This window comes from Panthera uncia, assembly GCF_023721935.1.
Source record: "Panthera uncia isolate 11264 chromosome C1 unlocalized genomic scaffold, Puncia_PCG_1.0 HiC_scaffold_4, whole genome shotgun sequence".
In the NCBI taxonomy this organism is placed as follows: Eukaryota; Metazoa; Chordata; class Mammalia; order Carnivora; family Felidae; genus Panthera; species Panthera uncia.
Window position 1 is genome coordinate 87305563 of NW_026057585.1, and position 70834 is coordinate 87376396.

Below are 70834 nucleotides of genomic sequence, written 5' to 3' on the forward strand. Positions count from 1 at the left end.
ATGGTCACCGACAGGAGACATCGAGGGTAGGGGACACCCTCGCTAAACTGACCTAACAGGATTCTTGCTGAAGGCGGGCCAAGGACTTGAACCTCAAAGGTGGGAGATGAATAACCTAATCACGGATCACAGGTGGATTTAGCAGGATTCTTTGCTAAGACAAGGCTGGGCAGGCCTCAGACAGCACAAGGGCCAAGATCAAGGCCTACTTGGAAGAAGGGCTCAGAGGAACCCAACTACAGTTTGGTCAGAGAGATCCTTTGTCAGACAGCATTTCCATCTGTCTTCTGTATCTTGTGTTTTCCTTGTCTCTGATATTTATATGGTCCTTTCTGATTCTTGCATTAAATGCTAGGTAGTAAGGGGCGCCTGGCTGGCTCAGTCGGCTGAGCGTCCGACTTCAGCTCAGGTCGTGATCTCACAGTTCGTGGGTTCAAGCCCCACGTCGGGCTCTGTGCCGACAGCTCAGAGCCTGGAGCCTGCTTTGGATTCTGTGTCTCCTTCTCTCTCTGACCCTCCCCTGCTCACACTTTGTCTCACTCTGTTTCTCAAAAATAAATAAATGTAAAAAAAAAAAAAATTAAATCCTAGGTAGTAGCAGTAGATGGGAAAACTGAGGTTTAAGAAAATCCAGTCACTTGACCAAGGTCACACAGCTGTTTGCTGGCAGAAGAGGGGCCCAGGTCCATCTGTGTTTACAGCCCAGATGCTTAACCACGGTGCTATGTTGCTTCTCGCGGCCAGAACCCAGCTTGAAAATTCAAATCCAGTGTTCTACTGAAGATGCCTGCCACCGTGCTGTTTTTGGAGCCTGGGTGTTATCTGCCTGAAACCCCCCAGGAGAGTCGAGGCTATTATTGAACACTTTGAGTCTCAGACCCTGGCAGGCTCAGATCTGCCCTCAGCCCCTGCCCACGCTGTTATTTATAGCATCGGTTGTTTACTGCTGGGGCTGGGTCACAAGGGCAAAGAACAGGCTGAAATACCCCTGCGGTGGCCCGGGCACCGGAGCCCAAGGTTGGCTCCAAAGTCAGATTCTGTTGATCAACCCTGTAATGTATCTGTTCAACTGTCCTCCCTCCTCTGTGCCCACGGCCCCCATGGGCACGCTGAGCCCCTCAACACCCCTGGCCTGGATATGTGGCAGCCTAGAGAGAAACACATCGAAAAGTTAGCAATGTTTCCCTCCCCCATTGTGGCAGGATCCAGGGGCGTTTTTGTCTTCTTCCTTGTAGTTTGTAAAATTTCTTAAAAGGCTGCATTGAAAATTATTGCTTTTTCTAGGGGACCGTTGGGTGAGTTTACGGTCTTAAGCAGACCCCTTGGGTCTATGGCTCGCTGTCACTACTCTGTGCAAGGCCCCTCTCGTCCATTGATTTATTGATGCACTGAGCTTGTTTTAAACCCTTTTCTCCCCCCACCCCCACCACAGATAACCCCTCTGGGGTACCTCTTTGGTCCCTAAGTATCCTTGACTTTAAATGCATGCATGTAAAATATGCTGTACTGTTTTGTAAGTGTGTTTTCTAATCTACAAAAAGAGTAGTGTCCTAAGTGTCTTATTCTGCTTCTTCTCTTTTTTACCTTGGCACATAGGTGGACATTGTTACTTCTGTTTACTTTCATAGTCAGAAAAAAAAGGCCTAAGGAGTAACAAAAGTTGAGTCTGATGGATTTCAGGGGGAGCTGAGAATGGCTGTGAAGTCTCTCGTTTCCTTCTTCTGAAATACACGGGCACGCTTTGGGAAAGGGAAGGTACCCCCGGGGAGGGGAATGTGGGTATATTCATCTAGAAGTTTCCAGCCATCCTCCCTGGGAAGGGCAGGAGAGGGAGCAAATGGGCAACACGGAAACACCAGGGAAGGGCCCTCGGGCAAAGGTGGCAGACTGGGGGCCTTCAGGACAGGGCCGGCCCACAGTAAAACCTGTTATTTGTTCCTCACAGAGTGAGATTAAAAAGTTGGAAGAATTTCACATGCAAATCCAGATTGTTCACTTCTTTTGCAAAATCTGTGGTTTGGCCCCTTGAGCCCGTTCCCGCAAGGACCGAGCACCAGGGCTGGGCAAGGGCTCCCTGGCTGGCCGCGAGCCTCCATCTGATGCCACACCTGCTCCCCCGCAAAGTTGCATTTGCAATACTTGCCCTAGATTTTAGCAGATTCTTTTTTTTTTTTTATTTTTTTTTTAATGTGTACTTACTTTTGAGAGAGAGAGAGTCGGAGTGTGCGTGGGGGAGGGGCAGAGAGAGAGGGAGACACAGAATCTGAAGCGGGTTCCAGGCTCCGAGCTGTCAGCAGAGAGCCCGACGCGGGGCTCGAACTCAAAGACCGTGAGATCATGACCTGAGCCGAAGCTGGATTTTTAACTGACTGAGCCACTCAGGCGCCCCAAGTTTTATCAGATTCTTAAAGAGGATCACGATCCCCCAAAACCCTAAGAATTACATTCCAAGGGTGCCAGAACTCGGCTTGTGGACAACTGCTGCCCCTCTTACACCACTACAGACCTCATTAACTGATCATGACATGGTTTCCCACTGAGTTCAGACACCCAGCTTCGGAATCTATGGTCTGATAACACCCACCAAAATACCTGACGTAGCCCTGAAGCTAAAATCTAATCTGCCATTCCTGGAAACCCAACGGTCTCATTTTCTAGAGGAGACCAAGACCCAGAGAGGGGAAAGGACTCGCCCAAGGTCTTGAGGAGCTCGAGGACAGCCTTGCCCAAGGATTAACATTATGCTCACCAAGTCTACCCCTGATTCCCACGTGCTTCCCAAATAACACTGGAGTGACCTCACCAACGTCTACTCGTGCAAGATTTTTCTCGAGCGTCATGTATGTGCCAGGCACTACAGCCAGTTGCAGAGGCGACAACAGTGAATACAGTAGATGGATCTGTGATGCGATGCGGTTTATAGTTTTCAGACAGGGAAGGGCAAGAGTTATAAATATAAGAACTGCTTATAACAGTGGGGCTTAACCTTGCCTGGGTAGTCAGGGAGGGCTTCTCAGGGGAGGCAATGGCATTGCGGCTGACGTCTGAACAATGAATTAGGAGGGAAGAGCTGTCTGGTTGAGGGAACAGCATTGAACGCCCTGAGGTGGGAGGACGTGTGGGATCTTTGAGAAACTAAAATAAGGACCCATGCCCCAGTGGCTCAAATGTAGAGGGGAGAGGGGTAGAGGCCGATCCCCCCACCCCAAATCCCCACCTCCAGCCCCTGCCCCTGTTGAGCATGTCTTCGTATATTTAACAAGTGGATATCAGCTCATAACATCCAAGCCTTTTGCTTTTTTTTTTCCTCTTAATTTATATTGTGAGCATTTTCCAAAGTCATTGTGATAGGGTTTTTTTGTTTTTTTTTTTTTTGAAAGCTTCATTGCTGGGACATCTGGATGGCTCAGTCGGTTAAGCGTCTGACTTCAGCTCAGGTCATGATCTCACGGTTCATGGGTTCGAGACCCACGTCGGGCTCTGTGCTGACAGCTCAGAGCCTGGAACCCGCTTCAGATCCTCTGTCCCCCTCTCTCTCTGCCCCTCCCCCCCCACTCTCTCTCTCTCTCTCTCTCTCTCTCAAAAAATAAACATTAAAAAAAAAGACAGCTTCATTTCTAATAGCTGTATTGCCTTCCAACGCATGGATGTACCATAATTTATTAAATAATTCCTTTATTATCAGATGTTTAGAATGCCTCCTGGTTCTCACCATCATAAATGATACCAATGTAACATCGTTGATCATGTGATTAGTTTGTTAAAATAAGTTTCCACAAGTTAATTACTGTTTCAAATGCTCTCTGTGGGCGTGTTTGAGATTCACGAGAGGAGCCACAACTTTGTGCAGGAGAGGAGCCACAACTTTGTGCAGGACCGCCTCACATACTACCTGCGATCACCCTTTGGAGATTCCCAGGTGAGGAAGCTGAGGGCTTCACCAGGGTGTCACATAGGTGACAAGGGAGCTGGTTAAGACAGGTGTACTGTCGGGCCCACTTGGACCCGTCGAACGAGCATCTCCGTGCCTCGAACTCTTCCAGCCCTTCTGGTGATCTGATGAAGTCTGACAAACATCGGCCGGCTCCCAGTTGCTCATTTCAAAGGCTGAAGAAATTAAGAAAGTGCTTTGACCAACACAGTATGTTCCCCCCAGGCTAGAATTCCCTAGGTCTAGCCCAGGTCCAGAGGCTGCGCTCAAACCTCTATCCCACACTGCAAAACCCGGAGCCGGCTTCCTTCCAGGCCACACGCCCACTGTGACACGTCTGTCTCACTGCCTGCTTGCCAGCGTCGCTATTGGTTTGGGCTTTTTCTTTGTTTGATACACGAATCACCACATTTTAAACACGCCTTATGCAGCCACCTAAAAGAGTACCTGTGGGGGCGCCTGGGTGGCTCAGTCGGTTAAGCGGCCGACTTCAGCTCAGGTCATGATCTCGCGGTCCGTGAGTTCGAGCCCCGCGTCGGGCTCTGTGCTGACAGCTCAGAGCCTGCAGCCTGTTTCAGATTCTGTGTCTTCCTCTCTCTCTGACCCTCCGCTGTTCGTGCTCTGTCTCTCTCTGTCTCAAAAATAAATAAAGGCTAAACAAAACAAAAATTTTTTTAATACATAAAAAAAAATTTTAAAAAGAGTACCTGTGGTAAAGACTCGTACAGATACGCAACCCTTTCCCATATAAATATCACCACCAGCATTTGCACTTAGTGAATTCAGATCACTGGTGTTGGGCTTTCAGAAGCTTCAAGGAGTAACAGTTTGGTGAAAACTTCTACCCCACGGACTTGCAACTGCATTTTGTTTTCATTTTCCTAGGTTAATTCAGGCTCCCACATCCATACCGGAAACTGAGTCATCTGAAGGGGTCAGAAGGCCCAGACCTGACAAAGTCTGCTTCCCTGGGGCCCATTGGGAAATACGTCACCCCTGAATGTTCCTCCTTCAATCAGGTCCTAAAGGTAGCACCATAAGAGGCCCGGCACGGGCTAGATGCATCCAGTAGATGGCAGAATCTCACTGTGCGCGGGCTGGTGAGGCTGGCTGTCCAGAGGGGAAAGCCAGCTGGAGAAAACCAGCTCCTGGACCCTTCCCTGCCGATGCACCTAGCCCTCTCTGGGGAAAAAAAAGAGAACAGACTTCCTTAGCGGGTCCCATCAGCCCTGCCCAGGGCACCCAGGAAACTTGGGGATCCTGGACTGCCCCGGCAAGAAGGTCTCTTATCCGTCATTTCCTTCAGGCTCCCCAAAGTGTGTCCAAGGACCAACAACATCACCTGGGAACTTGTTAAGAATGCAGATTCTCAGACCTCCCCCCAGAATACTTCAGTCAGAAACCTGGGGTGGAAGGGACAGCAATCTGTGTTTTAACAAGCCTTCTGGGCCATGCAGATGCATGCGGAAGTTATAGAAACACCGATTAGCTCCAACTTCCTCATTTTAGGAATGGGGAAATGGATACTACACAAGGGAAGTAACGTCACGCGGCCAGGCAGTAGCCAAGACCACACTAGAACCCAGATTCCCAGTGTTCTTCCTACCTTAACCTTGAAAATTCTTTTTTTATATATATTTTTTTAATGTTTGACCATTTTTGAGAGAAAGAGACAGAACACGAGTGGGGGAGGGGCAGAGAGAGAGGAAGACGCAGAATCCGAAGCAGGCTCCGGGCTCCCAGCTGTCGGCACAGAGCCTGATGCGGGGCTCGAACTCACGGAGCGCGAGATCATGACCTGAGCCGAAGTCGGACGCTCAACCGACTGAGCCACCCAGGCGCCCCGCCATCCTACATTCTTACTTGCTGAGTCCGGCACCTCTGCCTCAGGGGCACGATCTCCCTTCCTAAGAACCACAGGCCTAGATCCATCCATTGGGGTCTGGAAAGTGGGGGTAGTAAGTAAAAATATCTAATGAGATAATCAAATGCCATTCGTCTAGGAAGGCAGGAACTTTACCATACTCATCTCTGTACCCCTAGGTAGAAGCAGATCTCATTAAATATTCTATCTGATAAGCCATAAAACAGACCCTTAACTATAGAGAACAAACTGAGGGTTGCTAGAGGCGAGGTGGGTGGGGGATGGGCCAGACGGGTGCTGGAGATTAAGGAGGGCACTTGTTGGGATGAGCACTGGGTGTTGTATGTAAATCAGGAATCACTAAATTCTACTCCGGAAACTACTATTACACTGTATGTTCACTGGAATTTAGATTAAAACTTGAAACAATACATAAATACATAAACATTCTATCTGATAACAGGTATGAAAACACCCAGGACTGGGCATTAGGGACACGATCCCTGCCTTCAGGGAGCCCATGATCTAGCAAACGTGAACGGAAAATGGCGTTGGTTTGACCCACATAGCATTTCTAAAATATTTGACTTTGGGGCGCCTGGGTGGCTCAGTCGGTTAAGCGGCCGACTTCGGCTCAGGTCATGATCTCGCGGTCCGTGAGTTCGAGCTCCGCGTCGGGCTCTGTGCTGACACCTCAGAGCCTGGAGCCTGTTTCAGATTCTGTGTCTCCCTCTCTCTGACCCTCCCCCGTTCATGCTCTGTCTCTCTCTGTCTCAAAAATAAATAAAACGTTAAAAAAAATTTAAAAAATAAATAAATAAATAAATAAAATAAAATATTTGACTTTGTGGTCAACATTCTAAAATTGGAAGCCATTACATAAAGGTCAGGATTTCTATTATCTCTTAGAAAAAGGGGAACATGTTCCAAATGTTTGGGACAGCTGGCAGCCGGGGTCTGCACTCCCATGCAGCAGGGCTTGGCTGGAGCTGAGATGCCAGCCCCTTCTGACTGGGTCATGTGTCTCCACTCCCCCACAGTCCCCGCTACTCTCTCTTGCCCCATACCAGCACCCTTCACCCATTTGTGTTATCTGGCGGGTGCCGATGGGCATTGGATTTCACAGCTCTAATCTGACAGGCAAGAGGGATTGATTGGAACGGAATGTCTTTTGAGGTGATCTGTGTAAGGCTGGTGCATGATCTCCATTTTGCAGATGAAAAAAAACTAAGGTTTGGGAAGGTTAAAGCGAATTGCTCAAGGTCATGAACGTTATGTTGGATTAGAACCCAAGTCCCTTGGCTCCAGGGCCTATACCTGTGCCCTACGCTGGCCCGAGTTCCTTGTGAGAAACAGCTCAGCTACAGGGACAAGAATGCTGTGGCAGTGGGGTCCCAGAGGGGAAGTGGTGACAGGGACGGAAGGCCAGGCCTCCCCACACTCACTCATCTGTGAGAAAGAGCAAAAGCAAGTGAAAGCTGCTTGGGGTGGCTGTTCAACAGGGCCTCTGACTGGGACCCAGACCCACCACCTAGACACGACTGCCAGGACTCCTCAGCGCCCAGCAGGATCAGGGAGCTCAGCCACAGATCACCGTAAGTAGCTGTCTGCAGCTGTTTTCTTTGGGGCCTCTTCCTCATTTCGGAAAACTGTGTTCTGTGGGGCGCGGCTGGCCTAGCGGTTACTTAGCATATAGCTGCCTTCCAGAACACCTGTGCTCTTACTTCACCCCTTCCCTCCAGGGATGTAAGGAGCTGGGAGGGGGAGGACTGCCCGGGGCCAGGAAATTGCTGCCATATGAGGGGGACTCCTGAGGTTTTTGAGGACCAGTCACAGGAAGGCTCAGGGCTGGTGCCGTCCTCCCCTTTGGACAGGACCACCAAGGTCAGGACAGAAGGAGACACTCACCGACACACAGAGAGCCTTACTGCATGCAGGGCTTGACTTAGTTAACCCTCACATCTGTCTGCAGTCAGGACTGTTATCCCTCCCCGCCCCGCAGATGGGGGAAAGTGACTTACCTAATGTCACATTCAGTGAGACACTGGCTTGAACTCAGACTCTCTGCTCCACAGTCACCCTTTCACCACCGGGGTGTCCTGCCTTACAAGGTCAGGCCTAATGAGCAGACAGTGGGCCCAGAAAGAACCCCAATAGATCGGCTGGAAGAGGCCTTAGAGGTCATCTGGTGAGTACAGGGCCCCTCTGCTGGACGGGGGGGCCGGGGGGGGGGGGCAAGGCTGAGGCTCAGGGAGCACGGCTTCCCCGTCTGGGGCAGTTTCACAGCGTTAGAGCCACACTAGACTCAGGAGGCCAGGGGTCCGCTCCATGGAGGTTCCACTTAGCAGGACAGTCGTGTTTCCGAGTGTGCCCTGGGCCAGCACCCAGGTGCATCTCAGCGCTGGTAGGTAACTCCACGGCCTCAGGAAAATCGGTCCCCTTCCTTCCCACGCGGCTCCCTCTTCTGCGAATGTTGGGCCCGATGCCAGCACTCGTGGGCCTGTGGTGAGGGCGGGCTGGATGATGCTGACGCCAGGCGGGCACCTGGGTCAGCAAATGACTACAGTGGAGAGACTCTGATCTTCATCCATCGGCTCCTGCGATGGAGTAGAGATAAGGACGTCATGGCTGCAGGCTGTTTTTCTCTCGAACGGGTGGCAGGTAGATGCCTTGAGGACGCAAAGGCCAGGACTAGGGCAGAGGAGGGGCCGTGGAGGAATCCGGGGAGTCCCTGGGAGTCAGCACCCTAACGACTCTGGCCCTAGCATTAATTTCTACCAATGAAGCGTGACCTTTACCTTTGGGAGGGTTAAGACCTTGTGGTTAAGGTGGGCAAAATGGGAGCACGGCCCAGCCGAGCAGAGCCCTCCGGTGTATCTCTTCTGTTCCCTCCTCATCTTGGTGCACCTGTTAATCTTACTTACCCTGTGCTCTCAAACGTGCACAGAATGTTCTTTTATTCATTCTTATTAAAGCATGTTCAGTAGGACTCCGAGCTCTCACCCTACTGAGCTGGTCAGCGATGGGGTCTCGGTGCGTAGCGAGTTTCTCTCGCCTTCCAGCAACGCACATGGCGTCCTAGGGTCTCGTACAGAGCACAGAACGAGGGAGGCGCCCGGCCTTGGTGCCACCCTGGTTCCTCCTGTGGTAGATGCCCATTGTCCAAAGGGGTTTGATTTCCCTGAAGTCCAGCCCTGTCCACTTCCCTGGCAGGCCTGGAGTCCGGATTCTTTGCCAGGATTTGAAACCACTGTGCTTTGGATTCAACTTCAGGGTGAGCCACCCAGTAACTTCCCCCAGAGGCCCCACCATCTCCCCAAGACAGCAGAGCCCAGGATGTCAACATTCAAGGGACCCGTGACCTCTGGTCCCTTTTTAGCCCGGGGCTATCTGTCCTGTGTCCTTGGCTTTGGGTCACAGATGTAGGCTCTTCTCCCCACCCTCCTGGGACACCCACTTAACCGCACCGCACTCAGATTTTCACAAAGGACAGGAAGAAGGGCTGTCTTCAGACAGTTTCTGCTTTCTACCCCAACCCGTGCAAAAAGGCCCTGAGCCAGGAGAAACCAAGGATACTCTCTGAAGGGAGACAGGCAGCCTGTGAGACAAGGCTCACAGGCAATGGTGACTCATTCAAGGTTGACCTCGAATTCAAGGCCAAGGAAGAGTGTCAAGTCCAGCTCTCTGGGCTCCAAAGCCTGTGCTATCAATCGCTGAATCCTGTGGAAGACGCAAGTCCCCCTCCCCAACGAGTCAGATGGCCTTGCGGGAGTCACATCACCTTTCTAACCTACAGTTTGTCCAACTCCAAAAATGAAGCAAAGCCTTACCAATCTGCCGCCAAGGGGAGCTCCTTTCCTTAAGTTAACATTTAGTGAGAGAGTTCACTACCTGCTGGAAGTCTGCCAGCACGGCTGCCTCACCTCGTCCAGTGCTCACGACAGCCTGTGAGGGAGACACATGCTCTCACCACCCACATCTGAGAGGTGAGAAACTAAAGCTCACCCAGGACTAAGACCTAGCCCAGGGTCACACAGCGGGTGGCACACGGCAAAGCCGGGACTCAAACCTGGGTCTGTCTGAAGCCAGAACCGGCTGCACCGTAGTGAGACCCAAGCAGAACAGGTGTGGAGAGTACCTTGCAAGCACTGAGGTGTCATGCAGCCTTGAAGAGCCATCAGCCCTCTTCCAGCCGAGCTCGGAAAAGGAAATTGAAGACCATAATTCCCTCTTCCCTCCATCTCCTGGGGAAAGATAGGGTCCACAGAACATGGGGTGTATCCTGTCCCACCCCCATGCAGGGAAGACCCCCCCCAAATGCCAAGGAAAGAAAATGGCAGAGAAAGGCAGATCATCAATAGGGTAGATCAGAAGGGGAGGAGCCCCCCAGTGTCATTAAAGCCAAGCTTGGGGGAGGGCGCCTGGGTGGCTCCGTCGGTTAAGCGCCCGACTTCGGCTCAGGTCAGGATCTGGCGGTTTGTGAGTTCGAGCCCCGCGTGGGGCTCTGTGCTGACAGCTCGGAGCCTGGAGCCTGCTTCGGATTCTGTGTCTCTCCATCTCTCGGCCCCTCCCCTGCTCATGCTCTGTGTCTCTCTGTCTCTCAATAATAAATAAACATTAAAAAAAACATTTTTTTTAAAAGCCAAGCTTGGGAAGGAAGGCTGCTGAGGTCCCATCCAAATCAGAAGAATGTTGGGGAGACCTCCGGACAGAAATGGGTTGGGCTGAGTGTCCTATGGGCTTTGCTGCCTCCCTTCTCCTCCCTCCACCTGCTCCTACCCCTCCAGAGGAGGCCCCCAATCTTCTGCTCGCACAGTGAGTCAGAAGCAGCCCCTCCCACTACAGCTACCACCCCGCCTCCGCCCTCCTCTCCCTGGGGGGTTGGGGCCACCCCAAAGTTCCTCCGAGAACCACAGCTGCGTTCACGGTGTTGCCTCTGCTGGACAGTGAATCGTCCTCTGTGGGTCTCCGTGGATCTGCCTGGGTCCTGGGGAATCTGACGGAGCTGAGAGGAGGGGGTGGGAGCCTGCTGAGAACCGGGCGGGGGTGCAGGGTGTCTCACGGACCTTCTCGAAGACTTCACACGAGTCCTATCTTAATAATACCCACTTGGCAGATGAGGTCACCAAGGCCCAGTCAGAGCGGGCAAATGGCAGAGACCAGAGTCGAGCTCAGCTCTGTGCTCCCATTACTTTCCACGAGGTTTTCCCAACAAGGAGGAAGGTATTTCAGAAGGTTCACACACTAGAAGTCCATGGTGCTTGGTTCCATTTTTTAAAAAAATTAGCGAATAATTATTTTTGCTATTTAGAAGATTGTTTTTATTCAGACTGAGAGCTTCTTAAAATAAAAAGAATCAAAAGCAGAAGTCAGTGGTGATCAAATGAATGATAACCTAATGAATTCCCACCCAGGATGTTTCTTATTTGGCGACTAGAGTGGCTTTAGCTGATATATATGGTTTTACACTGGTCTTATTCTTAATTGTTTATTATTTAATTTACACCCTTATTGAACCAATGATCAAAGACAGGATGCAAAAGGAACTCTGATGTCAAAAACACAAGGAAATAAGAAGGAAAATAATACCTCCTCTGAAAATTTGCCTCAAGATTCATGAGTTGTGTTTATCTGATCAAGTTTCTTACAAAGCATTTCAGGGAAGTTCTTATGCTTCTCCACATTTCAAGATTGTTAAAAAGAGAAAATAACGTGTTCTTTCTTCTCCTGTGTTGGGCATAAAGGCGATCCACACTTGCCAGGCAAATGCAGAGAGAGGCTTGCAAATAGGGACCTCAGATTATTTTCTCTTGCCTGTGACAAACATGAGATTCTTTTTAAAAAGGTACAAACTAGGGGCAGCTGGGTGGCTCAGTGGGTAAGTGTCCAGCTTCTGCTCAGGTCATGAGCTCGTGGTTGTGGGTTCGAGTTCTGCGTCGGGCTCTGTGCTGACAGCTCAGAACCAGGAGCCTACTTCAGATTCTGTGTCTCCCTTGCTCTCTGCCCCTCACACTCTGTCTCTGTCTCCCTCAAAAATAAACATTAAAAAAGTAATAAAATTTTTAAAAATGACAAAATAAAGCCATGAGGAATTAAAAAAACTTTTTTAAGTACAAATTGGCTTTCTAAGCATTGAATGCAAGAATTCAAACCTTCAGGGTACTTGGGTGGCTCAGTCGTTAAGCATCCAACTTCAACTCAGGTTATGATCCCCCTGTTCTTGAGTTGAAGCCCCCTGTCGGACCCTGTGCTAACAGCTCAGAGCCTGGAGCTCTGGATTCTGTGTGTGTGTGCTCTCTCTCTGCCCCTGTTTCCTCCCCCTCCTCAAAAATAAATAAACATTAGAAAAATTAAAAAAAAAAAAAAAAGAATTCAAACCCTCAGGTCATGAAAGTGATTCCCATCCTCTTGTTACATCGCAGCCTATTGTAATGTCCCTTTGGTCCCAATATTAACATTCCCTCAAAATGTGTTCACTAACCAGGCATTTTCTTCTGTTGTGACTGCAAAGCAGAAAGGAGCATACATGCCCCTTGGAAGGTGGGGAGAAGTCAAAAGTTATCTTCACACATCATGCATATAATTTAAAGGGTTTAAAATAAATCTTAGGGAAAATTCTGAAATGATACACGTATTGAAAATAGTACATGTAACTTAAACTCGCTTCCTTTTTCACAAGCCATACACAATTACAAAATGGCTCAAATAATTCCTATTGGGGTTTCTAACATTACATATTACTGTGAAACAGCTCCCAAGTCGGAAGAGATTGGAGATATTCTAGTCTGACGCCCTCACTCTGTTTTGTTTTACTCTTTCAGTTTTGGCCATGACCCTTAGATAACCTGGCACACAGACAGACGACCTTAATTGAGGGTAGATTAAGTGCCGGCCAGGTACTGAGCTATGCATCTGCTACATGCCCCCTGCCCCATATACTCCTCACAACGGCCCTGAGTACTTTCAATTATCCCCATTTTACAGATGAGGACACTGAGGCTCAGGGAGGTGAGGCAATCTGCCCAAGACACAACGGACCTAATAAGAGGCAGAATCAGAACTCACAACCGTGACTTGGGGCGGCCTCTTAAACCTCCGTCTGTAGGGGCGCCTGGGTGGCTCAGTGGGTTAAGCGTCTGACTCTTGATGTCGGCTCAGGTCATGATCTCACGGTTTGTGAGATCGAGGCCCATGTTGGGCTCTGTGCTGACAGCACAGAGCTTGCTTGTAAATTTCCTTCTTATTCTCAGTCGATCCTTATCTGTTGACCACCTCTCCTTACGGAAGCAGGAGATGGAACTCCAGGCCTCCTTGCAAGTTGGTGTACCGAGGGAATCAGTGTGCTGGGTCTGATCCCAAATTCTAGGCCAGAAATGGTGACATGCTTTCGTCCTCACTGCCCCAGGGCCCAAAGCAAACAGCGCCACCGGGGCACATTAATTCGCTCTGTAGAAAGCAGTAGGTGGAGTGTGCGTGAGGGTCACCTCCCCAGATGTCTGGCCCATCTCTGGCTTCTCCGCATCTCTCCATGGCCTGACTGCCCACAGCAGGTTTCATTCATTCATCAGCCTGCATCCAGCTGTCCCCATGGCCCTCTAGCCACTTTGTCACCCCAGATGTTAGGGGCCCAAAGTCTTATGAATCAGCCCCTTTGCTGATGCCAGTTTCCTCGATTATGAAATGGGAATGCTACCAGTTGGCTTGTCGTGCAGATTATATGAATTACTGTGCAAAGGGCATAGAATGGTCTGGCACACAGTATACAGTAAGCGCTCATTCAGTGTTACTTTCCATGATTGTCATGATCACCACTGTGTTCCATGGCTCTGTCGCCCCACCACTCCCACCTCCGTTTGGAGAACTGGTCTGAATTGCAACCCCCACGGTGCAACTAGAAACAACCAGAATCAAGGTTAGGGCAGGGACCACACCCTTTGGGATCTGGGCAAGCCAGGAAGGAGTAGAGGAACCTGGGGGAAGCTGCAGGTGATTCAGAATATCCACCACTTAATTAGCCCTTGCCTACTCTCTGCTGTATAGAGAAGCCACCACGAAAAGTCCCCATCATCACACCTCTCTGCCCCCTCTCTGGTTATAAGGCCTTGTTTGCCCTACAGGGAGCACTTCATGGTCAGAAGGGGTGATCAGCCGCTATACACACACACACACACACACACACACGCTTCCCAATAACCAATGACCAAGCTTCGCCCTCAGGGTCAGGGAGATCCATGCACTGTTATCAGTCATGCAGACTTTAACGTGACTGAGTTTCCAAAATTTTCTGTAGCAGGTTTTCTTTGAGAGAGAGGTATAGGCCTTTTTTAAATCCCTGTTACAGAGATAAAGGTAAAAGGCAGGGAATCAGAGTAACAGGCCCTGAATCACAGGGGGGCTCCCTGCTAGGGCAAAACTAAGACACCTGTCATCAGACACCCCATCCTGAGACCCTGAACCCTGGGATCTGGTAAAGCAGGAAACAGGGGACCTCATGCTACTTCCAGAATTTCAAGAAGCGCCCCCGCCCCCTCCTCAGAAAGGACAGAGGTCCTCAGGAGAAAGCTGCAGGGACCCACTGAGCAACTGGGAGGAGAGGTCCCATGATTATGGGCCAAGCCTGGGTTTGAATTGGGCTCTGCCCTTTCGTATGACCTCAGGCAAGTCACTTCGTGTCTGTCTGCAAAAGGGAGCCGATGATAATAGTGATCATCATGCAGATTAACTGAGTTCACATGCAAAGCCAAGCTTGGCGCACAGGAAGTTGTTAGTATTTAGGTTCGATCCCCCAAGACCCCACCCTCTCCTGCGCATTTCAGCAGGGCAGGGGAATCTCCTAAAGGCTTGTCCTAAGTGCTCTTGTCGCAGATCCTTTGAGAATCACTTCTGAAACGTCAAGCCCCGCATGTTCTTCCTGCTGATATACATTCCATCAGCCCTTTTCCCCCCCATACATTTTTTTTAAATGTTTTTATTTATTTTTGAGAGAAAGAGAGATAGAGTGTGAATGGAGGAGGGGCAGAGAGAGAGGGAGACACAGAATCCGAAGCAGGCTCCAGGCTCTGAGCTGTCAGCACAGAGCCCGACGTGGGGCTCGAACTCACAAACCTGAGATCAGGACCTGAGCCGAAGTCAGCCCCTTAACTGACTGAGCTACCCAGGCGCCCCTCTGTAAATAGATCAGTTGTGTCCCCTTTGAAAATTACCCTCCTTGAGGATTTTCACAAGCGTCAGAGAGAAGCCCTTCAGCCGATTCATTCGGAAAACATTTAATTGGGCAGCTACTATGTGCCAGGCACTTGAGACACAGCAGTGAACAAAACAGACGATGAACACCTGCTCTCTTGGAGCTGAGATTCTACCGCCCTCGCAGCTAAGGGTCGTGCTAGAGGCCCAGGTTGGAGCAAAGAGTCCAAAGAGGAAAGGATGAAAAGGAAAGGGAAGAGATTGTCGCCCCGAGTGCGTCCCTCCCGCGGACAGGGTCCGCCGCGCGTAGCCACCCAAGCCGGAGTTCTGACTCTGCCACCTGCAAGTCGTGTGACCTGGGGCAGATCCATCCAGCTGGGCCCCAGCACCGTCACCTTAAAATAAGGAAAATAAGACAATTCACCCACAAGTGCGGTTTGCAGGATAAAGGAAACAATGCAGGTAAAAAGCCTCTTGGAGAGCCTGCCACAAAGGAAGTAGTAAAGGGTGGTGACAAATTCATTTTCCTCACATACTTTAACCACAATGACCTATGACAATAGGCTGACTGCAGAAGCAGAGATGAGAATCCGGCTGCCAGATAATTAAGAGACTTCCTTTCGCCCAAAACTATTTTCATTAAAAATAGGCTATTTCTGGGGCGCCTGGGTGGCTCCGTCGGTTAAGCGTCCGACTTCGGCTCAGGTCATGAGCTCACGGTCCGTGAGTTCGAGCCCCAGGTCGGCCTCTGTGCTGACAGCTCGGAGCCTGGAGCCTGCTTCGGATTCTGTGTCTCCCTCTCTCTCTGACCCTCCCCTGTTCATGCTCTGTCTCTCTCTGTCTCAAAAATAAACAAACAAACAAAAAAAATAGGCTATTTCTAGGGGCACCTGGGTGGCTCAGTCAGTTGAGCGTCCAACTTTGGCAGAGATCATGACCTCGTAGTTTGTGGGTTCGAGCCCCACATCTGGCTCGCTGCTATCAGCCTGTCAGCACAGAGCCTGCTTCAGATCCCCTGTCCCCCGCCTCTTAGGTCCCCTCCCCCGCTTATGCTCTCCCCCAAATAAATAAATATTTTTAAAAAATAGGTTATTGCTATTAACATGTAATATAGTTTCACTAAACATATTTTTTAAGTTGTCAGGTTTATTTTCTAATACAGTAAAGAGTGAGAGATGTAACCTACATCAATGAAAGCCCTCCAGGGTCTGGTGATTTTTTTAAGATAGTAAAGGGGTGCAGAGAGCCCAGAGTTTGAGATCTGCTGCTCCAGGCTTTCCTAAGCTGACTTTCTCATGCCCAGCTCTTCTGCAAGTGAACAACAACCCCCCTGCCCCATGTGATTAATTGCACAACTTCAAGTTGGAAAGAAGGACCCTTTGAGATGTCATCAAAAACCCCTTCCTGGTACAGATGGGCACACTGAGAAGACTGTTTTGCCTGAGGTTACCCGGCCACCGTTTCCACCCCCAAGCTGGAACCAGAAGCCTGTCTCCTTGGCCCAGGGCTCTTGTCCCAATCGCAGGCTGGCAGGTGCTGACTGCTTTACCCCAGCCTGGTTAATAATCCATCAGGCTCCCGGCACATCCTCAGCTTCCGGTTCACTCAATTCCTAACATCCTGAATGGAAACAGGATCTTCTCCCTCTGCTCCCCTAACACTGTCCCACTCTCCATCCTGCCTCTCAACTGCTCTGTTCTCCTAGACCCCCCTCCACCAGCCCAAGGGCACGACAGAAATGACATTGTCCTTCGGTGTCAATTGGCAAAGAACTTGGGGAAGTGAGGAGAAAGCTGTAATATGTACACATATTGTGTGTGTGTGTGTGTGTGTGTGTATATATATAGTCTCTACTATATATATATATATATATATACATATATATATATGTGTGTGTGTGTGTGTGTGTGTGTGTGCGCGCCAGGCACTGTATTAAGCATGATGCTATCTCAATTAATTCTCGTGCTTCACCACCACCGGTGAAGTATGTCCCATTTGTCCCAACAAATAACTATTTGTTATTCCCATTTTATGGATGAGGAAACAGAGGAAAAGAAGTGAATGAAGTGACATTTTTAGTGTTTATTTTTGAGAAAGACAGCGTGAGGGGGGAGGGGCAGCGACTGGGAGTGGGTTGGGGGGGGTCAAAGAATCCGAAGTGAGCTCTGCCTTGACAGCTGAAACCCATGAACCGGGGGATCATGACCTAAGCCAAAGTCGGACGCTGAACCGACTGAGCCACACAAGCACCCCCAGAAGTGACTTTATCTGAGGGCACAAAGCTAACACTTGGCTGTGCCAGTTCTGGAAGTCGGGTCTGTCTGACTCCAAAGCCCCAAGATCCTGACTGGCAAATCCTTGGGGGTGAGGAGGTCAGGACTCCATCTGGTTGGCGGGGATAAGACTAAAATCTAGATCAGCTAATGTAAGCAAGGGAGGCATTGCTGAGTGAGATTGGTCCAAAAAGGAAAAAGCCAGAAAGAGAAACAATGCAATTTGCCCCTGGGGCTAAAGGACAAAGATCGCCTATTTGCTGTTGTTAGGGCCCCTCGCCCCTGGGCAAGGTCATGCATAGGATCCTGTCCCTTTACCAACCTGACTTTGTCTGAGCACTGGGGCCCAAGTCCTAGCTTTGCCTGGCACTTGCTGTGAACTTTGGGTAAGTGACTTGCCCTCTCTGCACCCATTTGCTCAAGACATGCTACCTGCTTCAGATACCATCGTGAGCCCTCCCCACTGTGCAAACTGTCAAATATGATATGGATGTGGGCACCATTGGTTCATTCTCTGAAAGGGAAGTTGCTGGAACATAAGGTAGTTGAAAAAAGGAAGAAAAGATCTGAAAAGGCTCAACCACCCTGTCCTGTGGGAAGATTTCAGATCAGTCAGTTAATTACCAAGACTTAAGGAACAGAAACCAACAGGATGGGACCCTGCGTCTTCAGAGGAATGAACACGTGCCCGGTGCCCCCAGCACGTTTCTTACATCCATCCCTGGGCCCCGCTTTCCTCATCTGGAAAATGTGGAAAATAATTACACCAGCCTTGCAGGGTTGTTTTGAGGTTTCAGTGAGATAATGCGTGGAGGGCGCTAGTACCATGCCAAGCCCTCGTCATCATTATCCTTCGATCTTCTTCTCAGATGGCAGCACTGGGGACAGGGAGGGAAAGTGACCTCTCCATAGCACCAACTGGTGCCAGAGCCAGGCTCAAACCCTGAGCATCCGCGGCTTAGCGTGAGACGCTTTTCTTTCGGCCACATCACACACCAACACGCTATAGTCCATTCAGGCCCCCACGGGACTGCTTGTTTTAAATCGTTACTTAATCTGCACATCAAGAATGCAGGCAGTAATAGTTTCCCCAGTCACAGATGAAGAAACTGAGGCTCAGGGAGTTTGAGTAACTCGCCCTCAGGTCACACAGCCCACCAATGGCAGAGCTGGGGTTTGAAGCCGGCAATGTTTCATTCCAAAGCTTTGGCCCTTTAACCTTTGCTACCGTGGAAAGAGACCTCAGACACCGTTTAGCTTAATTCCTCCCAGGAGGGAGGCTGGAGACGATACAGAAAGACGAGGAAGGAAGGTCCAGGGAGAACAAGTGTCCAGACAGCAGGTAGTGATCCCACAGGCCCCTGGTGGGAGCGATGAACAGCGAGTGAATAGCAGACAGGACGGAAACTTCCAGGCCCACAGGGCAGACTCATGGGGAGTGAGATTTTTTTGCCAACCGTTAGATGTTTGAGAAAGGCCTTCATGGTGATCCTTTGCACCAATTCTATAAATTAAAAATCCTTCCCTTAAAGAACTGGTGGAGGTCTATCTTATGAATTAGGGCAGTGGAAATAAAAGCAAAGCATTAGAAACCACTAAAAGAGAGAAGAAATGAATCAGGAACCAACCTTGAACGAACCAGGACTGCAGGCTTGCATCGTGTTTAGCTCTGAACTTCCTGGCAGCGGAGGGAAAAGAAAATACAAAGTCTCTCTGAAGAAGCCTGCTTTTTTCCCAATAGGACATTTGTTCGTTCGTTTATTCAATGTGTTGATTTAAAAATATTTAAGTGCCTACTTTATGCCAGGCCTTGTGCTCAAGTGCTGGAAATCCCAGGAAAAATGTATTAAAGAAATCAATTTGAGGCGCCTGGGTGGCTCAGTTAAGCGTCGGACTCCTGATTTCAGCTCAGGCCATGGTCCCAGGGTTGGGGGACCCAGTCCGGCTTCAGGCTCTGCGCTGAGTATGCAGCTTGCTTGGGATTCTTTCTATCTCTTCCTCTGTCCCTTTCCCCTCTTGCTCGTTCTCTCTCTCCCTCTCAAATAAAAAAAAAAATTTAATTAAAAAAAATAGAAGAAATCGGTCTGCACAGCCCTTTGTATCCCTTCCTTAGGACAATTTCCATATTTTGCCTCACATCCATAAGCTTCTCCTAGGGCTTATATCACTGGAGAGATTTCTGTTTAATTTTTTTTAATGTTTATTTATTTTTGAGAGAGAAAGACAGAGCACAAGCAGGGGAGGGGAAGAGAGAGAGCAAGACACAGAATCCGAAGCAGGCTCCAGGCTCTGAGCTGTCAACACAGAGCCCGATGCAGGGCTCGAACTCACAGATCGTGAGATCATGACCTGAGCCAAAGTCAGACGCTTAACCCACTGAGCCACCCAGGCGTCCACATCACTGGAGAGATTTTTAAGTTCCTTCACTCACAATCTGTCCCACCTCCTCTGGGATGACTACCGTCGTGGTCTATTTACAAGGTCAAAAAGAGCCTGGACAGTTGCCAACCTTTTAGTTCACTTTCTGCCTTAGACCTGCTGTTTGTGGTTCCCATCTCTTTCTAGAAGGCTGGTTCCCTGGATAAAGGGCACTAGGGTGAGGCTCAGGATGACGGGGAATTGAGGCCGATGGGCACTGTCTGTCATGGCTTGGGAACAGGGGGTGGTGGCTCGGGGCCACCTAATTGTCTTGCTTAGCTGGGCTGAGTTCCACCTCCATGAGGGCTGCTGAGCCTAGCTCAGAACCCCTCATTACAAGAACTTCGTTTCAGTGTAAAGGGAACTAGAATACAAAGATGTCTTCCCTCCCTGACCCCCAGATTCAACTCTCAAAACTAGAAGCTCACAATCCAGGAAGCAAGAGGAGACAAATATTACTGATACAAATAACAGAAGGTAGATGGTGATCCATACAGCAGGACTCAATGAGTTTCAACCACCTGGAAGGGTTACGGGAAACCAGAGAATGCTTCCTGGAGAAGGTGGCCTTGATACAGGACCTGAAAAAAATAGATAAGATTTGGGTAAAGGACAATAGCCTACAGCCCCAAATCCCAGAGAACTTCCTTGCAACTTGCAGCCAAGGGCTATCAAGCACAGAAGGGAAGTAGGAGAAGAAATGTGGAAGGAAGGCCCCGTGACTCCCTTCCTACAGCTGGACATAGCACCAAGAGCCCAGAATGCTGGGAAGCAGGCCAAGAAGGTCATGTGGGTCAAACAGGGTTTTAAAAATGTGATGGTTTGGCCTTCATGGTGATAAAGTGTCAGCTAAGAACGAGCAGAGATCTTTCTATTTGCCTCAGCTCTCAGATGAAGGTCAGACAAGCCTTGAGCACAGAATCCTGTAAGAATTCTAACTCAACTGAGTTCTTTCCTGCCTTTTATTGGACACGTACTGTCAGCCAGGCACAGCACCATGAATTTAGGAAACTTCGGTTACTTAATCGGTACAGCAATGCCATGTGGGTGGTATTTCTCACCGGTTCACAGCTGAATGAAACAGAGAGGAGGTAACTTGCCCAGTGTCACACAGCCCACGAAATGGAGAGCTGGATTCGAATCCAAGGAGGTCTGGGATTCAACATGGTGAATTTCCAGGAGGAGACCTAAGAAATCACCCAGTCTACCCACCTGCTTTAAAGATGCGAAAAGAAAGACCCAGAAAGGAGAAGGGAGCTGCCCAATGACGATCAGTAGCAGAACAGGGACTAGAACCCAGGCCTCCGCACTCCCAGTCAGAGAGAAAAATGACCGCTCTTGACCTCCAATCTCAGCTTTTCACTGCAGGTGTAGCAGCCACTTTCAAAGGGTTACGATCCTCCTCGTCCCTGGTGCCCTCAGGCTTTAACGTGGGGGCAGCTGTTACCGTGGCGCTCACTTTTTCACTTCACACTTTCAGTTCAGGTAGGAAAACCCCCCAGGGGCACCCACCCACCACCACCGTCCCCCCACATCCCCCTGCCTGAAGGTTCCCTTCCCAGACACTCAGCATGAGGGCTCTAGGACTGCAGGCCCTGCCAACCCACCACAGCCATGGACATGCTGTCTGAGAAGAGTGTCAGGCAGTTTGAGGACTTTGACATGTTTCTTAGGTGGGGATAGCACTTGCCTGGTTCCTTTTTTTTTTTTTTTTTTTTTTAGAGAGAGAGAGCGAGGTGGGGAGAGGGGCAGAGGGAGAGAGGGAGAGGGAGAATCTCAAGCAGGCTCCACGCTCAGCACAGAGCCCCATGCAGGGCTCGATCCCATGACCCTGGAATCCTGACCTGAGCCAAAATCGAGAGTCAGAGGCTCAACCAACTGAGCCACCCAGGCGTCCCTGGTTGGTTCTCTTTTTAAAAAAATTTTTTTAACGTTTATTCATTTTTGAGAGACAGAGAGAGAGACAGAGTATGAGCGGGGAGGGGGCAGAGAGAGAGGGGGACACAGAATCCGAAGCAGGCTCCAGGCTCCGAGCTGTCAGCACAGAGCCCGACGCGGGGCTCGAACTCACGAACCGCGAGATCATGCCCTGAGCCAAAGCAGGCCACTTAACCAACTGAGCCACCCAGGAGCCCCAAGATTGGTTCTCTTTTCATCTTGCATTTGTACAGAGTCGGCCACAAAATGGTTTTGCATGACTTGGTGCTTCGTACTATTGGGAACTTCATTGACACAGTGATAAATATATATATATGGGGGCACCTGGGTGGCTCAGTCGGTTGAGTGTCCGACTTCGGCTCAGGTCATGATCTCACAGTTCGTGGGTTCGAGCCCTGTGTCGGGCTCTCTGCTGACAGCTCGGAGCCTGGATCCTGCTCCGGATTCTGTCTCCCTCTCTCTCTGCCCCTCCCCTGCTCCTGCTGTCTCTCTCTGTCTCTCAAAAATAAATAAATGCAAAAAAAAATAATTAAAAAAAATATGAACGCTTTCCCCTAAAAAATGTACAGACATAAAGTCTTACACACACTTTGAAAAGATGGCTACCCCCATCACAGCTCACTGGCTTCAAAAGCCATGGTGGAGGTCATCAACCAATTGGTTTTTCCAAGGAGAATGGGACAGGTATTGTCACTGCCGTTTCATAAATGAGAAAAGGGGATGGGGGGCGCCCGGGAGACTCCGTCGGTGGAGCGGCCGACTCTTGATGACAGCTCAGGTCATGGTCTCACGGGCTCGTGGGCTCGAGCTCTGCACTGACATCGCAGAGACTGCTTGGGATTCTCTCTCTTCCTCTCTCTCTCTGCCCCTTCCCCTGTCCTCTGTCTCGCTCGCTCTCTCTCAAAATAAATAAGTAAACATTCAAGAAAATAAGTAACTGAGAAAAGGGGCTCAGAAAGTCGAAGGGACTTGCCCGGAGTCACATGATGAGACAAGGCAGAGGTGGAACGGTTCCACCTCTGTCGCGCAGCCCACGCTGGGTCTCTCCCCGTGCCGGGCATTCAGACCAGTCCTCGCCCTGGAGGCAGGCCGGTCCGGGAGCCAGATGCTCTGACTCCAGAAGGTATTTCTATCCGCCCACCGGGAAACCAGACAGGGAGCTGGGTTTCCTGTTGCTTTGTGCATCCTGTTGCCGTCGGATGTTGTCTTGTCAGGCCCTCCCTCTAAGGGCCTGCATTTCCTGACCTTGCCGAATTTGGACACCACCACAGGTCAGTGTCCACGCCAGACCTGGGGGCAGCATAGAATGCCGGCAGCCACCTCTCCGGCATCCCTCTTCTAGGCTGGACGCTGCGTGGGGTAAGCCATGCTCTGGTGGGAAGGGGACCGTTTTCCCAGGGAAATTCAGGGAGAGGGGAGTTTGGCTGGGGCCGCAGGGTGCAGGGAGGAAGCTTCCAGAAGTGACAGGGTGGGGACGTGGGAACCGAGAAAGGTTTGCACTGTCTGTCACTCATTCATGACCAGGGCTGAGAACTCGGCCAGCACCATTTCCTGTCTCAGCTCAGATGTGACTTTGGCGACATTCAGCAAACTGTACGTCTCAGGGAAACACTTCTGTCGGTAGGGTCACCTCTGCGCCTACAGAACAAGAGTCTTGTCTTGTGATTTGGGGGGATGTGAAGTCTAGTTTCAGGTCTGCTGCTCTTTTGCTGGGTGACCTCAGGGATTGTATCCCCACCCTTGGACTATTTTCTTAACGGTAAAATGATGGAGCTGGATTAGACGAGAGGTTTCCGACGTTCCTCGGGTTGCCTTGAAGAGAGGCTATCAGTGACGTGAGCTCAGATTTTACCTGACTTATGAATAGGGGTTCCATCAATTGTAAAAATTATTCTGCTGTCTTAAAATTTTTGAAGCCCTAGTGGCGCCTGGGTGGCTCAGTCAGATGAGCGTCTGACTTTGGCTCAGGTCATGATCTCAGAGTTCACGAGTTCAAGTCCCGTGTCCGGCTCTGTGCTGACAGCTCAGAGCCCGAAACTGTTTCAGATTCTGTGTCTCCCTCTCTCTCTGCTTTCTTCATCTCACGCTCTGTCTCTCTCTCAAAAATAAATAAAAATTGGGGCGCCTGGGTGGCTCGGTCGGTTGGGTTTCCGACTTCGGCTCAGGTCATGATCTCACGGTCCATGGGTTCGAGCCCCGCGTCAGGCTCTGTGCTGACCGCTCAGAGCCTGGAGCCTGTTTCAGATTCTGTGTCTCCCTCTCTCTCTGCCCCTCCCCTGTTCATGCTCTGTCTCTCTCTGTCTCAAAAATAAATAAACGTTAAAAATTTTTTTTTTTAATTTTTAACCTGGATTATAAGGGTTAACATTTATCAAGCTCTTGTGATGTGCCAAGCATGTTATTATTTTTTTTAAGTTTATTTATTTATTTTGGAGAGAGAGAGACGTGGGAAGGGCAGAGAGAGAGGGAGAGAGAGAGAAAATCCCAAGCAGGCTCTGCACCATCGGCACAGGTGCCCGATGCAGGGCTCGAACTCATGAACTGTGAGATCATGACCTGAGCGGAAACCAAGAGTCCGACGCTCAACTGACTGAGCCACCCAGGCGCCCCCTGGCATGTTATTCTTAAGAACCTCATGGAGTAGGTGAGTTATCCCCATTGGAAGATGCTCAGCAGCAGCAGCAGCAGCAGCAGAAGCACTTTCAGATAGTATATTAATGTACTTAAAGCCTCACAAAACCCATTTTACAGATGAGAAATGGGAAGACTGAGGCATTCGGTATCTTCAACAAGGCCACCCTGCTGGAATTTTAACCTACAGGATGTGCTCCTCTCCCCTCACATTCTTCCTTGGGGTCCACTCCACTTGAGGCAAATGGGGTTCATTCATTAGGGAGTTTTTGAGCACCTACTGTGTAGATGGCAGGCGTTGTGCAAGGCACTAGAAGACCCAGAAATAACGAAAGCCCAGTCCCTGACCTTGCCAAGCTGTGGGACCTCCGCCAAGTGGTTTAACATCTCGGAGCCCACTTTATCTATGCAAGAACAATAACCATAATCTTTATATTGTCAAGTTGTGTGAAGTGGATGGTGGCAAATTACTTTGTAGAATTTCAGTCCCATACAAATGTTGGTTAGTGCGGTTATTCCTCCGGTCGGAGAAAAGCCTAGTGCAGAACTGGTTACAGCATAAGCAGAGTAAGGCTGGGAGCTTCCAGAGCGATGGGGGATCGAGGAAGCCTTCACTGGGCGAAAGATGAGTCCAGAAGGAAGGAAAAGAAGGAAGGTGAGCCAGAGAAAGGAACCCTGGGGCGAAGGTGTGGGCAGAGGTGCAAGAAAGCAGAGCTATCTGGGAACCAGTGGGGCATCTGGTGGAGCAGCTGAGCCGGATAGGACTGCCAGCCGTGGCTGCTGGGCACTGTGCCCTGCCCTGCCTGGGTGTCCACTCGCAGCACAGCATGCTGGCGTGGGCCAGCGCCATCCCGCGAAGGCTTCACGTGAGCCACATGTCATTTAAAAAATAAGTAAGGGGGCGCCTGGGTGGCGCAGTCGGTTAAGCATCCGACTTCAGCCAGGTCACGATCTCGCGGTCCGTGAGTTCGAGCCCCGCGTCAGGCTCTGGGCTGATGGCTCAGAGCCTGGAGCCTGTTTCCGATTCTGTGTCTCCCTCTCTCTCTCTGCCCCTCCCCCATTCATGCTCTGTCTCTCTCTGTCCCAAAAATAAATAAAAAAAAAAATAAATAAAAAATAAAAAAATAAAAAAATAAAAAATAAGTAAGGGGGCGCCTGGATGGCTCAGTGGGTGGAGCATCCAACTTTGGCTCATGATCTCACAGCTCGTGAGTTCGAGCCCTGCCTCGGGCTCTGTGCTGACAGCTCGGAGCCTGGAACCTGCTTCGGATTCTGTGTTTCCCCCTCTCTCTGCCCCTCCCCTGCTTGCTGTCTCCCTCTCTCTCTCTGTCTCTCTCAAAAACAAACATTAACATTTTTTTTTTTAAATAAGTAAATACATAGAAACAGGAGAGTTAAGTAAACATCCTTGTTGCTGTCTCCTCGGTCACACGTGTCGGTGTCCCTCAGGAGCATATTCCCGGGAGAGAAAGTGGTGCATTCAAGGGCAGGGGCACATCAACTGTGCCAGATTTTGCCAAACTGCTCTCCACGGTGGTTGTGCCAGCTTACACCCCCGTCGCGGTGCTGAAAATTCTTGTTGGTCTGCGCCTTGTTGGTCTGCTCAGTATCATCAGGTTTAATTTTTTTTTAAGTTTATTTATTTATTTTGAGAGAGAGAGAGAGCGATAGACAGAGCATGCAAGTGGGGGAAGGGCAGAGAGAGAAAGAGAGAGAGAGAGAATCCCAAGCTGGCTCCGCACTGTCAGTGCAGAACAAGTTTCAGGGCTCGATCTCACGAACTGGGGTCGTGACCTGAGCCACCCAGGCGCCCCTCTCAGGTTTAAGTTTTTTACCAACCTGCTTGGAGTGAAACTTACATTTCTGTGGACGTTATGGAGGTTAAACATCTTTTCAAAGGATCATTGACCAAAAACAATAGCAACAATGTCAACAACAAAGGATCATTGACCATTTCTCTTTCACACCATTATTCTTCTCTCCTTTTTTCTTCAGAAATCTTTCCTGAAGGGGCACCTGAGTGGCTCAGGCAAGGTTAAGTGTCTGACTTCGGCTCAGGTCACGATCTCACGGTTCGTGAGTTTGCACCCCATACAGGGCTCTGTGCTGTCAGCACGGAGCTCACTTGGGATCTTCCTCCCCCTTCTTTCTCTGCCCCTTCCCCACTTGTGCTCTCTCTCTCTCTCAAAAATAAAAAAAAAATAAATAAACATAAAAAAAAAATCTTTCCTGAGGGTTGCCTATTTTATCACCTTTTCAAAAAACTAGCCTCAGTCTTTTCCAGGCTCCATTAGTTTCCTATGTAATTAATTTCTGCTCTTCTGAGTTGTCTTCTGCCTTCTTTGTATTTATGTTGTTGTCCCTTTTCTAATTTTGTGATGGTTAGCACATTTTTTTTCCTTTTCCACTATGAGCATGTGGGGCTATAGATTTCCTTTTCGGTGCTGCTCAGATGCATCCCACGAATTTTAATGTTACAATTCTAAGTATTTTCGGACTCCCTTTATGATTTCTTGACCCAAGAATTATTCAGAAGTGGGTTTTTTTTTATAATTTTTTTTAACGTTTATTTATTTTTGAGACAGAGAGAGACAGAGCATGAACAGGGGAGGGTCAGAGAGAGAGAGGGAGACACAGAATCTGAAACAGGCTCCAGGCTCTGAGCTGTCAGCACAGAGCCCGACGCGGGGCTTGAACTCATGAACCGCGAGATCATGACCTGAGCCGAAGTCGGACGCTTAACCGACTGAGCCACCCAGGCGCCCCTTCAGAAGTGTTTTTAAAGCTTCGTAGTATGAAGTTTGTTAGTTATATTTTTTTAAGTTCTTAATAAATTGCACTATGGTCAGAGAACATGGTTTATATGTTACAGATTATTTTAAATTTGTTAAAATTTACTTTTCACCTAAGACTTATCCAGTTTTGGTAAATGTTGCTTGAAAACAGTGTATATTCTCTAATTCTTGGGTGCTGAGTTCCATATATGACTGTTTTTTTAATTTTATTTTTAAGTAATCTCTACACCCAACGTAGGGCTTGAACTCACAACCCTGAGATCAAGAGTCGCATGTACTACCAACTGAGACAGCCAGGTGCCCATCCATATTAACTATTGGATCAAGGTTGTTCACTGAATGTTCAAATATTGTACATTCTATTAATTAGTATGTTGTCAACTTAATCTATCAATTTCTGAGAAAAGAATGCTAAAGTCAGTCATTATTCAATTTCACTTCACTTCAAGTCCACAATATTTATTGAGTACCTATTATGTACCAGATACTATTCTAAGACCTTATATGAGTGAACAAAATAGCTCCTTGACCTCATGGAGCTTAAATTCTAGTGGAACAACAGACAATAAACAATAAAACATAATACATAGATAAGTTATGTAGGGTAAAGTGTATGTTAGAAAGTGATAAGTGATATGGGAAAAAATAAAACATAGAGCACAGGGAGGGGGACCAGAAGAGCAGGAGGTTGGTGTGAGTTACAGTATTAAATAGAGTGGTAAGAAAGATGTCATTGAAAAGGTAAAACTCGAGCCAAGACTTGAAGAAGGTGAGCGACTAAGTCAAGCATATATCTAGGGACAGTGTGCTCAGATAGAGGGAACAGCCAGTGCAAACGTCCTGTGGCAGGAGGTTAGACATCTCAGGCATCCAGTGTGGCTAAAGCTGGTTGACCAAGGAAAGCATGATATTAGAGATAATAGGGCCAGAACACATAAAGCCCTTTAGGCCATTGTAAGTACCTTGGCTTTTACACCAAATGGAATGGGTCCTATACAAAGTTTCAGACAATGAGTAGCACCCTCTGACATATTTTAAAAGGATCACTCCAGAAGCCCAGTTAGTAAACTATCAAAGTCAACCAGGTAGGAGATGATGCTTGATTTTTAAAATCCTGAAGTAGATCAATGCCTTTACTCACTTCCTAAATAAAGCTTCCACTCTTTCTCTTTCTTGGCTTGTGTTACTGTCATTCACAATTTTGCTTCCATTTTTTCTTTATGCCCTCCAAACTGATCATCAGCATTCTTATTAGTGTTGTATACAAACTGTTGTTTTTATTTACACATACATTTAGCAATTTATTTGTTCACAGTTCCTTCTTGCCTTCCTATTCTTTCCTCTATGAAAAATTTCTTTCTGGTGATGGCACATCGTTTAAATGTTCTTTCAGTAAAGGTCTGTTACTAGATATGTCTACTTCTATTTATTTATTTTGAGTTGTAGTTTAGTTACCTCCCTCCCACCTCTTTCTTCTGGCATCTATTGTTGCTTTTGGAAAATCAGCTTTTAAATGTAATTATGATTCATTTGCAGGTATTGTGTCCTTTCCCTCTGATTGCTTTTAATTTTTTTCTCTGTCTTTGGTGTTCGGAAGTTTAATTATGATATATGTGAACGTTGAATGAGTTTGTTTTTAAAATTACGCTGGGGGCGCGCAGGGGAACCTGGGTGGCTCAGTCAGGTAAGCATCCAATTTCGGCTCAGGTGATGATGACCTCATGGTTTGTGAGTTTGAGCCTAGGGCTCAGTGCTGACAGTGCAGAGCCTGCCTGGGGTTCTCTCTCTCCCTCTCTCTGCCTCTCCCCCACCTGCATGCACGCGCAAAGTCTCTCTCTCTCTCTCAACATAAATAAATAAACGTTAAAAAGATACTTGTAAAATAAAATAAATAAAATAAAATTCTGCTCAGAGTTCACTGTGATTTCTGAATCTGAGGAGAATTCTGGACGATTCTCCACCATCTGCCTCCCTCTTTGGCCTCCCCAATGCCTACCCTCAATTCTATTTTTCCCTTCTGAAACTCCAATTAGATATATTATTAGGACTTTTCATTCAATCCTTCATGCCTCTTAACCTCTCTTTTATCTGTCCCATCTCTTTGTCTCTTTGCGCTACGTTTCAAGAAATCTCTTCAGCTCCAACGAATCTGTTCTGTTTTGTTTTGTTTTTAATGTTTTTTTTAATGTTTTTTATTTATTTCTGAGACAGAGACAGAGCAGGAACGGGGGAGGGGCAGAGAGAGAGGGAGACACAGAATCGGAAGCGGGCTCCAGGCTCCGAGCCGTCAGCCCAGAGCCCCGACGCGGGGCTCGAACCCACGGACCGCGAGATCGTGACCTGAGCCGAAGTCGGACGCCTAACCGACTGAGCCACCCAGGCGCCCCTGTTCTGTTTTTTTAACCTGCCTTTAAGAGTTTCTTTTTTCAAAGACTTTATTTTTCAGTTCCAGAAATTCAACTTGATTCGTTTTTACATCTGCCTAGACAGTCTCCCATTATGTACTCATGTTTTTGAGCCCTTATTGTTTAATTATATTAAACATATTCCCAAGAATGACACAAAGTCCTGGGAAGTCTCATTCTACTGTCTGACATTTCTGTTAACTCTTGTCCATAGATTCTTAAGTATTTTGTAATTTTGTATTGTGAGCTCAAACACCATGGGCTTCTCCATGTGGGAATCTTGGATCACCTGGCTAGAAAGTGTATCTCTCTAGAGGAATTTCCAGTCTGCTTTCTAGTAATATCTAATGATGTCCCCTATAATATTTGGGAACCCTGGTTCGGTTTTTCTCAATATTTAGAATACTTATACTAAAAAATGATTCATTATCTGACATTCAGGTTTATCTGGATTCCTATATTTTATCCGGCAACCCTACTGGCGTGAGGCCAAAGACTCATTTTTGTTGTTAAAACTTCGGCATCTTACTTACCGAAACCGACAAACAAAACAAAACCGAACAAAACGCCGATGGAAAAAAATCCCCTCCCGCCTTATCACTCTGGATTCCATTTTTTTCTTGGTTTTGATTTCCTCTCAGTTTCTGACGCTTGGAGATTTCTTTTACTTTCAAAGGGAAGTCTCAGGATTGGTCTTTTTGAAAACAAAAGACCAAAAACCTTGCAGGACACTTCTGCTTCTTGAATTCCCACATACCTCTCCTAAAGCAAAGCAACCAGTACAGACCTAGTGACCCAGTGGGATAGAGCAAGGGCAAAATACAGGGGAACAAAACACAAATTTTTTTCAAAAGTTGAAAGGTCTAAATCGCTATGGCAACGCGAGATCCATCTGCACAGGTAAAGGGTGTGGCTAGAGCCGGTGATTGTGTGAAGTCGTTATTGTGCTAATTGAGAAAGACTCATTTCTTCCCCTCATTGTACTACAGCAAAGGCTTCTTGGCAAGCCCGGCAGGAGCCAAGGGACCCGCCTCATGGAGAGACGCTGGGTGATGGAGGCGGCCAATGGCTGCAAGGATGGCTTGGATTTCAACCCCATGAAAGAGTACATGGTCCTGAACGCTTCCCAGAGGATCGCTATTGCGGTGCTGTGCACCTCCCTGGCCCTGCTAAGCGCCCTGGAGAACCTGGCTGTGCTCTACCTGATCCTGTCCTCCCACCGGCTCCGCAGGAAGCCTTCGTATCTGTTCATCAGCAGCTTGGCTGTGGCTGACTTCCTGGCCAGCGTGATCTTTGCTTGCAACTTTGTCAATTTCCACGTCTTCCACGGCGTGGACTCTAAGGCTGTCTTCCTGCTGAAGATTGGCAGCGTGACCATTACCTTCACAGCCTCTGTAGGCAGCCTACTGCTGACTGCCATTGACCGCTACCTCTGTCTGTGCTACCCACCCACATACAAAGCCCTACTCACCCGTGGGAGGGCGCTGGCAACCCTGGGCATCATGTGGGTCCTCTCAGCATTTGTCTCCTACCTGCCCCTTATGGGATGGACCTGCTGTCCCAGTCCCTGCTCTGAGCTTTTCCCCCTGATTCCCAATGACTATCTGCTGGGCTGGCTCCTGTTCATTGCCTTCCTCTTCTTTGGCATCATCTACACTTACGGGCATGTCCTCTGGAAGGCCCATCAGCATGTAGCCAGCTTGGCTGAACACCAGGACAGGCAGGTGCCAGGAATGGCACGGATGAGGCTGGATGTGAGGTTGGCCAAGACCCTGGGGGTGGTGCTGGCTGTGCTTTTCATCTGCTGGTTCCCGGTGCTGGCCCTCATGGTCTACAGCCTGACCGCCACCCTAAGCGACCAGGTCAAGAAGGTCTTCGCCTTCTGCTCCTTGCTCTGCCTTGTCAACTCCATGGTCAACCCCATTATCTATGCCCTGAGGAGTGGGGAGATCCGCTCCTCTGCCCACCGCTGCCTGGCCCACTGGAGGAAGCATCTGAGGAGACGTGGGCTTGAAGGAAGCAAAGAAGTCCCGAGGTCCTCAGTTACTGAGACAGAGGCTGATGTGAAAATCACCCCGTGGCCAGATTCCAGAGGACTATACTGCTCTGATTGCTGATGAGGCCTCTCACAGTTCAACAAGCTGAGCCAATCATTTCACTCCCTGGAGGAGAGAGAGCAACCTTGACCCTATTGTCTTACTTGAGCCAGCCCCAGGGGCCTGGACACTTACCCCTTTTCACCGATGACTGATGGCACCCACCCTTGGCAGGTAGCCTGGCCACGCCTATTTGCACACAGACTGTTGGAGAGCTAGGCCCTGTGAGGAGTGGCAACGTGGGCCAGAGGCCTGGGCAGGCTCAGTGCTCGTCAGGTTAGGAGAACCTCCCCAACAAGATGGCTTAGTGCTTGCATCCTCCAGAGACCACAGAGACAGCAGCCAGATGGAGCCTTCAGGCTCAGCAACAAGGGACTTGGAGGACATCTGGGAAGAAGAATGGATTCTTTTCCTGGGATCTCAAAGTATCGGATGGGATGGCTGGCCAACCCTGTTCTTGCTTAATTGTCAGGGCCTCCTTGGCTCTAAGGCTATGAAAGACCCCACTTTCTGGTCATCCTTTCCTACTGAGGACGAAAAACTTTGATATGATAAGGGTCAAGGGGGTTGATCCACCTCTTTCGTAGGTAATTGACAAGCCTCCAGCTCAGGGAATCTTGCTATTAGGGCAATGGCCCCACTTGACATCCTGAGAATCTCCACTCACAGCCACTGTGACCTAGGTCCCGGGGATACAGGGGAGGCTGGCACTGTGCAAGACACAGAATTTTCAGAGCATTTTATTGACCCTGTGAAGTCCTATTTGATGGTTTGGTTCCCCTGGAAGCAAGCAGTGCCCCAATCTAATACAGCTCCAAGAAAAAGAAAGACATTCACTAGGATTTCATAAACTCCCAAATTGTTCTCCGCTGTCCCTCAATTCGGCCCCTTTGTCTCTTCCACACCCCTACAGCAAAAAATAAACAGGGCAAGTGAGAGGAGGGGAAAATTCCCTTCCTATGTGCCAGGCATGGGACTGACATCCCACAGTCTGTTATCGCCAGCAAGAACACAGCCCCATGCTTCCGAAGATTCCAGGACACCCATATTTTACATATCAGGGAAGCTGCGTTCCTACCAAAGAAGCTTAAAACAGGCAAGAGAAATTATTGTTGGTGGGGAAGATTACAGAGGCATTCTAATGCAGTTATGTGGGACCACAGACAGAGTAAAAGGAAAGATGTTGTTTAAACATGTCTTCATTTAATGTTTACAAGACAAGGTGTCCACTATTCATTAATTCATTCATTCATTCATTCATGCACCCATCTCACAAATACGTGCCAGGCTTCGTGCTAGGTCCTGTGTGCAGCCATAAATGAGACTCTGCCCCCACCTAAAAGGACTTACATTTTACACTCTGGTGGGAAAGACAGCCACTAACGAAGATAATTACTGGTGGTACAATGAAGGAACTCATTAGTCAAGGGAAAGGGACTAACTGAGACAACTTTAGGTTGGTCATAAATGTCAGCTGGTTTTTTTTAATTTTTTTTTTTTTAACGTTTATTTATTTTTGAGACAGAGAGAGACAGAGCACGAACGGGGGAGGGGCAGAGAGAGAGGGAGACACAGAATTGGAAGCAGGCTCCAGGCTCTGAGCCATCAGCCCAGAGCCCGACGCGGGGCTCAAACTCACGGACCGTGAGATCGTGACCTGAGCCGAAGTTGGACGCCCAACCGACTGAGCCACCCAGGCGCCCCAAGGTTTTTATTGAGTCTTTACTATGTGCCACACACCAGGATGAGTGCTTTCAAATGAGATATTTCATTTAGTCCTCATAATAACCTGACCATGAGGGTCTTAAGATCCTTGTTTTATGGATAAGGAACTATCGAAGAGGCAAAATCACTTCCCTGAGGTCACAGTGCCGATATGTACCTCAAACTGGGGTTTCCAACCCTTTCCCACTAACCTTTTGGCTTAGTTCAGCCAAATTCTGTCAATGAGGAATAATACTCAATTTCTGTAACATCAGATTGTTGCTTTCTTAACTCACCATTATTTCTCACTGCACTTCATTGTATGTCCTGTGTTAATTTCCTGTAACAATTTTCCACAAACTGAGTGGCTTAAAACAACAGAAATTCATTATTTCACAGTTCCGGAAGCTACAGTCCAAAATCAAGGCATCAGCAGGGCCATGTTCCTTCCAGAGGTTCAAGGACAGTATCCTTCCTGGCTTCTTCCCACTTCTGGGAGTTCCTGATGTTCTTTGGCTTGTGGCAACAGAACTCCAATCTCTGCCTCCGTCTTCATATGGCCCTCCCCTCCCCACCTCTCCCGGCATCTTCTTTTAAGGACACCAATCATTGAATTAAAGGCACATCCTAATCCAGTATGACTTCATCATAATTTAACAAATGACATCTACAAAGGCTATTTTCAAATAAGGAAACATTCACTGGTTCCGAGTGTACATGAAGTTTGAGGGTGGCCATTATTCATTTCAGTACAACCCCCAAGGACAAATCCTACACCTCTGTTACAGCCCAGATCATGGACTGTGTTAAATGGCAGTCACTGGCTAGTCTCCCCCCATGAGATGAGCTACACGTTCACCTCCTGGTCCCCAGTGCTCCCTGACAACCCAGCATAGAGTCTTAAGAGGGCTGGTCAATACTTGTGGGACTAAACTGCCCCTGAAAACCATTTTGGAAAATCAAACTTTCTTTTAACCCAGATGCCTATCTTTTTGTAAGGCAAAGACATGGAATGATTTTTTTTTAATTTTTTAAAAATGTTTATTTATTTTTGAGAGAAAGAGAGCACAAGTGGGGGAGGGGCAGAGAGAGAGAGAGAGAGAGAGAGGGAGGGAGGGAGGGAGGGAGAATCCAAAGCAGGCTCCAGACTCTGAGCCAGCAGCACAGAGCCCAACGTGGGGCTCGAACTCACGAACTGTGAGCTCATGACCTGAGCTGAAGTCGGATGCTTAACCGACTGAACCATCCAGGCATCCTGGCATGATTTTTTTAAGGTGAATTTGTGATTCCTTAGAGTTTGGGCATGCCTTTCTTTAATCATTCATGGGGTCTGCTCTCATTTTAGCAAAGAAAATGCCCCAAGTGCCTGGCATAAATTGACACTCAGCAAATATTTATTGTTTAACGAATGAAACTGGAGTTTAAAAATCATTTGCACTTCCACACTTCCTACCTCTCTCTTTTCGCATTCACGCTCAATTTCTGCTCTAAGTAAAGAACTCAAGTTTATGGAGGAGGAGAGCAAGTGGGGAAAGGGGTCCGTGGATTTCACTGAGAACTCTCCTTATTATGGAGATGAGGGAACGGACCTAGACAGTGGACGAGACTTGCCCAAGAAGAGCCAACAAGGTGATACCCAGTGCCAAAAATGCAGGTCTCCCAACTTCTGGTTTTGTCCACACCGTCACCATGCCTCTCACCTACCTGTCCCTGCAGATTTACATTTTGGTGAGGAGAATAAGGAGACGTGAAGGTCACAGTGTCCCATTTTACCTTCCCCAAGATAAGTTCCATAACGTCAGAGCCCATTACTCACTCTGATCACTACAAGATGTGTGCAAATGGGTTGGGTTAGGTTTCTCGAGGTGGTCCATGCTTACTGTTCTGGGCACTATGTTAACATAATCTTGCAGAGAAAGACACACAGAAGATAAACTAGCTGTTCAATCAGCAACACCACTGTATTTCCTTATCACTCCTTGAATGAGGAAGTGCTTGGTTTTGTCAACACAGGCTCCAACCCCTCCCAGAAAGATGCAGCCTATAGAGGAGAGGCACAGATTCCACACCTGGAGACCTGGATTCTGGTCCCACCTCCGGCTCAAACTAGCCTCGTGATCCGCGGGCAACTCCAATCCCCTCTCTGGCTCTCAGTTTCCTCCTCCATAAGTAGGGAAGCGGATAGTGTCCAGGGTCTCCAAAGTCCCTTCAAACTCTGATGTGCCTCGGCTCTCTCACTGATACGTGGGGACTGGCTGTGCCACATGGGGTCATTGGGCTTCCCCCACCTGATGGCCTCACCTGTTTGAGCACACAGCGTGTAAAAGGGTAGAGGAGCTGGCGACATCCCTGAGAGACAAAGTTGACACGGGTGCTCCTTGGGCCTGGGGCTCTCAATTTTCTCACTCTGCTCTTCTAAAAACGTTCCTTAGTGGCAGCCTGTGCCCGGGTCTTGTTTTTTTGTTTGGTTTTGTTTCATTTGTTTATTTTTAATTTACATCCAAGTTAGTTAGCATATAGAGCAATAATGATTTCAGGGGTAGATTCCAGTGACTCATCCCCTATGTATCACACCCAGTGCTCATCCCAACAAATGTCTTCCTCAATGCCCCTTGACCATTTAGCCCATCCCCCCACCCACAGCCCCTCCAGCCACCCTCGGTTTGTTCTCTAGGGTCTCATTTTTCCAATTAGATCTTACACTCTTTGAATTGCCTCAGAATGCCCAAAGCAAGTTCAGTAAATATTAGACGGGCACAGTGACCACAGAGGCTCTTCCTCTCTCGGCGCCCTCTCTTCCCCCTCTTCTTCCCTGGCAATGCCTCCACCATCCCTCTAGCCCGCATTTCTGCCTGGGCCGTCACTATGCCCTTCCATCTGGTATTCCTGCCTCCAGGCTGGCTCTTCTCTACTAACGTTCGAAAAGTCCTCTATGGCTCCCAATGACAAAATGCACTAGTCCCAGCTCTCAGCACTCGCCAGGCCTTCCTCACCCCCACTTTTTAACCCAGCTGTGACTCCCTCATCCCTCAGGGATCACGGTCAACGACCCTTTGCGTTTTTCTCCTTTTGAGCGCCAGAGGGCGCTGCAGGAAAAGCCGCGGCGGAGAGGAACACAGTCGCCAAGCCGCCTAGGTTGACACGCCCCTTTTCCCCTCCGAGCCAATCATTAGTTAGAGTAGGCGGAACCGGGCGGCCCGCACCTGCGCGTTAAGAAGCGGAGAGGAGGCTCGGAGTCCGCCACTCGGTTCTCCGAGATGAAGTCGCGGGAGGTGGGCGCCGGGCTGGTGCTGCTGCTGCTGCTGGTGCTGCTCCGAGCCGCATACGTGCGCGGGTTCCGGCCTCAGCCCCGTTATACCCCGGACTGGCAGAGTCTGGACTCCCGGCCGCTGCCGGAGTGGTTCGACAAGGCCAAGTTCGGGGTGTTCGTGCACTGGGGCGTGTTCTCGGTGCCGGCCTGGGGCAGCGAGTGGTTCTGGTGGCACTGGAAGGGCGAGGGGCTGCCGCAGTACGAGCAGTTCATGAGGGACAACTACCCGCCCGGCTTCAGCTACGCCGACTTCGGGCCGCAATTCACCGCGCGCTTCTTCAACCCGGACAGCTGGGCCGATCTCTTCCAGGCGGCCGGGGCCAAGTGAGTATCGCCGCGGGGACCGGCGGAGCTCGCGTTCCCGGCTCGGGCTGACGTTGGGCAGGTGGGAACTGAGTGGGGGCGGGGCGGAAGGGGGGCGGGAGGCGAGGCCGCTGTCCCCGGGTCGCACGGCTGCCCGGCTGACTTAAGGTCGCCCCGGGGCCTGTGATTTGCCTCCTGAAGGATGCAGAACTGAATGTAGCACTCCTGATCAGGAGAAGGCGCGTCTGCTGGGGGGTTCGAAGAAAATAAAGCTTTCAGCGAGGTGGTGGTCTGGAAAGCCCCCTGGTCTACACCTGTTGATCGAGACGATTGAGCTCTGATACCTAATGTCCTTCCAGGTCAACAAAACAATCAGGATTCCAGAATTTTAATCCAGTGGTCTGGAGTTTTGTTACCTCCCTGCAGCCTCCTTCCATGGTGATAGAAAGGGGGTGTATTTAGTTCGTTTCAGCCTTAATATCTCCCAGGGGAAGAGGGAGGGGAGGGGAGTTCTGGTGTGCAGTCCATTTGGACGACAGTACCAGTTCTCACTCACCTGCTTCTTCTCAGTGCCCTGCACACAGAAAGTGCTCAAGAAATGTCTGAACTCTTTTGATAACTGTTGGAGCTTGAGTGTGGTCGGTGCAGAGAACTGAGAGTGTGGCATGCTGAAATGGGGAAGGGAGAGGCTGTTAAAGGCTGGGGCCAATCCTGAAGGACTAATCCATGAGGGCAGTGTGTGAAGTCAGGTGTGAAGTCAGGGGGATGGTTCCCTTCAGCTTCTAGAAGAATCAGCTTGGCGGCCGGGAGGGAAGCAGGTTGGAAGAGGGTAAGAATGGAGGCAGGGAGGTTTCCGGGCTCCTGGCTTAGAGTGGCCTTCCACCCTTACCTTGTCTTCTCAGTCATTTTCTGGGTTTTGGTTTCTCTTGGATAAGTTCTTTTGTCCTAAAAAAAAATTACAGCTGACTCTTACTAGTGTTTGCCAATAAATATGTGGGAACATAAGGCTTGACCAAATGGAGGTGGTGGTCACTGTCTAATGGGAGCCTTAGAGATCCATACTATACAAATGACAAAAAATTAAAATCTGGGAGACATCCTTTGTCCAGACCCCTTATTTTGTAGCCCAGGTGACTAGCCCAGACAGAGGAAGGGAACTAATGTCCTGCATCCAAATCTCATGACTCCAAGGTGAAGGTTCTTTCCACCACACCAGGGGTCTGCATACTGTGGCCCGAGAGATGGCCTGTTTCTGTAAGTTCCATGAGATGAGAATGGTTTTTACATTTTAAAGGGTTTAAAAAAGAAAAAGGATATGCTATGGAGAGGAGTGGGGGCCACAAAGGCTGAAGTACTATCTGGCCTTTCAAGTCTTAGAGCTCCCTACCTCAGCCAGTGATTAAATTATCACGTGCAGGCTTCCTCTGTTTTTCTGCCATTAAAGCAAATGAGATGTTGAGTGATTGGGTTATTTCAACATTTTTCTCCCCAGTTCTTTTGGTCTTTTGTCACCTCTGTAAGTGAGAGGCAATCCAGGTGACCTTTGCCTTTACTTTTCTATCATCTGCTATTTCCAGAACCGGAGAGCTAAGGTGCACTTCTTTTCCCTTATCTACTCCTCCCTTCCCTCTGGGCGTCCTCCTTGGCTGGGGACTAAAGAATGGTCCTCCTTAAGTTTGCTTCCATTCCTAAAACTCCCCATGGGGGTTTGTGACTGCAGCAGCTCCCTGGGTGTCGCTAATGCAATTACCCATATGCAAGTAAGTTTTCTGTAATCATGTTCTCGGGACCATTTTTAAAACCCTCAGGCATGCTGGGTAAGTTCATGCTTGTGGCCCGCCGCCTGCTTCCTTTGCTCATGTAGTTTTGATGTCCACAGATACGTAGTCCTGACAACAAAGCATCACGAAGGCTTCACAAACTGGCCAAGTCCTGTGTCTTGGAACTGGAACTCCAAGGATGTGGGTCCCCATCGCGATTTGGTTGGTGAGTTGGGAAAAGCTGTTCAGAAGAGGTAGGCATCTACAGATGGTTACTCTTTCATGTCTTTTGATGCACCATTTCCCTCCGATCTTACGTGTCGTCTAAGTTTACGTTCAGCGAGTAGCCTGGCCTTTGAATTAGCAGGCTCTGATGCCCAGCGCTTTTCATGCCTGAACTTTCCATGATACCGTGAGAGAAGGTCATGGCCTTGTTTAGGTGACGGATACCCAGAGTAGCCCACAATGCCTCATTTGCACCCTGTGAAGGATTCTTTCTGGAAGGCCTTGCAACCCAAGGCCTTTTCTGGTGGCTGATGAAGGACTGGGTCTGTCATCTCTGTGTCCCCCTTAGCTGTCAACATGCAGCTTTGCAGGCATTCGGAGAAAGTCTGGCTGAATGGTAGATCCAGAGGGAACTGAAAAGGGCAGTTAGAGCAGCCGAAAAGTGAGGCGAGGAGCTGCTTGGTTGATTCTAATTAATGCTTCCTAATATTTATCAACTTAATAAGAAGTAACTTTCCCAAGGGGCGCCTGGGGGGCTCAGTCAGTTAAGCATCAGACTCTTGATTTCAGCTCAGGTCATGCTCTCACTGTTCCTGGGATGGAGCCCCCCCCACCCCCACATCAGGCTCTGTGCCGAGAGCTCGGAGCCTACTTGGGATTTTCTCTCCTTCTCTCTGCTGGTGCACTCGCTCCCTCCCTCTCTCTCTCTCTCTCTCTCTCTCAAATAAACGTTAAACATTAAAAAAAAAAAAAAAAAAGTAACTTCCCAAGATCAAAGAGCTAGGAAATGGTAGAGGTGGGCTTTGAACCCCATTATCCTGGTTTTGTGCCCTACAATTCTAGGTATGTTTGCCTGTAGAGAGGAAAAGTAGTGTTTGTCCCCTGCCCAATCCCGCTCTTTTGTGATTTGGTAAACTTGCTGCCCTGCTTCAGGGATAGGCCAGCTGCCTGTTTGTATAAATAAAGTTTGATTGGAACACAGGTACGTCCACTCATTTATGGGTTATGTCTGGGGCTGCTTCAGGCTGCAACTTCAGAGTTGTGATAGAGACCGTGAGGCCCACAAAGTCTAAAATGCTATGTGGCCATAAAGAAAGCGTTTACTGACTCTGGTCACCTGTTCAATATTCAGTCTCCCAATGCTGTGCTTGGCTCACAGTCCTGCTGTAAAACTCTGAGGTGTTGATGAGATCTGGATTTTACCATCCTTGATTTTTACCTTCTTTGTACCTGGTTAGGCCCCAGGTCATATGATGAAACACTTAACTCTAATTCTTTCTGCCTTATCTGTGCGGTTGCAATGTTATCCTTACTTCTTACTGAGTATAGCATTTCTGTGACACTCACCACTTAGAACTCAAAACAAGTTTTATTGTGTACAAAAATAGGTCACTTTGACCCTTTTTCATTTTGGCTAAGAATTCTTAACATTTCAGTGTTAAGAACTATTAGTAAATCTTAGGTAAATGAAACAATAAACCTGTATTCATTAATTTCAACTAAATAGAAAATGTTACTAATGATCACTTCTGAGAGATAAGATTTTGGATGTTCTTTATATTTTTTTCTATTTTTTCTATTTTTTTATATTTATATATATTTATAATATTAATATATTGTATTTTTTTCTATTTTTTATTTTTTTTTTTTTTCAATATATTTTATAGATAGAAAAACAGTTCTTAAAAAAGAACTATGTGTCATTACTGAGATAATGGATATAGATAAAATATGGTTTAAATAACATTTGGTGTTAAGATAGTTATGTATAAAAAGTAGTCATGTGTATTATCAAAAACCCAATCACCTTGTTTAAGTTAATGATAAGACATAATTTAAGGAAATGGTTTGGGATCCCACTGCCCTGCATACCCTTACGGGTGAGTTTCACTGAGATGTAAAATGCTGTCACTGATTTTTCTTAAACTAAATTATTTTTTCTTTGCTTACTGGACAGGTACTGTTCTATTTTTCTTTTTCAGGAACATGCGTTATGGACTCTATCACTCACTGTTAGAATGGTTCCACCCACTCTACCTACTTGATAAGAAAAATGGCTTCAAAACACAGCATTTTGTCTATGCAAAAACAATGCCAGAACTGTACGACCTTGTTTACAGGTAAAAAAAAAAAAAAAAAAAAAAATTATTTTTGGTCTTATGACTTTTATCAGTGAAATTAGAGCTTCCTATAGGATACTGTTAAGTTGGGGGGAAGGGGAAAGGAAGGACTATGGAAAAAAATCTACAAGACATCAAAATAAGAATGGTGGTTTGTATTAAGACAGAGTATATTTTTTTTTTATTTAAAAAAAATTTTTTTTTTTAACATTTATTTATTTTTGAGACAGAGAGAGACAGAGTATGAACAGGGGAGGGGCAGAGAGAGAGGGAGACACAGAATCTGAAATGGGCTCCAGGCTCTGAGCTGTCAGCACAGAGCCCGACGCGGGGCTCGAACTCACGGACCGTGAGATCATGACCTGAGCTGAAGTCGGACGCTTAACCGACCGAGCCACCCAGGCGCCCCAAGACAGAGTATATTTTTTTCCTCCTCTACTTCTCAAAACTCCCATAATGTGGTCATAATTGTCTTTATAGGTTAAAATGAACAAAACCAAGGATGGTGGTTAAGTCAAAACTTCAGGCCCTCTTTACATGTAGTTTTCTCTGTCGGGACCTTGCAGAGGGGCAACAAGCCCCTGCGTAGGATTTGGCATCCGGCAGATTTGCATTTGAACCCTGGCTCTTGTTACAAGCCTTAAATGACTACCCTTCTGAGCTTCAGATTCTCACTGTGTAAAGTAGGGAAATCGTGCCTTTTACATAGGGCTCAGAACAATATGTGAAAAGTATCTGTCACCTTGCCTGTACAGAAAAAGGGTGGCGTTATCATTATTATCATTAAAACGATCACTTTCACATTGGGGTTCAGCACTAGTCTTCACCATGCTTTATTTCTAGTTTGCCCTTCTCGCACCTGGGCGTGCCACCTCGTAGAGGATGGTGAACCTTCAAGACTCTAGCGGCAGCCATCTCTGCCTGGACTCTCATTTTAGACCAAAACAAAAACAAAACTCCTTGCGTCCAGATGACTTCCCTAAGGAAATAGTACGGTCGTAAGAGACCCGCAGAGGTTCGGAGTCCCGACGGAACTGGATCTGAAACCCGGTTCTTTTTCTTGCTGGCTGTATGGCCTTGAACAAACTCCTTAATCTGTCTAGATCTCAGTTTCTTTATCTGTGAAAGGAGGTTAATAGACACTGCAGGGCTGTTGTGAAAACTAATGAGGTAATGATGAGTATAAAGTGCCTAGTACAGTTTCTCATACACGGTACCACACAGGCCACCTGCGTTTTATCTTGCCTCTCAGACAGGCAATCTTTTTCCTGAAGTCCACTTGCTGTCCTGCTTACAGAGCACAGCACAGGATCAGGTTTGGGTAAATTTGTCCATGAGTTTCAGCTCCTATCACTTACAAGCTTTGCCACCTAAAACACACTGCCCTGCTGAGCATCAGGTTCTTGCTCTCTAAATGGGAATAATCGTGCTTACCTCATAGGTGCGTGTGCTCACGCCGCATAGAGCTCAGAGTGTCACTATGTGAAAGGTGCAGCTGTGGCTCAAGTGGACTCAAAAGATCCTTTATAGTTGAAGCTATGGCAGTTGTCCAAAAACAGTGCATTTGGTGGAATAGTTGAAGCTTTTTTTTTTTTTTTTTTTTACATTTATTCATTTTTGAGAGACATTGTGAGTGGGGGAGGGGCAGAGAGAGAGGGAGACACAGAATCCGAAGCGGGCTCCAGACTCTGAGCGGTCAGCACAGAGCCTGATGCGGGACTAGAACTCACAGACCACGAGATCATGACCTGAGCTGAAGTCAGACGCTTAACCGACTGAGCCACCCAGGTGCCCCGAAGCGCTTAATACATCTTAAAAGCAGACACCTTAATCCTACAGTTCTGGAGCACCACTCTTGATCAGAAGTAGTTGCTGGAAGGAAATCAAATTGTATATATACCGATTACGACTCTTTTTTCGGAAGACATTGAAAAAAGATTAGGAGGAAATATACCAAAATATTGTGTATTAAACAGCGGTTATATGAGCAACCATAACAGTTACAGCTGTTGTTTTTGTCTCTTTAGTTTTCCACATTCTCTGCACCATGTAATTTTTTGGTACTTTCAAAATGGGAGAAATTTTTATATTTGTTACAAAATAGATCCGTAAGACCTTACTGCGAACAGATTCAGATGATAAACTTTCCTAATTGTGTATCTTTCAGGTATGAACCTGACTTGATTTGGTCTGATGGAGAGTGGGAATGTCCTGATACTTACTGGAACTCTACAGAGTTTCTTTCTTGGCTCTACAATGATAGCCCAGTCAAGGCATGTGATTGTATGACTTCTCTCTTATTTGTCTGTTATGAGAAAAGAAAGAGTAAGGAGCCAAGATCTGGAGTAATAACAGTGACAACAGCAACAATAATAAATACTAATAGCAACGTGGAGGTGGTAGGGACCAGGGGACTTCATGGATAGTAAAGGTTTCTCCTTTCCCCCCCTTCCTTAGAGTATAAGCTTTTCTTTTTCTTCTTTAATTCTTGATTTAAATTTTTTTTTTTTTAATATTTACTTGTTCTTGAGAGACAGAGCATGAATGGGAGAGGAGCAGAGAGAGAGGGAGACAGAATCCGAAGCAGGCTCCAGGCCCTGAGCTCTCAGCACAGAGCCCGACACGGGGCTCGAACTCACAGATCGTGAGATCATGACCTGAGCTGAAGTTGGACGCTCAATGGGCTGAGCCACCTTTGATTCTTGACTTTGACAACAGAGGTTTACATCTTGTTAAATTTAAGGAGTAGAATTTGACAATAAATTTCATATACTGAAAAAAAAAAAAATTTAAGGAGTAGAATAGAAGCAGTATGTAGAAATCCCAGAGACTTAGAGAAAGTAAAATATACTATTAAGCACACGAACATTATAAATGAAAAAAAACAAAAACAAAAAACAGCCCTCCCCCCCAAATTAATAGACAAAACATAAAAATTAAATGATGGGAATGAGATGTACATATTTATGACCGTATCTAATCTGTGTTGGTCATGTGGTTTAACTCTCGAGGAAATTTCCTTTCCCTTCTATCCAAATTCTTGACGGAACTTTGCCTCCCTCCCCTCCCCCTCCTCCTCCCCCTCCTCCTCCCCCCTGCTACATACTCAGCACTATGACACTGTATAGCTGCCCGTTTCTGGTTTGTATTTCCGTACGCTTACAAAGTCACAGAAGCCTGGGTCTTCACCGCACAAAAATTTAACAATTCTGCATATTCTGGATTTGTTGTGGATTTTCAAGAAAAATCCAAGTATAGCACCAGGTTGTACTGAGCTATCTTGGTAGATTCATAAACCTCCTAAGGAGCTTATTGGGTAACTGTTACTAAATTCAGGAGGTAAAAAGGGAAAAACCGATGTGACAACTAGAAATTAAGAGTGCTTTTCTGGGATTTGCCAAGTGTGGAGGGACTCAGGGGGCACAGCTTAAAACGGGCTTTCCCCAAGGTGCTCACCCTGGGCCGGCTCCGATGTGCACCCTCGGGTGGGACGTTGCAGATGCTGTTCTGCACACTCTTGTTCTACGCTTTCTCGTGCGTTAGGAAGGAGGGTTATTTCGGAGCTATGCTCGTCTTGGGAAAGTGCTTTTAGGAGAAGTCCCTTTTCCTTACTGTTCCTTCTATCCGTAATTCCCACATGGCTCCCTCCTGTGCTTCCTCCAGTCTTCCCCCAGAGCTCATCTGATTCGTGCAGCCTTCCTAGTCCCCCTGTCTGAAATTGCAGCATGCTCCTGTCTCCCTGCTGGCTTTTTCCCTTAGCACTGCCTGGCTTAACATTTTTCAGATGTCACTTGCCTTGTTTCTTAACTCTCTCTCACTAAAGGGTCAGCTTTCTGAGGGCAAGGTTTTGGGTCTATTCATTGCTACATCCCCAACCCCAAGAACAGTATTTAGCCAGTTAGGCACCTAATAAGTATTAGTTAAATGTTAACTAAATCTGGCTCCTGACAATTCATATTCTTTGCTAGAATTAAGAAACACTCCCGGATTAGTGTTTCCCCTTTAAGTTAGGTAATTAACTCTGCTGTGCTGTCATATTGTCCACACGTCTGTCTCCTCAGCCAGTCTCTGCTGGATCTCTAAGGACAAAAACTGTTTTATTCACCTTAGATATGCCAGCACGAGCATAATGGTAGTATTAATCATTAACATTGAGATAATCTGCGTAATTTCTCAGAGTGCAGCAAAGATTTGAAGGAAGGAAAAGAATATTTGCTGACTTTTCTTTACCTAGGAAAAGGAAGTCAGGGTTATATAGTGGAAAGCATCTTGGGCTGGGTTCACCTACCAGCTTCACAATCCCAGCTTCCTGAAACTCTGCCCAGGGATGTGACCTTGGACAAGTCTTCTCTCCATTTCTCCTTTATAGAAGAAGTGGTTTACCAGATGGTCTTTAAAACAGGCTCTCCCAGCTCTGACGTTACCTATGGGCCTAGCAGGGTTTCTCAGCCTAGCACTGTTGACATTTGGGGCTGGATGTTTTGTTGTGAGACATTTAACAGCATCCCTGGCCTCTACCCATAGATAGCAATAGCACCACCCTGACTGTGGCAACCAAAAATGTCTCCAGACTTTGCCAAAAGTCTCCAGAGTAAAACAGCCCCCAAACGAGAACCACTGTTGTAGACCAAGTCTGCTCCTTCTGTCCAGATACATACTTAATTTACCAAACAGCATTACATAAGGAGGCTAGGTGGTTTTACCTCTGGTGACCCAGTACTCTTTCTTCCTTTAGGACAAGGTAGTGGTAAATGACCGATGGGGTCAGAACTGTTCCTGTCACCATGGAGGATACTACAACTGTCAGGATAAATTCAAGCCAGAGAGCTTGCCAGATCACAAGTGGGAAATGTGTAGCTCCATAGACAAGGTCTCCTGGGGCTATCGTCGCAACATGGTGATATCTGACGTCGCAACTGAGTGTGAAATCATTTCGGTAAGAACACTTACGAGTTAGGTGTTTGTTAACTACTATCTCAAACTAGCCTTCTAACTAAGAGTGGTGGGAGCATTCTGGGATGGAAGTGCAGGTCGATCCGTAGACCCACTGGGGTCATTGAACATACCCACAGAAACCTGTCCTAAGGAAATCATTGTAATTACAGAAGAAGGTTTTACATACAGAGATGTTCTTCCCAGGATTATCTGCAGTTGGACATGCGGATTGTGTTCATTTCTGGCAGCCGTAAGGGGATATTTAAGTAGATTTGGGGATTTTCCTTAACCATTAAAAAGTTTATGAATGTAATATTGGGTCAGTGCCTGGGGATTGCGTGAAAAAATAAGTTATGAATTACCACAGCTATATAAAATCTATTTCCACTGCATGGGAAAAAGACCAGAAGGGAGTATCAAAAGTTGGTGGTGTAGTGTCTTTGGGATACTGTAACAAAGTCTCCTTTTTAAAATTTTATGAGTGTAACCATAATTTTTCTGGGCCTCCTTGAAGTGCACCTGTTTGAGGTCATAGTAAATACACACACACACACACACACCCCACCCCAGAAGCCTTGAAGAATATATTTCTTTACAGCATCTTTTCCCAGAGAGGCAGCATATACATTTATGTAGCCCATTTCTTTTTTTTTTTTTTTAATGTTTATTTATTTATTTTTGAGAGGGAGAGAGACAGAGCACAAGTGGGGGAGGGGCAGAGAGAGAGGGAGACATAGAATCCCAAGCAGGCTCCAGGCTCCGAGCTGTCAGCACAGAGCCCGACGCGGGGCTCGAACCCACAAACCGTAAGATCACGACCTGAGCCAAAGGCGGACACTTAACCGACTGAGCCACCCAGGCTACATAGCCCATTTCATACAGAGCGTCCCGAATTCTGCAGATCTCGTCCATGTCCCCAAAGTGCCCCTAGCACCCCCTCAAAATCTCTCTTGTCTTATCCCCATATTCTCTCTATGTGGCTCCATGGGATCACATCACAGCAAAGTGTTTTGTCCTCCCCTTCCCTGCTCACACTTTGCCCTTCTGACACATGACCTTCCCAGTGCGTGCCGCACCGTGGGGAGTGCAGGCTGACACGGAAGCACCCATGATCACTTCCTGGAATTCAAGTTAATCTGTTTCTCCACTCTGTAGCAGGATTTTTTTAGTTTTCTCATATAAGCCCGTCCTGCTTTCATAATGACAAAAAATATATGGCATTTTCAAAAGGGTAAAGGCTATTCACCAAAGGAGATTCTTTTTCTTAATACCTATGTGTTTCAGATTTTGTGTCTCTCTCTCTCTCTCTCTCTGACCCTCCCCCGTTCATGCTCTGTCTCTCTCCGTCTCAAAAATAAATAAACATTAAAAAAAAATTTTTTTTTTAAATAAAAAAAATACCTATGTGTTCTCAGCATCATACTGGGCTTGGCACTCGTAGCTATGGTTTCACTGTTCTGCTCTCTCCAGGAACTGGTTCAGACAGTGAGCTTGGGAGGCAACTACCTTCTCAACATTGGACCAACTAAAGACGGGCTGATAGTTCCCATCTTCCAAGAAAGGCTTCTTGCTGTTGGGAAGTGGCTGAGCATCAATGGGGAGGCCATCTATTCCTCTAAACCGTGGAGGAAGCAACTGGAGAAGAACACGACGTCTGTGTGGTGAGCTTGTCCTTCGTTGTGGGCGGGAGCAGGACGGCGGCCCGTCCCAAACCGGCGTCTCCTCGGGTCCGCAGTGTTAGAAGCCAGGCTGGAAGCCATCTTGATTGAGGAAACCCGGAGCCGTTCTTTTGCTGTTAAATTTGTACCCCAGTTTATGTCTGAAGCCACCAGGATATCTTTGACTCGTGAGAGGTGTGGTGGGCTTCGTGAAGGAAGGAGCCACAAGGCATCTGTTAACATACTTGACCTTGTTACCCTATCTCTAAAAATAGTAATAGCCAGTACTTGCACAGCACCTACAGTGTGTTAGGCTCCAGTCCAAATTCTTCCCATTCACATAATCCCTTCAGTAGCCCCACCAAGCGGACACTGTTATCATCCCCATGTTGCAAGTGAGAAGGGGACCCAGGGCAGTTCTATACAGTTCCTAACCCTAGGACCACAAAGCTAACTAGTGGAGAAGTTGTGATCGAAACTTGGAATTTCGAATCTAGTTATTTGACCTTGGGCCTGTGTTTTTCAAATGCGAAGCTGGGCGAAGATACTTAACTTCCCGGAGTTGTTGTGATGGTTAAGTGCGATAACTTATGTAAAGCGCCCGAGAGCATGCCCAGCGTATACAAAGTGCTCAGCGAAAGGTATCTGCAGGTGTTACACCATAGCACATAGGTCTTTGGATCAGGGGAAACACGTTGATCCTTCCGTTTCGAGTGAATTTCTATTTAGTGATTTTCATCCTCTTCTCTAAGCCTGGTGAACTCTCAGAACAAATGCGTCTTTATTGTACATCTTGCCCTTGTTAGATCCTCTGCTGTTCTCCCACAGATTTAGGGTTGAAAAAAGATTTGAATAATAAGGGAAGTGGCTTCAATGTGAAATAACTAGTATAAGCGTTAAAATTTTTTAAAGACAATTTCTAGCCCAGTAGAGCAGGAAAATGGAAGAGATCACCCAAAAGAGCCTTCCAAGGCTGTTTTCTTTCCTTCCTGCAGACCTTAACTGGTGTCCGAGTAAGCATCACTTCCTAGCACCAGTGACAGACTCAAGGTCTTGGAGTTGGTAGATAACTGAAAGGGAGATGTATAAGGTTATGTGTCAGGGTCACAAGCCAGGTATTTCTGACAATGGTGTTTCTTTTTTCCCAGGTATACCTCAAGAGAAACAACTGTTTATGCCATTTTCCTGCACTGGCCAGAAAATGGAGTCTTAAGCCTCGTATCCCCCATAACTACCTCGACTACACAGGTAAGGAGCCTCTCAGTCTGTCCTTTCTGAGAGGTAACTTTTTTTAAAGGAATGGGAGGTCATCTCTGTTTCTTCCCTTTGGCCCCAGTTTTCCCCCATTTTGATTCCCCTTTTAGACCGTCTGCCCTCCCCTGGCCCGGTGTGGCCGTCTCCCATCATGTTCAAGCCGTATTCTGTACTCAGTGCACTGATGTGTGATCATTCCCTTTTACTTTCTGCAGATAACGATGCTGGGGATCGAAAAAGATCTGAAATGGTCTCCAGATCCAGAAGGAGGTCTACTCATTTATCTGCCCCAGTTACCACTCCTTACTCTCCCAGTTGACTTTGGTTGGACTATAAAGCTGATAGGAGTGGAGTGACCACTGGAGCTCAGGCAGAACTGTCTTCTCTTTGCTGCTTTGATTTTCCTCTTATAGCACCATCGTTGTAATAAACTACTTCTCTACTCAGAGCTGGATTTTCCAACACATTTTAATCAAAGGAACTGAGGGTCTGTACTGATGTCTCTGTGGATCAGGGATCTGACATCCATGGCTAGCATGTCTCTCTCTGAGCAGAAGGAACTAATCGGTTAAGCTCTGAGTTCATCCTTCTCTTCCCAACTCGGGAAATTCTCTACCCTGTAAACTTCCCTCCATTCTCTGTGTCCGAAACCTGTTTCCTTACTCAGTGACTTCAGGTAAAGAATAAGCCAGTCACCCTATTGCCTGTGGAAGGAGGTGAAAAAGGTTTAGCAAGCTCAGCCACATGCTGTTTACCTAGTGCCATTTGTCCTCCCCACCCTTCCAAGAGGTGGAGAGCCTGGAAGGGAAAGAAGAGGCTTGCTAGACTGCACGTGGTCAGCTCTTTGAAAGTTTCCAAAGCAAACTAGGGACTCACAAGTCCAGTTTGTTTACAGAGATATTATGAAGGAAATGAATGTGATTCTGCCTTGCTTTTTAAAATACGATCAAATAAATAAATTTTTATGTCAAATCATTTCTACCAAAAAGCATGTTGTAGTCTTCTTCTCCCAGTTTCTGTATGGACTGCTTATAAAAAGCTTTATATTTCTGTAAAAAGAAAAAAAAAAAAAAGACTCGCCAAGTCTCCTTAATGCAGAACAGAGAACATGATTCCTTGGTTTTTTTGCTTCTCTAATACTGCTTCTTTTGAGTTGGCCACCAGTTCAGCCCCCCCCCCTTTAATTATAGATCTAATCAGATTTTCCATTTCTTTTTTATTTGGTAGATATATTTAGACATCTTAACACGACGTTTAAGGAATGTTTGCTTTCTCAAGCACATGGAATATTTATAAATATAAATACCAAAGGAGCACTATCATACAGATGTCTGCAACATAATTAAAGGACCATAAAAACATAAAAACCTGGAGGAAAAAAGCCTATAGGTTTGGAAATTTTATTTTATTTTATTTTATTTTTTTTAACGTTTATTTATTTTTGAGACAGAGAGAGACAAAGCATGAACGGGGGAGGGTCAGAGAGAGGGAGACACAGAATCCGAAACAGGCTCCAGGCTCTGAGCTGTCAGCACAAAGCCCGATGCGGGGCTTGAACTCACGGACTGCGAGATCATGACCCGAGCCGAAGTCGGCCGCTTAACCAACTGAGCCACCCAGGCGCCCTAGGTTTGGAAATTTTAAAACATACTTTAAAATAGCTTTGCACAGTGGCAGTATCATAGCCACTGAGGTTTATCCGAGGCACGATTATTGCTAATTAAAACATACTTTAAAATAACTCACTGATCAAAGAAGGCACCATACAGGGAATGAGAAAATGCTTAGAATAATATTGAGAACACTATGTACTGAATCTTCTGAGATGGAATGAAGTCTTTAGAGAGGATGCTGGGAAGATGGCAGAGAGGAGGCAACAGGAATCTATCTCCAGACCTGGACCACAATTGCACTGGCAGAATTTGATGCAACTTTTGTAGAACTGTGGAGTCTACCAAGGCTCCAATTTCCAGAGGAAGATTTGGATGGTGAATTGTGGTTAGTGTTGGTCAACTTAGCTGCCTATTCCCCACCCCCAGCCACGGAACAGGCAGCTATGAATGTGTTCCTGGAACAACTTGCACACAGCTCATGGGAGCCCAAGAGGGCAAAAAGGACCCTGCCCTCCAAATACCTGGGATTTGAGCTCGGGTCTCTGATGGCTGCTTCTGGTCACAGAGGTGGGCAGCCATTGTTGTGCCTCCCCCATTGTTGCAAGCCCCTCCTCCTTGGGCTAAAGTGACTTCCAGTGGATTTAAAGGGCTAGTGCCCTCCCCTCTCGCATTCAACTATTACCCATTTGGGGAGCCAGACATTAAAAACTAGGATATTCAAAAGCAACTGCATGTATGAGGAGAATTAGAAAGTGACCATGCATGCCCAGGGAAAGGCTCAGAAAAGACCTGAGGAGACCTTAAGTTTATACCTCTAGATTATCCTCAGCATAGAAACAGCCTACAATAATCAAAATACGAAAACAATAACAACAACAAAACCCCAGCAAACCCAGGAGGGTAGTAACTGATTTCCAGAGTTACGACATTATTAGATTTCAACTTCCAGTTTGTTTTTTTTTTTTTTTCCAACGTTTTTTATTTATTTTTGGGACAGAGAGAGACAGAGCATGAACAGGGGAGGGGCAGAGAGAAAGGGAGACACAGAATCGGAAACAGGCTCCAGGCTCCGAGCCATCAGCCATCAGCCCAGACCCTGACGCGGGGCTCGAACTCACGGACCGCGAGATCGTGACCTGGCTGAAGTCGGACGCTTAACCGACTGCGCCACCCAGGCGCCCCTCAACTTCCAGTTTTAAACAAATCACCAGGCATGCAAAGAAACAGGGAAACATGTCCCTTCAAAAGAAAAAAGTGAATCAACAGAAACTTAAAAACAAGTCTCTGAAAAAGACCTGATGGCAGATAAATTAGACCTTAAAACAGCTGCCTTAAAGACGCTCAAAAAACTAAAGGAAGCTGTGGGAGAAATTCGAGAAAATGATGTATGAATGAAACCTATGTCAATAGATAGCTAGATAACGTAAGAAACCGCACACGCACAAAATTCTGGAGCTGAAAAGTACAATAACTAAAATGAGAAATTCACCAGAGGGATTCAAAGGTAGATTTGACTAGGCAGAAGAAAGGATACTGCACTTGAAGACAGGACAATGGAAATTATGGAGCCTGAGGAACTGAAAGAAGAAAGATTGAAGAAAAGACCATATGTTAGAGCAGAGATCAACAGAATAGAGAACCAAAAAACAATAGAGAAGATAAATGAAACAATTGTTTTTTCAGGGCACCTGGGTGGCTCAGTCAGTTGAGCATCCAACTCTTGATTTCACCTCAGGTCATGATCCCAGGGTTATGGGATTGAGCCCTGTGTCAGGCTCTGCACTGAGTGTGGAGCCTGCTTAAGATTTTCTCTCTCTGAGCCAAAGCATAAGAGACTCTTAAAAACTGAGAACAAACTGAGGGTTGATGGGGGGTGGGAGGGAGGGGAGGGTGGGTGATGGGTGTTGAAGAGGGCACCTTTTGGGATGAGCACTGGGTGTTGTATGGAAACCAATTTGACAATAAACTTCATATATTGAAAAAAAATTTTTTTAATTAAAAAAAAAAAAAAAAGATTTTCTCTCTCTGCCCCCCTCTCCTACTTGCATGTGAACTGTCTCTCTCTAAAAAAAACCTTTTTTTAAAGTTCATTTTTTGAAAAGATCAGCAAAATGACAAACCTGTAGCTATGATGAAAAAAGAAGATTCAAATTACTAAAATAAAAATGAAAATGGGGACATTACTACTAATTCTATAGAAATAAAAAGGACTATAAGAGAAAACTAATGAGCAGTTGTACTCCAACAAACTGGATAACCTAGATGAAGTGGGAAATTTCCAAAAAACAAAACCTACCAAGACTGCATCACAAAGAAATAGAAAACCTGAATAGACTTATAACTAGTAAGGAGATTGAATCAATAGTTTTAAAATCTCCTGTCAAAGAAAATCCCTGGACCCAATAGCTTCTTGACAAATTCTACCGTTTAAAGAACTAACTTTTCCAAAAAATTAAAGAGGAGAGAAAACTTCCTAACTCACTCTGCGAGACCAGCATTAAACTCATATCAACCCAGACAAAGACACTACCAGAAGACTACAGACCAATATCCCTATGATCATTGATGCAAAACTCTTCAACAAAATACTAGCAAACCCAAATCAGCAAAATATTCAAAGTATTACACACCATCACCAAGTGGAATTTATTCATGGAATGCAAGGATGGTTCAAGATACAGAAATCAATCGTTATAATACACCACATTAACAAAATGAAGGGGAAAAAACATGATCATCTCAACTGATGAAAGCATTTGACAAAATCCAACACTTTTTTTTGTGAAAAATACACTCAAGAAACTAGGACTAAAAGCAAACTACCTCGACATAATAAAAGCCATATAAAAAACCTGTAGCAAACATCATACTCAATGGTGAAAGACTGAAAGCTTTTCCTCTAGGACCACACACAAGACATGAATTCCTGCTTTTACCACTTCTCTTTGGAAGTCCTAGCCAGAGCAGCTAGTCAAGAAAAAGAAATAAAAGGTATCCAAATTAAAAAGGAATAAGTAAAATACTCTGTTTGCAGATGATATAAGCTGATATGTAGAAAACCATGAAGATTACACACACACACACACACACACACACACACTGTTAGTTACTAAGTAACCAAACAGCATGGTACTGGCATAAAGCAGACATAAAGTAGATAAATGGATTAGAATAGAGAGACTCAAAATAAATCCTTGCACATGTGGTCAAATTATTTTTGAAAATGGTGCCAAGACATTTACTGGGGGAAAAAACAGTCTTTTCGACAAATGGTGCTGGGAAAACTAGATATCTATGTGCAAAAGAATGAAGTTAGACCCTTCTCTGATATCATACAAGATTAACTCAAAATGGATCAAATACCTACACGTAAGGCCCAAAAACAATAAAACTCTTGGAAGACAGATGACATAGGACAAGAGTTCATGATACTGGATTTGGTAGTGATTTTGTGGATACACCAAAGGCACAGAAAACAAAAAGAAATAGACAAATGGACTTAATGAAAATTTTTAAAATTTGTGCATCCAAAGGCACCATCAACAGGATTTATAGAACAAACCTCAGTTAAAAAAAAAAAGAATGCAGGGTGCCTGGTGGCTCAGTCGGTTAAGCATCCAACTTCGGCTCAGGTCATGATCTCGCGGTTTGTGAGTTCGAGCCCCGCGTCAGGCTCTGTGCTGACAGCTCAGAGCCTGGAGCCTGTTTCCGATTCTGTGTCTCCCTCTCTCTCTGACCCTCCCCCATTCATGCTCTGTCTCTCTCTGTCTCAAAAATAAATAAACGTTTAAAAAAATTTGTTTTAAAAAAAAGAATGCATGCCTCAGAATGGGAGAAAATATTTGCAAATAATATATCTGATAATATTAAATATTTAATATTATTTTTAATATTAATATAATATTGATTTTATTTAATATTCTGATTAAAATCCAGAATATAAAGTAGTAGACTCCTAAAACTCAACTAACGAAGGACAGACCAATTTAAAAATGGAAAAGGACTTCAACATATATTTTTCCAAAGAAAATATACAAATGGACATTAAGAATAAAAAGATGATCGGAATCACTAATCGCTAGGGAAGTAGAAATCAAAACCCCGAGATGCCACTTTACAACCATCAGAATGGCTTTATCAAAAAACAAAAAGACAAACCAGAAAATAAGTGTCGGCAAGGATGAGGAGAAATTGGAACCCTTGTGCGTTGCTGGTGGGAATGTAAAAGGGTGCAACTTTTGTGAAAAACAATGTAGCACTTTCTGAAAAAAATTAGACGTAGACTTACCATACGGTCCAGCAATTGCACTTTGGGGTGTATACCCCAAAGAACTGAAAACAGAGTCTCAAAAAGAGTATTTGTACACCTATGTTGATACCAGCATTGTTCACAATCATCAAAACATGGAGGTAACCCAAGTGTCTGTTGACAGATGAATGGATAAGCAAACCGAAATATACTTACATATGTGTTTGCTTTTCAATGTATTTCACCTGTATATTGCACAGTTTGCTTAGCCACATATATGTTACTCAATGTCAAAAAGGAAGGAAATTCTGCAATGATATAACATGGATAACCCTTGAGAACATTAAATGAAATCAGCCAGTCACAAGAAGATTCCACTTCTCTGAGATACTTAGCATAGTTCAAATCACAGAGACAGAAAGTAGAGTGGTGGGTACCGGCTGTAGAATTTCAGTTTTACAAGATGAAATCAGTTGTTGTGATGGATGACAGTGATGGTTGTACATTATGAATATTTAATACCACTGAACTGTACACTTAAAAATGATTAAGATGATAAATTGTACGTTATATGTATTTTACCACAATAAAAAATGGGAAAAAATGGAAAAGTGTACTTAAAGGAAATGTATAGCCTTAAATTTATATTGGGAAAAATGAAAGGCTGAGATTTTTTTTTTAATTTTTTTTTTAACGTTTATTTATTTTTGACAGAGAGAGACAGAGCATGAACGGGGGAGGGTCAGAGAGAGAGGGAGACACAGAATCTGAAACAGGCTCCAGGCTCTGAGCTGTCAGCACAGAGCCTGACGCGGGGCTCGAACTCACGGACCGCGAGATCATAACCTGAGCCGAAGTCAGACGCTTAACCGACTGAGCCACCCAGGCGCCCCAAGGCTGAGATTTAATAAGTTATGGAATATCATTGTAAAAACATCAGGAAGCAGGGTTGGGGGGTGGAAACGGAGCACCAATTCAAAGAAAATAATATTTAAGTGATGAAATTAAAAGCAGAAACTCAAGAAGCAGAATAGAATAATGATCAATAGGGCCAATAGTTTATTCTTTGAAATACTAACAATAAACAGAAAAAAGAAAAGAAAAGAAAAGGCACAAATAAACAATCTTAGGAATGAAAACACACTACACAGCAAGATTAAAAAGAGAATAGGGGTGCCTGGGTGGCTTGGTCATTAAGTGTACGACTCTTGATTTCAGCTCCAGTCATGATCTCAGGGTTTGTGAGATCGAGCCCCAAGTTGGGCTCTGTGCTGACAGCATGGAGCCTGCTTGGGATTCCCTCTATCCTCTCTCTCTCTCTCTCTCTGCCCCTCCCCTTGCTCTCTTTCTCTTAAAAATAAAAAAAAAATTTTTTTTTAATTTTAACATTTAATTATTTTTGAGACAGAGAGACAGAGCATGAACAGGGGAGGGGCAGAGAGAGGGAGACACAGAATCTGAAACAGGCTCCAGGCTCTGAGCTGTCAGCACAGAGCCTGACGCGGGGCTCGAACTCGCGGACCGCAAGATCATGACCTGAGCCGAAGTCAGACATTTAACTGACTGAGCCACCCAGGCGCCCCCCAAAATTTAAATTTTTTAAAGAGAATAAGATGGATGATTTTGTACCAATAAAATTTGAAACAAATAAAATGAAAAAATTCCTTGAAAAAAGCACTAAGCCAAATGACTTAAGGAGAAATAGAAACCTTGAAAGTCCTCTAACATTTAAAGAAACCGAATCAGTACTACACGATCGTCCTGTAAAGAAAACACCAGACCCAGGTGGTTTTACAGTTGAGTCACGCAAAACTTCCAAAGAGGTTGGAAGTCTTACTGTTTTTCAGACAATGGAAAAAGGGGACACACCTCGCGTCATTCATAACACTACCATAATTTTGACACCATAATTAGAGGAAAATAGTAAAATAATAGGATAGCTCTATCCACTCATAAATAAAGATCCAAAAAATTCTTTTTTTTAATTTTTTTATGCTTTTATTTTTGAGACAGAGAGAAAGCATGAGCTGGGGAGAGGCAGAGAGAGAGGGAGACAGGAACCGAGCAGGCTCTGCACTGACCGAGCTGTGAGATCATGACCTGAGCAGAAAGTTTTTTTTAAGTTTATTTATTTTGAGAGAGAGAGAGAGAGAGAGAGAGAGAGAGAGGGCATGCGGGGACAGGGAGAGGCAGAGAGAGAGGGAGAGAGAGAATCCCAATCAGGCTCTGCCCTGCCATTGCAGAGCCCGACCTGGGGCTCATTCACATCAACCATGAGATCATGACCTGAGCCAAAATCAAGAGTCAGACACTCAACCGACTGAGCCACCCATTCACCCCCAAAGATGCAAAAAATCCTAAGCAAAATATCACAAACTGAATCCAGGTAACAGTCATAAAAGTATAACAACACTTGTTGAAATTGGTTGTATAGCAGGAATTTAAGGTTGCCTTTAATATCAGAAAAAAATGCCAGTGAATTCAACACATTAACGGAGTAAAGCTAGATGATCTCAATAGTTTCAGAAATATTTTTTGATAAGTCACATTTGTTTTTTGTGGGTTTTTTTTTTTTTTGTAGTTTTTTAAGTAGGCTCCACACCCAACATTGAGCTTGAACTCATGACCCTGGGATCAAGAGTTGCATGCTCTACCAACTGAGCCAGCCAGGCGCCACCCCGATACATCACATTTGTAATTCAGAATAACAACAACAACAAACCTATGTGAAAAGCAGGACCAGAAGTGGGCATACGCTAACAGTTTACAGCAAACATTATACCTAAAAGGGGGTGTTGAGAAGCAAGCCTTGTAAAGCAGGAGTGAGCTGGGGTGCCCAGTATCACTGTGCTAAGCGCTATTTGGGAGGTCCTAACCCATGCAATAAAACAGGTAAAAGAAATAAGGGACATCAGAATTCGCAAGGAAGAAACCAAGCTGTCACTGTTCTCAGATTGTGTGATTGTCCACATACAAAACCTCAAAGAATATACAAATGAATTCTTAGAAGTAACATGATATGTTAGCAGGTTGTTGGATCCGTAGATAGAAACCAGTTGCATTTCTACAGTCCAGAAACTAGAAAACAATGAAAAACTTCCTTCTTCTGTAACAATGAAAGATACAAGATACCTAAAACAAAATGAGAAACAGTTGTGCCAGAGACTCAACAATTGCCACTCCCCACGGCCCTAACCCCTCATCCCACTGGAAGGAGATGGGGCAGACAATGTGGCCTGCATCTGAAGGCCTCCCAGATGGTATGAAAGGTCCCCAGTAAGTCCTGCTGGCTGAGTTCACTTACAGACCGAGCTCCTGGCAAAATCTTACACACCCCAGGTGTGTCCTCAGCTCTTCAGTCTTTCAGAAGATGCCAAACTGGAGTGCTTCCAGGATGGTTCTCAAGAAGAAGAGTAGATTCAGCTCCTTAGAAATGTAATCACTTGGGGCGCCTGGGTGGCTCAGTCGGTTAAGCGTCCGACTTCAGCTCAGGTCACGATCTCCCGGTCCGTGAGTTCGAGCCCCGCGTCGGGCTCTGTGCTCACGGCTCAGAGCCTGGAGCCTGCTTCCGATTCTGTGTCTCCCTCTCTCTCTGACCCACCCCTGCTCATGCTCTGTCTCTCTCTGTTTCAAAAATAAATAAACTTAAAAAATTAAAAAAAAAATGTAATCCCAAAGTGTGGTCCCAACTCTAAGATGTCATCCAATGTCTGGAGTAAATCGTCGCTGTTGGTCATTATTGGAGAATGGCTGCTATGAAAACCGGCAGGTCCAACTTCTTACAAAATTGAGTTGTCCCTAACTCTTAAGTCTTAAATATTGCATCAAATGTCTGGAGTATGGAGCACCTGGGTGGCTCAGTTGGTTAAGCATCTGATTTCGGCTTAGGTCATGATCTCACGGTTCATGAGTTCGAGCCCTGCATGAGGCTCTGTGCCGACAGCTCAGAGCCTGGAACCTGCTTTGGATTCTGTTTCTCCCTCTCTCTCTGACCCTCCCCCCTCTCAAAAATTAATAAATATTTAAAAATTTTTCAAATGTCTGGAGTAAATCCATGCTGTTTTGGATTTGATTCCAGATGACGGTTATGATGGAAATAAGTAGATCCAACTTCTTACGAAACGGAGGTCAGAGGTCTGTCATATCCTTTCAGCCTCCCTGCTCATGTGGAGGGTCACAGGTCCAGGATGGTATGCTGCTGGGACATAGATGGAACCCCTTACAAAATGTTGGCTCAAGGTGTGTCCCAGGATCTTTCTCAATGGAGACAAGCAAATCAAACACCTTGCAAAGTTTGCCATCAACTCAAATGTCTCAAGTAATTGCATGTTGGAATTACCAGCCCAGGGCAGGATAGGTTGTAGGGAAGACTTGATTGGATCTCTTACCAAATTGAAGCCTAAGTTTCTGGACTCTTCAGCTGAGGACCTTGGCAGACCACTTCCTCTCATCTGCCAGCAAATCCTAAGCTGACAAATTTTCACTGTAGTTACCTTAGGAAACTGACAAAAGTGACTCTCATAGTCTGTTAATGGGCTGAGAATTTTCCAAAGGTAGACAACCCTCCCACAGTGCCCCCCCCCTCCCGGGGACATGGGTTGCAGATGAGAAGACCTTGACCAGGCCCAAGATATTATACTTGTGGGGGTTACCTTGGGCCATAGATCTAGATGGCCAACCTTGAGCGGGTGGAAAGATGGGACTGGGCGCAAAGACTCCATTGTCGGTCATCTCAGGGACTTTCCCTCCCTTTATTATGTTTTTGACATTTAAAAAACTGCTTGATGAAGCTATAATTCACATTCTACAACTCATCCATTTAAAATGGACAACTCAGGGGCGCCTGGGTGGCTCAGTCGGTTAAGCGTCCGACTTCGGCTCAGGTCATGATCTCGCAGTCCGTGAGTTCGAGCCCCGCGTCGGGCTCTGTGCTGACAGCTCAGAGCCTGGAGCCTGCTTCGGATTCTGTGTCTCCCTCTCTCTCTGCCCCTCCCCCATTCATGCTCTGTCTCTCTCTGTCTCAAAAATAAATAAACATTAAAAAAAATTTTTTTAAATGGACAACTCAGTGGTCTTCAGTATATTTACAGAGTTGTCCAAACATCACTACAATCCATTTTAGAACATTTTTATCACCCCCAAAAGAAACTCCATACCTTTAAAAAAATTTTTTTTTACATTTATGTATTGTTGATAGAGAGAGACAGAGCACAAGTGGGGGAGGGGCAGAGAGAGGAGACACAGAATCCAAAGCAGGCTCCAGGCTCTGAGCTGTCGGCACAGAGCCCCAAGCAGGGCTCAAACTCACAAACTGTGAGATCATGACCTAACACTCAGGCACTCCTCCATACCTTTTTTTTTTTTTTTAATGTTTGTTTATTTATTTATTTATTTATTTATTTTAAATTTTTTTTTTCAACGTTTTTTATTTATTTTTGGGACAGAGAGAGACAGAGCATGAACGGGGGAGGGGCAGAGAGAGAGGGAGACACAGAATCGGAAACAGGCTCCAGGCTCCGAGCCATCAGCCCAGAGCCTGACGCGGGGCTCCAACTCACGGACCGCGAGATCGTGACCTGGCTGAAGTCGGACGCTTAACCGACTGCGCCACCCAGGCGCCCCTAATGTTTATTTATTTTTGAGAGAGAGAGAGAGAGACAGAGTATGAGCAGGGGAGGTGCAGAGAGAGAAGGAGACACAGAATCTGAAGCAGGCTCCAGGCTCTGAGCTGTCGGCACAGAGCCCGATGCAGGGCTGGAACTCATGGACAGTGAGATCATGACCTGAGCTGAAGTCGGGCGCTCAACCGACTGAACCACCCAGGCACACCACCCCTCCATACCTTTTAAAAGTTGGCACTCCCATCTCCCTTCAGTAATCTCCCAGCCCTAGGTAACCACTAATCTACTTTCTCTCTATGAATTGACGTATTCTGGGTACCTCGTATAAATGAAATCATACAATATGTGGTCTTTTGTGTCTGGCTTCTTTCACTTAGCCTGGTTTTTTCAGGGTTGATTTACACATATCAGAACTTTCTTTTTTTTTATGGCTGAATAATACTCTGTTTATGCATGCCCCTCCCCCACATTTGTTTATCTATTTATCACTTAATGGGCATTTGGGTTACTTTCACTTTTTTGGCTAATTATGAATAGGCTGCTTCGTACAGTTATGCACAACTTTTTTTAATGGACATATGGGTTTTAAAGAAAAACTTTTTAATGTTTATTTTTGAGAGAGAGAGACAGACAGAATGTGAGGAGGAGAGGGGCGGAGAGAGAGGGAGACACAGAATCTGAAGCAGGCTCCAGGCTCTGAGCTGTCAGCACAGAGCCCGACGCGGGGCTCGAACTCACGGACTGCGAGATCATGACCTGAGCCGAAGTCGGACGCTTAACTGACTGAGCCACCCAGGCACCCTGGACACATGTTTTTATTTCTCTTGCATATATACCTAGAGTGGAATTGTTGGTTCATACGGTAACTCTTTTTTTAACTTTTTTTTATTATGAATATATATATATATAACATAAAATTCATCATTTCAACCATTTTTTTAATATGAAATTTATTGTCAAATTGGTTTCCATACAACACCCAGTGCTCATCCCAACAGGTGCCCTCCTCAATACCCATCACCCACCCTCCCCTCCCTCCCACCCCCCATCAACCCTCAGTTTGTTCTCAGTTTTTAAGGGTCTCCTATGTTTTGGCTCCCTCCCTCTCTAACCCTTTTTTGTTTTCCCCTCCCCCATGGTCTTCTGTTAAGTTTCTCAGGATCCACATAAGAGTGAAAACATATGGTATCTGTCTTTCTCTGTATGACTTATTTCAGTGATCACAACACTCTCCAGTTCCATCCATGTTGCTACAAAAGGCCATATTTCATTCTTTCTCATTGCCACATAGTATTCCGTCAACCATTTTTTAGCATATAATTCTCAGTGACTTTTAGTACTTCCTCAGTGTTGTGCAACTACCATTTCTAAGATTTTTATTATTCCAAACAGAAACTCTGAAACCTTGAAGCAATAAGTCCCCATCCCTCTCATCCCCACTCCTCCAGCCCCTGTTTTTTTTTTTTTAATGTTTACTTATTTGAGAGAGGGGGAGGGGCATAAATAGGGGAGGGGCAGAGAGAGAGGGAGGGAGAGAGAGAGAGAGAGAGAGAGAATTCCAAGCAGGCTTCTCGCTGTCAACGCAGAGCCCAATGTGGGGCCTGATGCTACAAACTGTGAGATCATGACCTGAGCCAAAATAGAGTCTGAAAGTCAACTGACTGAGCCACTCAGGTGTCCCCGGTCCCTGGTTATCTCTATTCTACTTTCAGTCTCTGTGAATTTCCTAGATATTTCATGTAAGTAGAATCATATTTGTCTTCGGTTACTGGCTTATTTCACTTGGCATAGTATTTCAAGGTTTATTCGTAGTACAGCCTGTATCAAAACTTCATTCCTTTTTAAGGTTGGAAAACGTTCCACTGTATGTGTATACCACATTCTTTTTATCCATTCACCAATTGATGGATATTTGGATTGCTTAGACCTTTTGACTACAGTGAATATGCTGCTATGAACATTGACATGTAAGTTATCTCTTTGACTTCCTGTGTCTCATTTATTTTGGATGCGTAACTAGGAGTGGAATTGCTGGATCATATAGTAATTCTGTGTTTAGCTTTTAGAGGAACAGACAAACTTTTCCAGGGTGCTTTGTACCATTCTGCATTCCCACAGGCCATCTACGAAAGTTCCAGCTTCTTCCTGTCCTCATCAACACTTGCTATTATGTCTTTTTTTTTTTTTCTGTATTTTTGATTATAGCCATTCTATTTGAAAAAAAAATTTTTTTTACATTTCTTTATTTTTGAGAAACAGAGTGAGACAAAGCGTGAGCGGGGGAGGGGCAGAGAGAGAAGGAGACACAGAATCTGAAGCAGGCTCCAGGCTCTGAGCAAGCGGTCAGCACAGAGCCTGATGCGGGGCTCGAACCCACGAACTGTGAAATCATGACCTGAGCCGAAGTCAGACACTCAACCGACTGAGCCACCCAGGGGTCCCGATTATAGCCATTCTATGGATGTGAAGATGATTTTATTTTTGAGCCACTTTTGAAAGTTATAATTTTCTAGGAAATCCATTTCAACCAAGTTTTCAGATTTATTGTCCATAAATTGGTAAACTCAACAGTGCAGTGTCTTTAATTCTGTCCTCTTGTTTTATTCGTGCTTCTTTTTTTTTTTTTTTTTTAATCAGTGTGGTCATATGGCGTTGGCACTGTTTTTAGTCTCAAAGAGCCAGTTTCTTTTTTTTTTTTTTTTTTAATTGGATGATCCTCTCTCAGTTGTAACTTCTTCCCTCTTTCATTCAAATTTGTACCTTTTATTTTATTCTTCACTCTACTTACGTGGTGTCTTTTTCTGTTTTTTTTTTCCTCTCTCATATTTGAGTTAAAATAAGATTCCAACTGAGAGTGACCCTGAGCAGACTCAAGTACATTTGCTAGTATTACTCATTCAGTAAGTATTTAGTGCCAGCCATGTACCTAGTATTGTGGACACCGCAGTGAACAATCAATTAAAGTCTCTGCCCTTTAGGCATTCACCTAAGAGCTGGGCTTGTAAGTAACTTACATCTGCAGAATTTACTAACAAGTGCTTTCAGGAGACAGACAGGGAATGAGTGAATCAGACCATCTGTGATAATAATTAGGAGGGGTGGGGACAGGAACTGGCAATGGCATGCTTTGCCTAAGAACAGTCATCGTATGGTGAGCGTGTGTGCACTTTTTTATTAAGGTAAAACGTACACAACATAAAATTTACTATTTTAACCCTTTTGAGTAGACAGTTCAGAGGCATTAAGGCACATTGTTGTGCAATCATCTCCACTATTCATCTTCAGAATGTTTTCATCTTCTCAAACTGGGACTCTGTACCCATTAAACAATAATGCCTCATATCCTTCTCCCCTCAGCTTCTGGTAACCACTCTACTTTGGCAAACACCATCTTCCTAGGAGGAATGTCTATTCACATTCTTGCCATTTTTGAGATGTTTATTTGTTCTTGAATTTTAGGAGTTCTTTGAATATTCTGGATATTAAGCACTTATCAGATATATGATTTTCAAATATTTTCTCCCATTTTGTGGGTTATTATTTCATTCTTGATGGTATTCTTTGATGCACAAAAGTGATGAAGTCCAATTTCTCTGTTTCTCCTTTTGCTGCCTATGATTTTGGTGCCATACTCAAGAAATCATTGCCAACTCAAATGTCACGAAGCTTTTCCTCTATGTTTTCTTCAAAGAGTTTTGTAGTTTTAGCTCTTACGTGTAGATTTTTGATCCATTTTGAGTTAATTTTTGTATATGGTGTGAAGTAAGCATCCAATTTCATTCTTTCCGATGTGGATATCCAATTTTCCCAGCATCGTTTATTGAAAAGACTGTCCTTTTCCCCACTGAACGATCTTGGCATCCTTGTTGAAAATTATATGACCATATATACAAGGGTTTCTTTCTTGGTTCTCTATTCTATTCTACTGATCTATATGTCTTCCTTTATGCCAGTACCACACTGTTTTTATTAATATAGTAAGTTTTGAAATCAAAAAGTGTCAGTCCTCCAACTTTGCTTTTTTTTTTTTCCAAGATTGTTTTGGCTATTCAGGGCCCCTGGAGGTTCCACATGAATTTTAGGATGAATGTTTCTATTTCTTCAAAAAACATCATTGAGGTTTTAATAGGGATTGCACAGAATCTGCAGATCACTTTGGATGATACTGACATCTTAACAATATTGTCTTCCAATTCATGTACATGAGATACCTTTCCATCTATTTCTGTCTTCTTTAATTTCAGGAATTGTTTACAGTTTGTTTATAGTTTTCAGTGCACAATTCCTGAAAGTCAAAAATAAATATGTCATAACAGTCATGAAAATCATAAATAAATATTTTAAAATAAATTAAATGCCGTGCTAGTATTTTGAGGTCTGATTCTGTCCGTTAGCTGCAGGTTTGAGAACTCTGGGAGTAGTTTTTGGTGCTGAGGAAATTTTTGGTACTATGGAAGCATAACAGAACACTTATCAGGTCATGTTCTTCCCTAGCTAAAATCTGAGCCCCCTGATGGCAGGGACAGTGCCTTCTCTGACTCCCGTAGGAATGCCAGTTAGTGCATTTACCAGCTGGATACCACCCACCCAGTAGCCACAGTGACTTTCCACTAAATGGGAATTTGATCATCTCTCTCTGCTTAAAACCCATCAAATGCATTGTTATTAAGATAGCTGTTAATGTGTTCTCCAAAGCCAGTGGTATGGTCCCTGTCAATCTCTCCCATCTTAGTAGAAAGTCCCATCCTTGCTCTGCAGTCATTCTGGCCTTCTTATCTCTCTAAAACAGTGTTTTTCAAACATTTCTAAATTACAACCTACAGTAAGAAATTTAATTTACATTGTAACCTAGTTGACATATGTAACAACAAACAAAAGATTTGCAAAGCAGTACTTAGCTTTACTACTATTTTCTCCAATTTTTTCTATTTTTTAAAAAAGTTGGCACCTGCTAGATTAACGTTATGACCCATTAATGGGGTACAACATGCATTTTGAAAAACACTGCTCTAAGCATTCAATTTCTTTGCCCCGGGGCCTTTGCATATGGTTTGCTCTCTGGAAAGCTTTTCTTGTGTCCTCTTTACCTGGATAAATCTTACTCATTCTCAAGGTATGAAATCAAAGGATGTTTCATGCTCGCGCGCACTCTGTCTCTCTCATTGACTGCCTGCATTTGAATCCTGGAGGTCGTGATGAAAGAGTTAATACGTGCAAAGAACTCAGACCTGGGCATGGCAAATACTAATGCTTCATCTTATTACTTTGCACTCGGAACTGTAAGGGTATTCGTGATTACTGCTAAAGGTAGTAATTATGCAACTATTTATGTGATTATTAATGTCTTCCTACAGCTCCCAGACTCCAAACCCCTTGATTAATTTTTGTTCATCTTTATAGTCCTAGCCTCACTTCGCCATGGCAAGTAGAAGGCACTCAGAAAACGTAATGGATAAGGAACAGCAGGCCAGAAGAAAGAAAAACAAACTGGAAACAGAGTCAGCTGAGGGTGTCATTCCGCCGCACCCGAAGCCCCGCCCCAAAGGCAGGGGCACGCCCACCTGGCGGCTGGCGGTCACGTGAGGCTCAGCCGAGGTCCGCGGGGGAAGCTGGGCCAAGATGGCGACAATGAGGAAGCTCCTGCCGCGGAGACTGATGGTTTTGGCGTCTCTCCGGGCTGTAAGTGCCCCGGCCCGCCGAGGGGTGGCCCTGCAAGCACCGTGACGGTCGGGTTCGGGGCCCTGGCCCGTGGCGGCTGCTCTTTGAGAGCCGAAGCCGGACAGCTCCTCAGGCCACCGTCGGGAGGAGGGCCTTGGAGTCATGGATCCTCTTTGTCCCGCCCAAATCCCTTGAGGGGCACAGGGAAACTGAGGCCCGGAGATAGGGAACGATTTGCCCGGGTCATGGAGATCTGGGTCTCTTCCCGGCGACCCTAGCACCTCGTCCCTCCGAGCTTCCGACCTTGCCAGGCTTCTCAGTAGCGAATGTCACGAATACCCTTCCAATTCCGAGCGGAGAAAGCAAGGCTCTCGCCCTCCCTCCGCCGGCATTGCCAGCTCTGGTTGCATTTGGGGACGCTTGGAGAGCCATCCTAGCGTGCCAAGTAGGACTGGGATCGCGTAAGACTATTTGTGATTCCCTTGGAATCGTACTTTGGGCATATTCGAGCCTGATGTTCCTGCTCAGTGAGCGGAGGGAAAGTGTAGGAGACCTAGTTGAATAAGGGGTTGAATAAATTGTTTTGGTTAGAGTTAGAGCTAGAGCTCTGGTGCCCAGTGGTTCTGCCCCTTTCTAAATTGAGTGACAATCATTTACTCTCTAAACCTCCGTTTTCTCGTCTATAACTTGGGTAAACATTACCTCCGGGTTCTTTGGAGTGGAAGGAAAATGTAGGTAAAGCATTTGACATTGTTTTAGGTCATAGTAAGGGATAAGTCAGTTGTGTTATTTTTGCCTTAGATTGTTTAGGAAGAGTTAGAAGAGTAAGGTGGAGAAAATGGCACTGTCTTGGCAGTGGGCCCCTCGGAAGACCACTCTAATGTCTGCTAGGCCACCCACCCCTACCGATTATTAATGTGTAAAGTAGAGATGGTGCTTCCACCTTGAAAAATAAAATTAAATGAGATGGTGGGCATCAACGTGCTGTGAAAAAAAATGTGTGATGACGTGGTGGTAATAGGCCCTTCGTGGGGTTACTAGCATAGGGTTGAGAGCAGAAGCAGATGGTTCAAGGTCAGACTTCTTCACTTGCTAGCTGTGTGATTTTGGCTAATCTTTCTGAGGCTGCTTCTTCCTGAACGGACTTGAGATGATGATAGTCCCTGCCATGGAGGTACTCAGTGCGGTACTGACCCTGAAGTTAGCGCTGGACTTCAGTTGCTATTAACTGTTGGTACCGGTATGCCGTAGCTCGGGAGGCTTGGCCCAGGACTTCTGTGGTTAGAGGAGATCATCTCTGGGCAGAGCTGTACAGAGGGAATGAACTGGGTGATTAACCAAGACAGGTAGAATATTGGGGGGGGGGGGGGGGGAGACAGAAAAGTGGCAAAGAGGCAATGTGGCCTAGGGGTTAAGAGCAAGCGTTGTACGTCTACACTGCCAGGTTCAGATATCGATCAGTGGGTCAGCTAACCATCTGACCTTGGGAGAGTTATTTAATCTCTGGGCTTCACAGGAGATTGTAATAGGCCGACCTAATGAGGTTGAGAGGATGGTATGGGTTAATGTGTAAAAGGCGCTGATGAGTGCCTGGCAAATATTAAATGCTTAATAAATGTGGATTATTATTTTATTATGTGAAGAGTTGTTACGGGGAAGGAAGTGGAATTGAGTCTGTGCTTTTCTAGTAAAAGGACACTGGAAGCGGGTCTTGCGTGCTTTCAACAACATCCAGCAGTTATTTGTCAAACCCGTATGTGTCCCAGGGCCTTGGAAATACGGCAATGGATAAAGCAAAGTCCCTGCCTCATGCAGCTTACATTCCAATGGGATCCATTTAGGGCAATGGACTAGCATAGGCTGAACATCCCTGTTGTAGTGACATTCACCTTGCAGAGACCTTCCTATTGACTTCATGAAATTCATTGGCTCATCGCCTTAGTCTCTGACTAAAAGCAAGGCCAGTTCAGGTGAGTTGTTCAAGTTCTAGCTGATTCATAGCAGGGAACGTTTCCTTCCTTAAGGGTTTCAGGAGTTGGCGATCCTCAGCAGATTACCCAATGCACTTCTCTCCCGCGGCCTCATTGCATTATGTTTATCCAGATTAATTATGGTAACACGAAGTTAATTTGAAGAGTTGTAGTATTAAGAAGAACAGAGGAGAGGGGCGCCTGGGTGGCTCAGTCGGTTGAGCGTCCGACTTCAGCTCAGGTCACGATCTCGCGGTCTGTGAGTTCGAGCCCCGCGTCGGGCTCTGGGCTGATGGCTCGGAGCCTGGAGCCTTCTTCCGATTCTGTGTCTCCCTCTCTCTGCCCCTCCCCCATTCATGCTCTGTCTCTCTCTGTCTCAAAAATAAATAAACATTAAAAAAAAATTAAAAAAAAAAAAGAAGAACAGAGGAGAGAGGGGAGAAAAGCCTTGTTTATTACTTGGTGGTAAGGAGAGGAAGATTTGGGGCAGAATTTAAATGGAGGAGACTCAAGGACTTTTTTTAATGTGTTCAGCTGTTGGTGTCCTCTCCCCTCAAGCCCCTTCCTTGTCATCACACAGCCTATGACTAACAGAACAAGTCCTCCTCTATCCCCCAACCCCACGAAGTCTAAGACGAACTACTCCCCATACCTAGTAATTGCCCTCCTCTGGGGCAGCTATGCCCCTTCATGCATTTATTTGTTGTTTCAGTAACTTTTTAATGAGTGCCTGCTTTGTGTGCCAAGCACAGTGCCAAACACAAGGGATGGAGTGGAGGTCGAGACTGAGCCTCATAGAGCTTATATTCTATTGGGGGAAACATTGAGTAGGCATTATTTGCAGTGCTCTGAAGGAATTACTGTTTTGATACGGAAAATGATGAGGGTGAGGGGATTGGCAGCTTTACAAAGAGTGGTCAGAAGAGGCTCATCTGGCTGAAAGGTGAGAAGGAGCCAGATGTGGACGAGCATTCTGGGCAGAGGGAACAGTAACCCTCGAGACCCTGCTGTGGGAGGAAGGCCATTGGGACTGCAGTGTAGTTACCCCACTGGGGAAGGTGGGGCAGTGGGAACAAGTAATGGGTTCACTGGGAGGTGGGGGGGGGTGTGGGACAGTAGAAACAAGTAATGAGTTCACTGGGATTAGCAGGAGCCAAATGATAACCTTCTAGCCCATGGTGAGTGGGGTCAGGGGATGAGTCAAGTTTCTGGCTTAAGCAGTAGAATGTATGTGATGATTTTTACTGAGAAAGCATGAAGTCAGATGGGGCTTCAGGAGAATTTAAACAGTTCTGTTTGGGGACTTCTAAGTTTAGGAGGGGCAAATAGGTTTGTGTAAGAAACAACCTAAATGCTCCGCTGACAGACAGTTGGAAATGGACTTTTACTAGGAGCATGAATCTCTTGCCCATTCCTCAGTGAAACATTTTTGTTCTTTTTGTTCTCAATTCTAAAATGAACCAAATGTGAGAAATATTTACTGTTCAGTGAGAAATACTGCTTCTTGTCTCAGTGAAGGTGGATCCATTCTTTTAGATCTGTCCCCCTGGGGACTTGGGACAATCTCTTCTGGTTACTTTTCATTTCCTCTTTTAAACCAAAGGTCAGCACCTCTTCTGCGGATACTTTCCCAAAGCAAGTGAAAATTGTGGAAGTTGGTGCCCGAGACGGACTACAAAATGAAAAGGTAAAGATGGAAATCATCCAAAAGAGGTTTTTCAGGCAGTAAGAGCTCCCTGTGGTGGGCACAGCCGGGATGGACAGAGCTGTGCAAGACACGATTGTCCCAGCCAAAGTCCAGGAGGCCGGGCAGGCACCTGTGACGGTAAAGCAATCTAAATTGGTGGAGCGACAGGTGTGGTGTCCCCAGGGGGAACATCTCAAGGCCCAGTGGGGCAGACCACAGGAGAGTAGAGTGAAGGTGAGAGCATGCCTTTTATCCAGCAATTCCACACAAGGGGACTTATTCAAAGGAAGCAATGAAGGCCACATGCAAAGATTTAGCCTTAGACATGTTCCTTCCAACCCCCTTGTAACAACAGAACAGTTGGAAACCACCTAAATGCTCAGTGTGGGGAATGTTAGATCAAGTACTTAAATGACTTCATAAAATGGATTATGAAGTTGTTACTAATATAGGTGTATATTAAGTGACTCAAGCTGATGATAAGATAGTATGTATATTCTTTAGTCTTACACTTTTATGTAAGAAACAAAAAAGTTTATATGTGTGTGGGAACATCTACCTAGAAAAGAGTCTAGAACTGTCCTGTCCAGTACAACTTTCTGTGAAGATGGAAACGTCGTAGATGTGAGCTGTGCTGGACATGTGGCTATCGAGCACTTGAAATGTGGCTAACGTGGGGTGCTGTGGTGGCTCAGTCAGTTAAGCGTCCGAGTTTGGCTCAGGTCATCATCTCATGGTTCGTGAGTTCACGACCCGCATCGGGCTGTCTGCTGTCAGCACAGAGCTTGCTTCAGATCCTCTGTCCCCCTCTCTCTTGGCCCCTCCCTTGCTCACACATGTGCCCCCACTCTCTCTCTCTCAAAAATAAGTAAACATTGAAAAGAGAGAAGAAAGAAATAAAGAAAGAAAGAAAGAAAGAAAAAGAAAAGAAAAGAAAGAAAAAACAAAAGTGACTAGTGTGACTGGAGAACTGAAAGTTTGTTTTTATGTAACTTAAATTAATGTCAATTTAAATAATCACATATAGCTAGTGTTTAATGTATTGGATTACATGGATCTAGAAAGCTACATTATCAGGGTGTTACCGTTGTTATCTCTGGGAGATTTTAAGGATGGTTTTCTTCTGGTTTTGGCATGTTTTTTGAAATAATCATGTATTATTTTTTCAATCAGAAATGTCTTTTTTTCCTTCTTTCTTCCTTTCCTTTCCTTTCTTTCTTTCTCTTTCTTTCT

General features: G+C 46.0%; 3 protein-coding genes and 1 pseudogene across 5 annotated transcripts in view; all 4 read left to right on the forward strand.

Moving 5' to 3' along the window:
• The first annotated feature begins 29242 nt into the window (after positions 1–29242).
• CNR2 (cannabinoid receptor 2) lies at positions 29243–34246 on the forward strand. The gene has a single exon (XM_049617797.1). The coding sequence runs from the start codon at positions 30473–30475 to the stop codon at positions 31553–31555; it is 1083 nt and encodes a 360-aa protein (XP_049473754.1). The 5' UTR covers positions 29243–30472; the 3' UTR covers positions 31556–34246.
• A 2203-nt stretch (positions 34247–36449) lies between these two features.
• FUCA1 (alpha-L-fucosidase 1) lies at positions 36450–49538 on the forward strand. Its single transcript, XM_049617796.1, has 8 exons — positions 36450–36872; positions 38731–38865; positions 40819–40956; positions 43124–43229; positions 45692–45892; positions 47362–47552; positions 48698–48797; positions 49019–49538. The coding sequence occupies exons 1-8, from the start codon at positions 36496–36498 to the stop codon at positions 49157–49159; spliced, it is 1389 nt and encodes a 462-aa protein (XP_049473753.1). The 5' UTR covers positions 36450–36495; the 3' UTR covers positions 49160–49538.
• Positions 49539–50462: 924 nt separating this feature from the next.
• Positions 50463–50651, forward strand: LOC125913870 (uncharacterized; annotated as a pseudogene).
• A 15214-nt stretch (positions 50652–65865) lies between these two features.
• HMGCL (3-hydroxy-3-methylglutaryl-CoA lyase) overlaps positions 65866–70834 on the forward strand; it is a 15771-nt gene continuing 10802 nt past the window's right edge. Inside the window, exons 1-3 of one of the 3 annotated variants that reach the window (XM_049617815.1) lie at positions 65882–65965; positions 67633–67914; positions 69518–69601. Coding sequence is in view for 1 of the 3 variants with exons in the window: in XM_049617814.1 (XP_049473771.1) it covers positions 65906–65965; positions 69518–69601 (144 nt within the window). In the remaining 2 variants the exon portion in view is untranslated. Of the gene's footprint in view, positions 65966–67632; positions 67915–69517; positions 69602–70834 lie in introns of all 3 variants that reach the window. The other 2 variants (XM_049617816.1, XM_049617814.1) reach the window with 2 other exon arrangements.

Excerpts from the sequence above, each read along its gene's own strand:
- FUCA1 (XM_049617796.1), top strand. The coding sequence starts at position 36,496 with ATGAAGTCGCGGGAGGTGGGCGCCGGGCTGGTGCTGCTGCTGCTGCTG. Across the intron at positions 45,893-47,361 it reads CTGAGTGTGAAATCATTTCG|GAACTGGTTCAGACAGTGAG; the intron begins GTAAGAACACTT and ends TGCTCTCTCCAG. Across the intron at positions 47,553-48,697 it reads AAGAACACGACGTCTGTGTG|GTATACCTCAAGAGAAACAA; the intron begins GTGAGCTTGTCC and ends CTTTTTTCCCAG.
- CNR2 (XM_049617797.1), top strand. The coding sequence starts at position 30,473 with ATGGAGAGACGCTGGGTGATGGAGGCGGCCAATGGCTGCAAGGATGGC.